We start from the raw sequence: 72089 nt of genomic DNA on the forward strand, positions 1-72089 counted from the left end.
CAAAGACTTGATGAAGTCCTTGCACGTCATCAACAAAGTGGTCCATACCCAACCTTGTCATCCTATGCCTCATGTTCCATCTATGAAAGCCTGGCCCATCATGTCAACCAAGTACAAGCGGCCCATAGATTTTTCCAACCCAATACTAACCCATTCTCTAGTCCATATAACCTTGGGTGGGAAAATCAGCCTAACTTCAATTATAGGGCCCAAGTCCAAGAAAACCCCCTACTAAATATGCACTCTCAATGGTTTGGAGCCCAAACTCATTGGGAGTACAATGATTACCATGGGACTCAACCGACTCAATCATGTCAAACCTACACACAATCCCAACAATATCATCATTCATCTAACTCTATGGCCCAGCAATTTCAGAGGCCACAAGGGCAAAACCAATTCTAGCAGATGCATCCTAGGAACCAACTGACCCAACCTTATCAGACTTACCCACAACCTCCTCAAGCATGTATAGTAGATGACCAATTCATGCAACTTCAGCAGCTGATCCTAAATCAGCAGCAGCCCTATGATAGATTAGAAAGCAATAGGATAGCTAGTTGAAGCCAAGGTGAAGAGGAGTAGGGCAACTATCGAGTCAACCGTGTGCAAATAGTAGAAATCAGCCACTGGGTTTTCCTCCACAACAGATTCAACCACCTCTTAAGAACCTCCGGTTTGAAAATAATAAGGCTATTATAACCGTAAGGAGTGGGTGGATTTTAGAGGACCCGGGAATTAGTGAAAAAGAAAAGGAGCATGAAGAACCTAAGTTGGGGGGAGAAGAAGAAGGAAAGGAAACTTTAGAAGAAGAGCCTATAGTAAACCAACCTGTAGTTCCCTTTCCAACTGCACTCATAGTCGGGCCGGTGCTAAAGAACAAAGAAACTCGCAATGAGGAGAGCCGGGAAGTCCATATTAACATCCCTTTCCTCAATGCGATCCAACATGTGCCGCCCTATGCCATGTTTTTGAAAGAGCTGTGTACTCAAATGATGGAGCCACAATCAGTCCCACAAAAAATGATGCTCTTGGCAGATGTTAGTGCAGCTCTCCTAAATCAACTCCCCCGAAATGTGAAAGACCTTAGTGCTTCTCTCATAAGCTGTGGCATCACTGGAATCACCTTTGATCGGGCACTAGTGGATCTTAGGGCCAATATAACTCCGCTTCCATCAATTTATGATAGGTTCAAGATCAGCGAGTTAAAATCAACCCCAATAATTCTACAACTCGCTGATCGGTCAGTCAACACTCCTCGAAATGTTATTAAGGTCAGGGTAGAAGGTTGTCACTTCCCATTGGATTTTATCCTAGACATGACCCCAATTGAGGACCTGAACCATATCTCGATAATCTTATGATGCTCGTTCCTAGCAACGACCATCAACTGTAAATCGGGAGAAATGAACACTTCATTAGGGGAGAAGAAAGATCGGTTAAACGTTTGTAGTGCCTCTAAGTATCCAAACCTAGGGGAAGATGAGTTCAAGGTAGATATAATGGATAACTTTTTATATGACTTGTTTACCCCTTGGTTAGCCCAGTTTGAGCCCTGTCTGTCGGAAGAAGAAAGTGAATCAGAGAGTGTAGATGGACAAAGTGCTTGAATGTGTCCGGCTGAAGACGTTAAACTTAGCGTTGGTTGGGAGGCAACCCAACGTCATTTTTAGTTACTTTTTGGATTAGAGTTTTTATTTTATTTTATTGATTCGAGACTAGGTGGCATACCTTGAACCCCTCAAGAAAACCCTACTCATTGATCCCTTTGGCCCAAATCTTCTTTGCATCATTCTAGTCATGCCATTGGGGACAATGGCAATTAAGTTGGAGGGTGAGGAAAGAGAGAGAAAAATTGAAAAAATTGTGAAGCTAAGCATTTAAATATGCAGAACTAAAATTTCATTGAAATTTTAAAAAATTTCCATTAAAAGTGATTCCCAAATAGAAAAAGTTAAGAAAACTGATATAATAATATTGAATTCTATAGAAATTGGTAGCAAGTGATAGGAGTCAAAATGGGTCCTATTTGAATATCGTCGAAACCATTTAGAAATTGGAAAATACTCCCAAGTTTGCCCCTACCAAAATCCATGCTTTCCATGAGTTTCTCAAACACTTTCTGTGATAGTGGTTTTGTTAATGGGTCTGCTACATTTTCCGCTGACGCTACCTTCTGAATCAAGACGTCCCCTCTACCAACAATCTCCTGCAGTACGTGGTACTTCCTCTCGATGTGCTTCGACTTCGAGTGGGCTCGTGGCTCCTTAGCATGGGCAATGGCTCCATTGTTTTCACACAACAACGGGATGGGTGATGTGCTAGACGGAACTACTTCCAACTCGTGAACAGACTTCTTCATCCACACAACTTCTTTGACACCCTCACTTGCGGAAATGTACTCGGCCTCGGTCATGGAGTCTACAGTGGACCCCTGTTTGCTGCTTTTACAGCAAACAACACACGATCCTATCGTGAAAACATATCCAGATGTAGACTTTCTATAATCTGGATCTGACTGGAAATCGACATCTGTATACCCTTGGATCTGTAGTGAGCTACCGTCGAATACTAGACAAAACTCTTTTGTCCTTCGAAGGTACTTAAGTATATTTTTCACAGCTGTCCAGTGCTCCTGCCCTGGGTTGGCCTAGAATCTGCTTACCACACTCACTGCCTGAGCAATGTTAGGACGAGTGCATAGCATGGCATACATGATGCTCCCTATGGCAGAGGCATAGGGAACGTCTTTCATGCCATCAGTCTCCTCAGAAGTCTTGGGAGACATCTTCTTGGAGAGAGTGATTCTATGCCTGAAAGGAACATTTCCTTTCTTGGAGTTTTCCATGCTGTATCTTTTGACTATTTTGTCAATGTAAGTAGACTGGGATAATTCTATTATCTGCTTCGATCTATCTCTATAGAGTCGAAGACCCAGTTCATAGGAGGCTTCTCCAAGATCTTTCATGGAGAATTGCTGTGAAAGCCATACTTTCACCGTAGTTAACATTCCTACATCATTCCCAATGAGTAGAATGTCATCTACATACAGAACCAAGAAGCTAACCTTATCTCCACTGTACTTCCTGTAGACACAGGGTTCATCCGGGTTCTGCTTGAAGTCAAACGATTTGACAGCAGAGTCAAAGCGGATGTTCCAACTTCTAGAAGCTTGCTTAAGTCCATAAATGGATCTATTAAGTTTATATACCATGTTTTCCTGACCTGCAGCAATGAAGCCTTGCGGCTGCTGCATATAGATATCTTCAGTAATATCTCCATTCAGGAATGCAGTTTTGACATCCATCTGCCAAATCTCATAATCATGGTATGCTGCTATAGTTAGCAGGATCCTAATGGATTTAAGCATGGCCACAGGCAAAAAAGTTTCCTCATAATCGATGCCCTCTTTCTGAGTGTACCCTTTCGCCACCAGACGAGCTTTGAAGGTCTCAACCCTACCATCGGGGCCCTTCTTCCTCTTGTAAATCCATTTGCAACCGATTGCTTTTACCCCGGAGGGCAGATCTACCAAAGTCCAGATTCCATTGGTCTCCATTGAGTCCATCTCTGCTCTCATGGCCTCCACCCACTTTTGGGAATCTATGTCCAACATAGTTTCCGCGTAATTCACGGGATCCTCCTCACTAGTCAAGGTTTCCACCAAGTAACTTATCCTGGTCATAACCATAACAGACTGGTGGCCTGGATGCCCGAGTGGATCTTCTAGGTTGGTCACTACCTAGAACTTGTGGGACATCTCCCACTGCTCCTAAGCTCTCCTCATCAAGAACTATTTCCTAACGATGGGTGTCCAGGATATAATCGGTTTCCAAGAATTGTGCATTTCGGCTATAGAACACTTTCTGCTCACTTGGGTCATAGAATAGGTAACCTATAGAGCCTTTTGGGTAGCCTACAAATAGGCAACGACTGGTCTTAGATTCCAACTTGTCTGCACTTGTTCTTTTAACATGTGTTGGACAACCCCAAATCTTCAAGTGTCTAACACTTGGTTTCTTTCCGGTCCAAAGTTCATATGGAGTATTCGGAACCAATTTGGTTGGAACCCGATTCAGCACGTAAATTGCAGTCTCTAATGCGTAACCCCAAAAGGATGTGGGTAACTCTGAGTGTATGAGAAGTGACCGGACCATATCCAATAAGGTCATATTCCTCCTCTCTGAAACACTGTTAAGTTGTGGTGTAGCAGGAGGAGCTAACTGTGATACTATCCCATTGTCCTTTAAGTAGTCCCTGAATTCGTCAGGGAGATACTCGCCACCTCGATCTGATCGAAGGGCTTTAATTTCTCTCCCTAACTGTTTCTCAACCTCTTGTCTGAACTCTTTGAACTTTTCAAAAGATTCAGACTTGTGTCTCATTAGGTACACGTAACCATATCGTGAAAAATCATTGATGAAGGTGATGAAATACACGTGTTGATTCTGTGTCCTAACACTCAGGGGACCACATACATCAGTATGTATAAGGTCAAGTGTGCCTGTACATCATTCAGGCTTACCGTTAAATGGCCGTTTCGTCATCTTGCCCTGTAGGCAAGGCTCATGATAGCTATAAATATATAACTCTAGCAAATGCACTAGTTATCAAGTAGTATAATAATATCGTTCCCACGGGGATTTAACAAAATAAGTATTAGAATCACAGTCTTCCCTAATTATTTGGACAGTCAAAATTTAGATTTAAGGAAACAAGAACTACTGAAAATAAAAACTGGAACAAAGAGAAAATGGAAACAAAGGTGATCACTAACCGAATATGCAATGATGAAATCGCTAGGACTTTTGGTCCACCTAACCAATGTAATGAATATTGATGGGTCCAATTATCCAAGACTAATTGTTATTCCCATAAGCTGAGATTTTCACAAATTTATTTAATATTCTCTCTCGAGATATACTAAACCTACGCCCATCAGGTAACCCTTTGATCTCTCGAGTAGAGCTCTCAAGATGGAAGTGCATTAGGTCCAAGAAAACCATTTAATTCAGATGAATCATGTATATATATCTCTATATACCATTCAATTCACACTATGAATTATTCTGTCAATTATGTGAATTCCTCTCTCAATTCATTCACATAACCCAAATCAATTAAGAGGTGGCCAAGCTCTTAATTGCATTAAGCACAATAATTCATAGACTATATGGAAATCACAATCTTGGATAAATCAAGAAGATAAAAATATATTCATTAACATGGTTAGGCTTTCCACAGCCCTAACAAGAAACAAATCAGTTCATAATGGAAGAATTAACACAAACAAAGGGGAAGAAAGAACTCTTGAATTCGCCCATGGTGCTGAGATCTCCTCTTCTTGAAGTTTCTTGAATTCTTGAACCTTTCTTGAACCCTTCTTGACTGATTGCTCCTTGCTCCTTGATTCAAATCAGAAGTTGAATGATTGAATGATTCAGTGATCAAGTGATCCTAAAGCTGGTCCGCCCCCTCCTTTATATAGATTAAAGGGGAGGGGGTGGTCTCCTACTTTCTCTTGAAGTTGATCTTTACAAGAAATAGAAAGTCCTATCCTAATTCTAATCCTATCTCTTTATCTCTTGAACTTAATCCTTTTATCACATCAAGAATTTAAATCTAGAAGGATTCTTCTTAGTTTCTTGTTCTTGGATTCGTAATAGACCTCCTCTGTGAATTGGGCTTCAGCCAGGCTTTTCTACGAGTTGGGCTTCAGCTGCGGATTGGGCCTTCCTACGAAATTGCCCCGACTTTGGGCCCGGATTTGACTTTGATGCAAGCCGAATCTGCGAAAGCCCAAAACATGAAAGTTGTGGCTTTTTCTCTTATCTTTTTAGTGGATCTTGAATCAGACCATTCGGAGTTCGGAGACGCGAGTTATACCCAGATCACTGAACGATGTCGAAACTGTGAAAAATCATCCGATTTGTCTTTTTTTGCTCTTAATGCCTTCTTTCATACCCTGGACCAAAATACAAGAGATATGAGTCCAATTAGATGCTAATTTAGTATAAAAGACAGAATAATTGGGGATAAAAATATGATAAATTCTACTCTCATCAGCTCACAAGTGGGAAGATCTTCTACAGTTAGAAAATCCAAAGGACCATCCTTTACCAACCTTGTGATTCGGTCAACACCGATGTGGCCAAGTCGGTAATGCCACAGGCACGTGGGATTAACTGTATCACGGGCTTTCTTCTTGGGGATTTCAGCCGATGTAGTTTCGGTTATGTTAGTTTCTAGAGAAGGATGTAGAACATAGAGACCGTTCTCTAGTTCCCCGTATGCGATGAATCTGTTATTTCTTTTAATAGTAATCGTATTACTAAAGAAGACAGAATAACCATCTGCACACAGTTTTGATACAGAAATCAAATTTCTTCTTAAGTTTTGTACATAAAGACAATCTTTTAGTACAATAATTCCTTCTCTAAAAATTAACTCCACGGTTCCTATGGCCGCGGCTGCAACAGTTGTAGAAGTTTCCAAGTAAAGTGTGACTTCTCCTTCACTCAGCCTTCTGCTTACCTTGAACCCCTGCAGTGAGTTACACACATGAGTTGAAGCCCTAGAGTCAATACACCAGGACGCAGAAGCTACCAACAGATTGGTTTCTATAACGCAAGTTTCGAAATTACCTTTCTTGGATTCCAGGTAGGTAGGACAGTTCCTTTTCCAGTGGCCAGTCTTCTTGAAAAAGTGACAGGCATCTGATGCCTTGTCCTTCTTCTGTTTCTTGCCCTTAGTGGCTTTCTTCTGAGGCTTCTTTGCCTTCCTCTTTCTCTTGCCTGTCTTGCTAGATTCAACAAGCATAGCTACAGGCTCATCCTTTTTAATCAGTTCTTCAGCTCTTTGCAACATATTGCTGAGCTCTTGCAAGCTGACATTCAGCTTGTTCATGTTGTAGTTCATGATGAACGGATTAAAGGAAGGAGGCAAAGAATTAAGGATAGCATCTATCTAGGTTGCAAGGTCCAGCCCGGATCCAAGAGCCTCCAGTTCGTTGATGTATCCCATCATCCGAAGACAATGGTCGTGAACTTGTTGGTCCTTGGACATCTGTGCGGTCATGAATTGTTTCAAGACCTTCTGTCGAGTAGAACGATTATGCTCTTCATACATCATCCTGAGACTGCCCAATATATCCTTGGCAAGTTCGATCTGATCGAACTGCCTCTATATTGGATTGTCCAAGGAGGCAATGATGTAACATCGGGCAAGGGAGTTTTTCTCCTCCCATTCCTGATAGTCTCTCCTTCGGGCCTTAGAAGCCCTATCACCCAGACGCTCTGGGGCAGGATTCTTTGCCACTTTGTCTAACTTTTCAGAAGTTAGGACCAGCATAAGGTTCCTGTACCAGTCGGTATAGTTTGGGCCCTTTAGCTTGTTGTCATCAAGAATCTTTGCAAATTGTCCGTTTGCCATTTTCTGATAAAAGAGCAAACATCAGTCCACAACCTTATTTGATTCATGTTCATTACATAGATATGGATTTTAATCTACATTCCATTTCCATTTATTCATCTCTGAGATTTCCCTCCTTTCTCAGTGACGGAGACTACGGGTTGTCTCTGGAAATGTGGGAAACCACATAGGTTGCATGGAGCCAACTGTTTCAGCTGCATAACCCCACCACCTTTTTGTGAAGGATCATATCCACTCATCATATGAGTTTTCCCTTTGGCCTCTGTCAAACAAGGTTCAGAGCCATTTTCAGGTAAACCTTTCTGTCCAGTGAGTGCTGACCCATCATATTCGTGAACGCCAAGGTACTGTGAGAGAGTTCCCATTTTCTGGGGAAGCCCCTCCCACATCGGTCTATGACGCCCCTATCATCTTATGAAACACTCAGACAAACCCAACAGCAAATGGATAGCCCATTTTCTGGTGCATTTCCTCATTACTGAAGGACCCATCCTCATGCTAATTATGGAAGGCCTTTAGAGAGTTCATCATATGAATCTCCCTATCACATGCACTCATATTAGCTGGAGGGAACAATCAATTACGCCCTAGTTTGATCTAGGTTAAACCCAAGTGGCTCCCACTGACTTTCATAAAGTCAGATTTCGGTGGGCCCAAAACGGCTAGGGTCCCGCACGTAACCTCTCGATGAAGTGAGGGGCCCACCACTGAGGGAGGTCATCCAATGACCAAAAGGGACACCATGGCAATGATGTGCATTCAGCCATGGTGTGCGCAAGAGCCACTGTTGATTGAGCTTGGGCCAAGCACTTATGGCCCATGTGCGTAGCACATCACACATCCATACATCACATGCAAGGTTAAATTGATCCAATCAATTAATTATCTGTAAGGCCCATTTGAAGCCCATTTTAAATCCATAATATTAACCATTAATATTATCCAGGTATATGGGCCGAATTAGGTTTGATGGGTTCGGCCCATATAGCTTTATCCGCAGAGTGGGCTTTTAGCAGTTTTAACCATTTAAAACTGGGCCTTTACTGGTTGGGCCGAATTAACCATTTAATTAAATATCAATTCTCAGGTCCATTAGTGGGAAAATTAGGGATGACTTTCAGCCTTGATTGAACCCTAGATTCGGTCCAAACAATTTGAACCAATCTTGGTTCGAATGGGTCTAGGGTTTGATATTTAATTAAATCTTTAATTCAAGAAAACAATCTGAAACTAAATACTGATAAAAGAAAAGCAATAATCAGTCTATCAGGGCTATTCACACAATCCTTCCTGCAAAACAGAGGTTAGATCACAGTTTGCAGTTTCATAAACTGCAAATCGTAGATTGTAATTCTCTCATCTGCGAAATCTCCTTCTCTGCGCCGCCTTCTTCGATCCAAAATAAAAAAAAAATAGAAATCCTAATTTCTATTAATAATTACATCAGATCGAATACCTATACATTCAGTCTAAAAAATAAAAAAAAGTTATTTTACAGACCAAATGTAACAAAATAATCCAAAATCAGCAAAAACGCAGGTTCCCTGTGCAAATCAAGATTTTGATCTCCTCTTGTACAAACAATCCATAAATCAAGAAAATTATAAAGAACAATTCTAAACAATAATCAGATTTATATAAAATTTAATTTCAGATTATTCACCCATTATTTTGGGAACAAATTTCCCAAAACCCTTATCTGTGCAAATTGGGTAGAACGCCTTCTGCCCATTTGCGTAGGTTCAGATCTGAAACAAATTGGTTCAAGATTTGAACCAGGGCTCTGATACCTCTGAAGGGATGAGAGATCCATCGTATGGATGCCCAAATTTACGGAATATGGGGCGAATTTCAAAATTTTTTCCTCTCCCTTCAACTGGGAATTACATTCCCTATTTAGAAAATCATATTTTCAAGGATCAATCTTAAACCATAAACTGAACCAGATCTGAACCAAAAGAAGTAGGAGAGGATTATACCTAATACGGAGAAATAATATCTCCCAACGAAGGTGTTCATGCCCAAGGAAGGATCCAAAGACAGCTCCCACTGAAGATGGCGCAGTGTAGGATGGAGCAGAATCAACAGTGTTCTTCTCCAAGAACTCTGTCCTTCGCAAGAAACAGCTGGATGACGCGTGAGCACAGCTTCCTTTCGATTCTTTCACAAAGAACTGATGTCAAGATCAAATCTTGACTTCTCCCACAAAGTTGGAGATGGAACTGGATGTCTGGCGGCTGCAGGAAGGAGGCGACAAGAAAGATCTTTGCAGGGATTGCAGAAATCTTTCTTCTGTGTTTTCAGCTCTGAAGAGGATGTGAGTATATCTTCTATAAAGGCTGCCACCCCCTCCTTATTTGTAACCCCAAAGGATCAACTCCTAATCCAATTAGGAGTTGCTGATCCAAATCTTATTTGGATCAAAACATATCTTTAGGTGATAAGGATAAACCCTTATCTTATCTGCAGATTGGATCAACCTTCTCCTAATCTTATTAGGAGGTTTCCAGATCCAAATCACATTTAGATCTGGACTCTCTGAGTGGATAGGGTTATGGCCCTACCCCATCTGCTGATCCATCTCAGAATTCGCCCATATTTAACTTATTAAATAAGTCCTGTTCGAAATGGGCTTTAGGCCCATTAAGCTTATGTGCTCATTTAACCTTCCTAACTGCTGCTCAGTTGGGCTTCCTTGTATGGCATGGGACCCAAGCATTGTTCTACACATCAGCCACATGGGTTCAGCCCAGCCTTTGTTACAAGGCCTGGCCGAATACACTGCTATGGACAGTGCACCCCCTGAAACCCATCAAATGGGCTCTATGGGCCCAACACTTAGCCTAAGTGGTCCCTGGGCCAAGCCACCTTGTAACACCCAGGGACTGTGGGCAGATGCAAGATTAGCCCATCAGGTATTACCCTCAATGGTCTTACATTTAACCTCTCAGCCCTTAATGATCAAACACTGCCCGACAAGAGAGGACCTCTCCCTTGGCTACAAGGAACAGTGTTGCACTCTCTGCTTATATGGATCCTGGGAATTAAAACCAAACATTTTAGAAACCATAATATATATACTTTTATATCTCATGTAAAATATATTTTGCAAAACAAATCTCAACGATTGAAATCGGTTGCCGACAGTCTTGGTTTCCATCAGTGAGAGTGCATCCCCGATCATTACCTTTGTCCGACAAAGGGGCTGATCCTGTCACTATGATCACCCACTCAGATGAAATCTCAGACTATCCCAACATACCTAGGTTTTGACCCCCGCTAAGGATCTCACTGATTGGTTCATCAAAGACTGCCCAATCCGACACCTAGTGCAGTATCATAATCGAGTCTAGGGGTCAGGTGTAACTTTCCAGTTTTGCCCATTAATCTCCACGGTCCAGGGCAATACTGGAAATCTGGTCCAGTTCAAAAATTCAATTAATCCTACATTGTGTGTGCCTAGGGTCTCACCCTGGCAACTGAGACAGGCCACCCAAACCGACTTGGTGGCACCATAGTGTCAGCCTTATCAGGATAAGTCTCCCCAGACTGACCCCCTGGCTGTGAACATTCGAAACTAACACGAGTCTCATTATGTGTCCAGTTTAAGGGTATTACACAGAAACATACCAAGGGAACATGAATCAAATATGCACTTTTATTCATTTACAATAAACTCATAAAGTACATCATTCTGATTGAAGCTAAGGGCATACAAAACTGCCTAACACATCCCTCTTCTCGACACGATCCAACATGTCTTGGCCTACGCCAAGTTCTTGAAAGAGTTGTGTACTCAAAAGAGGGACCCATGATTGGCCCCACAAAAAGTGATTCTCTTAGTGCGGTTCTCCTAAACCAACTTGCCCAAAAAATAAAAGACCCTGGTGCTCCTCTAATAAGTTGTGTTATTTTTGGAATCACTTTCAATCGGGCCCTATTGGATCTTGGGGCCAGTGTAAATCTGCTCCCCTCTATTATTTATGAAAGGTTCAGGATCGACGAGTTAAAATCTACCCCGGTAATTCTGCAACTCGTTGATCGGTCAGTCAAGACTCCTAGAGGTGTTATTGAGGACATCATTGTCAGAATAGAGGATTGTTACTTCCCAGTGGATTTTATCGTCCTAGACATGACCCCAACTGAGGAACTGAACCATAACCCGATAACCTTAGGATGTCCGTTTCTAGCAACTACCAATGCAAACATCAACTGTAAATTGAGAGAAATAGACATTTCATTTGGGGAGCAAAAAGTCTGATTAAATGTATTTAGTGCCACTAAGTATCCAAACCTAGGGGAAGATGAGTTCAAGGTAGAGGTAGTGGACGACCTTGTAGATGCCCTGTCTACCCTTTGGTTTGCCCAATCTGAGCCCTATTTGTGTAAAGAAGAAAGCGAGTCTGGAAGTGTAGATGTGAGAAGTGAGTGAAATTGTTTGGCTGAAAACGTTAAACTTAGCGCTAGTTGGGAGGTAACCCAACGAAGTTTTATTTTAGTTGTCTTGTTAGAGTTTGTCTTTTCTTTTGAATAAGTTTCAGAATTCAGTTGGCAAATCCTAAACCCCTATTGAATCCTTACCTCTTGATTGTTTTCTTTGGCCCAGTCCCTTTTACATCATTCTAGTCATGCCATTGGGGACAATGGCATTTAAGTTGGGGGGTGAGGAAAGAGAGAAAATTTTGAAAAATTGAGAAGCTAAGACTTTAAATATGTAGAATTAAAATTTTCACTAAAAAATTTAAAATTTTTTCCATTAAAAGAGATTCCCGACGAACAGAAAAAGTTGAGGAAACTGATAAAAGAATATTTAATTTTGTAGAGATTGGTAGCAAGTGACAGGAGTTAACTTGGATTTGTTTGATTGTTGTCGAAACAGTTTAGAAATTGAAAATACTCCCAAGTTTTCCCCTATAAAGATAGAAGAGAAAGATTGAGAAATCAAACGAAAAATTCTTCAAATTAAGATAGATAGTGGACTACCCCGAATAGTGCTGAATTTTTCACATTGCAAAAAAAAAAAAAAAAAGAGAGAGAATAAAAGGTCAATGGACACTGTAGACTTAGTAACTGGGTCTCTTCACCTAAGTTAAGTGTCGAGATTCGCGTCAAATGAGAAACGTAATGCCAAAGACACTTACCTAACACTTAGTAACCGGGTCTTTTCACCTAAGTCAAGTGTTGAGACGTCGAATGGTTGAAGGTAGAAATAAAAATGTGTGTGCATATCAAGTTTAGGGGTAGAAATCCATTGTCAGAAATGATAAGAAGAATACCTGCCTAATTTTAAAAATCAATCTCAACTTATCGAGACAATCTGCAAATGGAAGGGTATATCCCTAATTCATTCTCTCGTGCTCCAATCTGATCAGCACCTGAAGAGGGCCCTAGCAGCTAACGAATCCTCCGTGAGCACCCGAGGCAAACTAAAGAAGGCCCTCGGTCAAATCCACAAGCTGGAGAATGATGCATGGGCTCAGAAGGAGCTGATCGAGCACTTGATGAAGGAGGTTGAGGAACAGAAGGCCCTCATGAAGGAGCGCGAGGCCATCTTCGGTGACACGATCAAGGAAGCTAGGGACGCTGCTGTCTAGACTTACAAGAGTTTGGAGACATTTCATAAGCTAAGGATAAAGATCGGAATGGCTGCCTACCGGGAGGGCTTTAAGCTCTGTAGGTGGTTAACCCGACATGAATTCCTTGAACTCGACCTCAGAGCCATCACCATGATCGGGATCACCAATGACATGATTGTTGAGGCAAAAAAGGACCCAGACTCTGATGAGGAAGGCGACAACAACCTTGGTGAGGAAGCGGCGGAGGAGGTCGAGGAGGATGTGACTGCTGAAGGGAATCCGTCATATGGATGGCCGAACCATGCAGGGTGGCTGGGTGAAATTTTAAAATTTTCTTTCTCCCTTTTGGGAATCGTATTCCCTGTTTTAGAAGCATTGCATTTTTCAAGGATCGTTCTTGAAATAAACCGGACCAGATTTGAAACGAAAAGACAGGGAGGGCAATACCTGATATAGAATCCACACGTTTAGCTCCCAAAGTAGGTGTTCACACCCAAAGAGGGTAGCAAAACCCACCTCTACTGAAGATGGTGCAGTTTGAGATGAAGCAAGTTCAACAATGTAGTTCTTCAGCAAGAACTACAATTCTTCAACAAGGATCAAGCAATGAATGGTGAGCACAAATTAAATCTGATTTTTCAAAGAAAAATCAGAATCAAGATCAAATATTGATTAGTCCAAGAAACTGGAGTTCGAATAGGGTAGGGTGGCAAGAACAGAGGGAGAGAATTGAGAGCAGTAAAAAGTGTAAAACTGAAGCAGTTCACCCTCTATTTATAAGCCTTAAAGATCAATTTCTCCTAATACAATTAGGAATTTCCTAATCTAAATCTTTATTTGGATCTGGACTCCTTAAGTGATAAGGATTATCCCCTTATCTTATCTACTGATCCAAACCCAGATCCATACCCAAATTCGCCCCATGCTAATTAATCCAATTAATCTTTGGGCTTTAGGCCCATTAAGTAAGTGGGCTCACCTCCCCTTTTAATTGCTGGCTAACTTGGCTCTCTTTGTATGGCGTGGGACCCTAACATTGATCTTCACAAAAGCCATATGGGTTTTGGTGTGTCCGGAAGCATGTCGTTAACCACTTCGGAACACCAGTTTTAATATTTATAAATTTTTTCCGATTCTCAAACAAATACAAACACAGTAAATTGGTGAGAACGGGTCGTATCCATAGAGAAGCAAGGGAAAAATCATTACGTACTTAGATTCGAGAAAGAGAATACCATTGGGAATTGCAAAAAATAAGAAAATAAAATTTATTAATGCCGAAATTAAAGGTTCGGAATTAAACAACACAATAACTAAAATTCAGAAATTGCAGGAAACCCTCCTGACAAGAACTGGGCATCCTTCCCCTCTTCAGCCCTCGAACCCCTCGAGACACCTTAGCCATGAATCGGACAAATTCAGATGTGGAAAATGGAGAAACGAACAGGAATTAAATATAAAAGAGTGCTGAAACAAAAATAACGGAAAAGAAAATGAAGAAAATAAAAGAATGGTTGATCAGATCCACTAGCGGTAGTTGCAGATTGGTTCAACAGCTATAGGAACCGCTCCTGACAAGAACTAGGCATCCTCCCCTTCTACAACCCTTGAACCCCTCAAGAAACCTTAGCCTTGTGAACTGGGTGAATTGACCAACCCCTTCTCCAGGGCCCCTGGGGTCCCTTTCATAGAGAAGGGTGCACACAACTGGGAATACAGAGAAAGAGGGGGGGGGGTAGTTGGGTTTTAGCAATGTTATGGGCGCCCTAGGGTTTCTAATGGAGGCTTAGGATGATTCTAGGGTGATCCTAGGGCTGAGAAAAAAGAAGAGGATGCCTAATATTATGTAGGGCTAAGATTTGGGTGCTCAAAAATGAATGGAGGAGATTGAGGCACCTAGGGTTGAAAGGTGGAGATTAAAAGAGGTGGGTGGCGCCCTAGAGTGGATGGCTGAGATAGAAGATGGAATGGAAGGTTGAGATTTAGTAGTTAGGGGCTGAATGGTGAGGATTAGCAGTTAGGTGGCGCCCTAGGGTTTAAAAACTACAAAAGGAGTGCCCTAGAATGACTGGTGGAGATTAGAAGAAGTGGAGGGTGGATATTAAACAGCTAGGGGAGGCTAGGGTTTTCTAAGAGTGAAAAGAATGGGTTAAAAGGCATCCTACTGTCACGGGGGTAATCGTTGGGGCCCCGTGCGGCACTCGAAATGGGCGAGTAAGCCTACGAAATAAAGCAAACACACAAACAAAGGCAACAAGATGGCACACGAATTAGCAAAAGGCTACTTGTATTGCATTAATCAGTGGTAAGCACAAGCACACAGTACAGTGTCGAGGGGATCTCGTGCTTAACCTTTACACGCTTATGAGCTCACTCGACTACCTACCTCCCCTCAAAGAGTACGTTAAGCTTTTGGGGGAGTGACAATAGGAAACATCAAAATGATGGAAAAGCATACTAAGTAATTACAATAACGCCATTGGCGGTCCCCCTTACGAAATACAAGCAAAGCCCACCCATGACACACATGTTGACACCATGAAGGCACGCGGTTGGCACTCGGATGGCTCACTGTAGGAGCTTGATGGCACGACGAAGGAGTCACCTGTGACATTCTCCCTCACTCAATTCGATCTACGTCCTCGGAGATCGGCTTCGGCTGGTCCCTTAGAGTCACTGTTGCGGAAGGAGGGTTCTTCTGCTGCTCCCCGAACCGGCTGTCGTCCAAGGCCGAGGTGTATATTTTGGTGGCATGGTCGGGTTGGCTCATTCTGTTGGGGTTTCCTATGGCTAAGTCCTTTCCTGGCAGCCTCAAGGTATGTTAGTGCCTGGTTCTGTTTGGCTAAGGGGTAGGTTTGGGCCAGGTAAGGATCAAAATGGTGTTTTGGATTATTAAGGTGTGGATTCCCATGCATTTTTCCCCAAGGGTATCTCACCGGGCTACTATGGGAACTAGCCTTAGGGATGATGTGAATGTGGTCCCTAGATGGCTTGGGTGGCAATCGCTCTCCCCGGTGGTTGTGGTAGTAGATGTGGGCAAAGTTTGACATGGCCTTTGGTCTTCTTCTGTTGGGCCCACCAGTTGCGGGCACTTGCGGCTTCTGCTGCGAAGTCGACTTCTGCTGATGTGGTCGGCACTGAAGCTGATGCTGTTGCTGGTGTTGACTTGGGCGCTGGCATTGTTGTTGGCACTGAAAATGGAACTGTCTTGGGGGTGACTTCTTCCTGGTGACGACTTCCCAACCAGTTCCAGTGTCGATGAGAGGTACTTGACATGGGTTCTTCCTTGTTGACGCAGAGCTGTCTTCATGGTTGATAGTTTCTTGGTACAACTGCAAGGCTAAAAGCTGCTTCCCAAGTATCTGCAAGGCTGATGAGACAGGAACCATGCAAGGGGAGTGTTCATCCAGAATAAGCAAACTGTTGATGTGTGGCATAAGTGCTGCTTCCGCCTGCTTGAGGAACTCCACTCCAAGAACCACCTGAAAATCATCCAAGGGAACCACAGATATATTGATGGGTCCCTTCCATGGTCCAACTTGGAGTTCTACTCCACGGGCCGTGCCCTCTACTGCTTTGGCCCCGGAGTTGACAGCTTTGACCCACCCAGTTTGTTTGGTGGTGGTCAAGCCGAGTCACTTTGCCTCCGCAAGCGAAATGAAGTTATGGGTGGCCTCAGTGTCCACCAAGGCTTGGGTCGGCCTCCCGCCGAGGGTGATGTCTACATAACTCAGCCCCTTGTGGTCTTTGGTGGGCCGCTTTGATGTGGCCTGTTTCTTGACCATGGCATTGATGAGTTGGAGGGCGCCTACTTTGGGCGCCGCTGTGGGTTTCTCCTCATCACTCTCTTCACTATCGCTGAGTTTGGCGATGAGGGCAGTTATTTTCTTTCGGGTTGGACAGTCACTCGTCCAATGCTTCCCGTTGCAAAGGTAACATGGCGCAAGAGGAGGTCTCCTAGTGGATTGGTGGCCCTGGTAGCTTGGGCCTCCTTGTGGCTTCTTCCCTTGTTGGTAAGTGTAGGGCTTGTTCGCAGGCACTGGCTTCTCCTTTGTAGGGGTTGATTGTGGATCTCCCCCACTCAAACTCATGGTACCTAGGCTGGATGGTCTTTGCACATCTTCCTTAGGTGTTCTCAGATCAACAAGCTATTCAGCTATGGCCGTGGCGGTGGTGAGGTCCTCAACCCCACGTCGCTGGAGTTCGAGCTCAGCCCATGGCCTGAGACCGTCCATAAAATTGAACAGAAGATCCTTGTCTGACATGTCAGTGATCTCCAGCGTCAAGGCCGAAAACTCCTTGACATAGTCATGTAGTGATTCTTGATGTCTGAGATTCTTCATTCTTCGGCGCGCCAAGTACTCCACGTTTTCTGGGTAGAACTGCCGCTTGATCTCATGCTTGAATCCAACCCAAGTGTCGATGGTACGGGTTCCACGTTCAATGTCTTGGCAACACCTATGCCACCATAACATTGCGATATCAGTCAAATACATAGCAGCTGTACATACCTGAGTTTGGTTGTCAATGATGCCAGTGGCAGAGAAATATTGCTCCAATTGCCACAAGAAGTTGTCAAGCTCCCTGGCATCCCGGGCACCCGAGTAAGGTGTTGGCTCTCGGATCTTGATGTTCATGGAAGCTAGGGTGGAGGGAGTGCTTGGTGTGTTGGCCACTGCCCTCTTTAGGAGAGTCATCTCATCTCTCATCTCATCCAATTGTGCTTGGAATCTGTCTAGCAAGCTCTGTAGGCTGCTTTGGGAAGGCCCAGCTCCCGAATTCTGTATGGTGGTGTGCATGTCTCTGAAGGCGCCATTGAAACGTCCTTCTAGTTCCACCACTGCATTCTCAACCGTCTCTAGGTTGAGGTGGAGTTCATCAACCCGATCTCGGGTTTCTCCCACTGTCACCTCGCAACGTAGGAGGCGCATGTCCACGGTAGCTAGTTGGTCGACTGATTTGTCATGCTTGCTAGCTTGGGTTGTACGCCCCTTTGGGGCTTGTGTCTTGGTAGGTTGGTCAAGTGGAGCTTCGTCAGTGTCGTGGGCTTGAATCCACCCATGTGGTGTGTCATCGGAAATGCCCCGATTGCTCTTCATTGGGTTGATGTAGGGACGAAGACGGTCCAGAGTATTTGTAGGAGCACCTGCTCTGATACCAACTGTCACGGGGGTAATCGTTGGGGCCCCGTGCGGCACTCGAAATGGGCGAGTAAGCCTACGAAACAAAGCAAACACACACACAAAGGCAACAAGATGGCACACGAATTAGCAAAAGGCTACTTGTATTGCATTAATCAGTGGTAAGCACAAGCACACAGTACAGTGTCGAGGGGATCTCATGCTTAACCTTTACACGCTTATGAGCTCACTCGACTACCTACCTCCCCTCAAAGAGTATGTTAAGCTTTTGGGGGAGTGACAATAGGAAACATCAAAATGATGGAAAAGCATACTAAGTAATTACAATAACGCCATTGGCGGTCCCCCTTACAAAATACAAGCAAAGCCCACCCATGACACACATGTTGACACCATGAAGGCACGCGGTTGGCACTCGGATGGCTCACTGTAAGAGCTTGATGGCGCGACGAAGGAGTCACCTGTGACACTACGGTTTGCTAAGGCGTGGGGAGCATGCTAATATAGTAGGAGGGGCGCCAAACTGGGTTTAGCAGATAGGAGGCGCCCTCTTGTTCACAGTTTTTCACAAAAACACCCCCTCTCTCAGTTGGACTTCACACCAGCTTCCCAAAAACTACATTTCAGCCATGTAAACTTTCCAATATCATGGCCCCCAGAGGCCATAATATTGATTTTAACTGGGAAAAGGGCACACTTTGATTGTTCTAAGGCCAAAAATACCCCTGAAATGATGCCCTTAAGGCATCAAAATACAAAGTTATCACACCCCCAACTTAACCATTGCTAGTCCCTTAGCAATGCAGTCTTAAAGTTACATTGAGCATAGAGATCCTTCCCATATCAAGATCATCCCTGACAGAATTAGTCAAGCATCCTGATTCCGACATTCTCAAACTCTGTATAGATTGGTATTGGGCTTTAGGGGTAAAACTGTCTTACTTTGAATATTATATAAACTTGGCTTAAAAATCTTATATACCCTTCCATTTGCAGACTGTCTTGATAAGCTGAAGTTGATTTTTAAAATCAGACATGTATTCTTCTTATCATTTTTGATAGTGGATTTCTACCCCTGAACTTGATTTGCACACTTATTTCTATTGTTACCTTCCACCATTTGACGCAAATCTCAACACTTGACTTAAGTGGAAAGACCCGGTTACTAAGTGTTAAGTAAGTGTCTTTGGCATTCCCTTTTCCGTTTGATGCGAATCTCAACACTTGCCTTAGGTGAAGAAACCCGGTTACTAAGCCTAGGGTATTCATTGACCTTTTTTCTGTATTTTTTTTTTTGCAACACTGTTCATGGCAGTCCACTAACAATTTGAAGAATTTTTGTCTAATTTCTCCATCTTTCTCTTCTTATCTTGGCAGGGGCAAACTTGGGAGTATTTTCCAATTTCTAAACGATTTCGACAATATTCAAATAAGACTAATTTTAACTCCTATCACTTGTTACCAATTTCTACAAAATTTAATATTCTTTTATCAGTTTCCTCAACTTTTTCTGTTTGGGAATCTCTTTTGATGGAAAAAAATTAAAATTTTCAATGAATTTTTAATTCTACATATATAAAGGCTTAGCTTCTCAAAAGTTTTTTTTTTCAATTTTTCTCTCTGTTTCCTCACCCCCAACTTAAATGCCATTGTTTCCAATGGCATAACTAGACTGATGCAAAATGGGCTTGGGTTAAACGGAACAATCAATAGGGTTTTCCTGAGGGGTTCAAGGTCTACCACTTGGTCTTGAATCAAGAGAAGGAAATTCAAGTCCTAAAAATAAAAAACTACGTTGGGTTGCCTCCCAACGAGTGCTAAGTTTAATGTCTTCAGCCAGACGCATTTACACACTTCTTCCATCCAAACTCAGAGACTCACTTTCTTCTTCATACCAACAAGGCTCAGACTAGGCATACCAACGGGTAGATAAGTTATTCACAAGATTGTCCACTATGTCCACATTGCATTCATCTTCCCCTAGGTTTGGATACTTAGAGGCACTGAAAACATTCAACTAGACCTTCTGCTCCCCAAATGAGATGTCCATTTCCCCCAACTTGCAGATGTCCATTTCCCCCAACTTGTAGTTGATATTTGCATTGACCGTTGCTAGAAACGACCATCCTAAGATTATCGGGTTATGGTTCAGTTCTTCGGTTGGGGTCATGTCTAAGACAACAAAGTCTACAGGGAAATAACAATTCTCTATCTTGACAATGACATCCTCGATAACACCTCAAGGAGTCTTGACTGACCGATCAACAAGTTACAGAACTACCGGGGTAGGTTTCAACTCACCAATCCTGAACCTTTCATAAATAATGGACGGAAGAAGGTTTACACTAGCCCCAAGATCCAATAGGGCCTAATCAAAGATGACTCTAGAGATGATACAACTGATGAGAGGAGCACCCGGGTCTTTCATCTTCCAGGGAAGTTGGTTCAGGAGGACTGCACTCACATCTGCCGAGAGCATCACTTTTTGTGGGGCTGATCGTGGCTCCCTCTTTTGGGTGCATAGATCTTTCAGAAACTTGGCATAAACCGGGACATGTTGGATTACATCAAGGAGAGGGATGTTAATGTGTACTTGTTTGAAGAGTTCCCTGATCTCCTCGTTGTGAATCTCTTTCTTTTTCCACAATGGCCCAACTATGAGTGCGGTTGGAAAGGGGACCACAACTTTGTTCAATTTAGGCTCTTCTTCTAGGTTTTCCCTTTCTTCTTCTCCCCCCCCTAACTTAGGGTTTTCCGGCTGCTTTCCTTCTTCTTCACTTTTCTTCTTCTCATATGGGTCTTCCAAAATTCTCCCACTCCTTAAAGTTGTAATAGCTTTAGCATTTCCGAATTGGGGATTCTCAGGAGGTGGTTGAATTTGTTGAAGGAAACCTAGTGGCTGATTCCTAGGGTTTGCAACTAGTTGACTCGGTAATTGCCCCACTTCTCTCCTTGCATTAGCTTCGGATAACTGTCCTATTTGGCTTTCTAACCTAACAATGGATTGCTACTGATTTAGGATCAGCTACTGAAGCTGCATGAATTGATCATCTACTAAACGGGATTGCGGAGGTTGTGGGTAACCCTGATATGGTTGGGCCGGTTGATTCCTAGGGTACACCTACTGGAATTGACTTTGTATTGATGGCATCTAAAACTATTGGGCCATGGAGTTGGATGGATGCTGATATTGCTGGGACTATAGATTGGGTTGATGTGTCCTCCAAGAAAAGTTAGGGTGATTTCTCCACCTAGGGTTGTAAGTATTGGAATATGGATCACTGTTGGGCCTTGAGAAACTTTGGGCTGCCTGAACTTGTTCTTGGATAAAGGGTGGAAACTAGGCCGTCGTAGGACAGTCATCAACCTGGTGGGCTGGGCTGGCACAAATGGAACACACTTCAGGATAGGATGTAGATGGGCCCGATTGCTGGTTAAAGGTGAAAAACTGGTCAAGCTTCTAGGCTAGAAGATCTACCCTATCCAACTTTCTAGAAATAGCATTCAAGTCCATTTTTTCCTCGGGCTCTATATTATTCCTGATCTCATAGAGTCCTGCCCTTTTTGAGGGTCCCACTGACCTTTCGTAGGAATACAAGGATGCATTGTTAATGGAATTCTCACTCAGGGTCTTGAAAAGAGCATATGCTTCATCCTCGCTCTTGCTCATAAATGCCTCCCCACAGGATGCATCTACCATTTGCCTATATTGATCTGTCAGACCTTCATAGAAGGCCTAGACAATTTGCCACTGGGACAGGCCATGGTGTGGGCATTTTCTCATTAACTCCTTTATCCTCTCCCAAGCCTCATGAATTTGTTCACCTGGTGTTTGGGTGAATCAAATGATGGCTCTTCTCATGGTATTGGTTCGGCCTTTAGGATAGAACTTTCTAAGGAATTCTTGTTGCATTTCTGCCTAAGTTCTAATGTGTCTCCCTATAGTCCCTAACCAGTGCTTGGCTTTATCTTTCAAGGAGAAGGGGAAAAGAGTCAACCTAAGGGCATCATCATTGAAGTTTTGGATCCTTGCAATGGAACAAATTTCTATAAACTTATCTATGTGCTTGTATGGGTCTTCACTAGGGTTCCCATAAAAAGATGGGAGCATCTGAATTGTGCTTGACTTAATCTCATATTGTAAGGCCAGAGTATCTGGTAACTGAATGCAAGATAGAACTTACAAGTCCCTTTTCTTCTTGTTTAAATTTGAATTTTAAATTTTGAGTTTAATTTCAAACTTGGATTTTGAAATTTAAATTCTGAAATTTAAACTCAAATTTTGAAACTTTCTCCCCTTTTTTATGTATTTATTTATTTTTTATTTTTTAACTTTTTAATTTTTTTTATTTTCTCTCATTTTTTTAATTCAAAATTTAAATTTTTGAAATTTAAGTTAAAATTCATATTTTGAAATTTAAATTCCTAAAACTTAAATTCAAATTTGATTTTTTAAATTAAAAAAAAAATGCAAGCAAATCAACCACATGACCTAGGGGCTGACCTAGGGTTTCCTAAACTAGTGGTTCAACCAATGTGAATCCTTTTAGGTTCACTTGGAATCACACCACTTCCCTTGGTTAGCTAGGTAAGAGGTGGGGATGTGGGAGGCTCCCCTTGCTCTCACAAGGACCTAATTAAGTAACCACAAAACCCATTTAGGTGTAACCATTTAACCTCTTTCCTTAGACACCAACCGCCGGTTATGAAAAGTAATTGCAAGCTTTCCTAAAATTCAGCACACATTTGAACCAAATGTGAGGCTTCTCTAAAGGATCTTGCTATCCAAATTTTGAATTAGGGTTAGGGTGAACTGAAGGGATGAGAGATCCATCGTATGGATGCCCAAATCTTGCAGAATATGGGGCGAATTTCAAAAATTTTTTCTCTCCCTTCAACTGGGAATCGCATTCCCTATTTAGAAAATCATATTTTCAAGGATCAATCTTGAAACATAAACTGAACCAGATCTGAACCGAAAGGAGTAGGAGAGGATTATACCTGATATGGAGAAATAATATCTCCCAACGAAGGTGTTCACGCTCAAGGAAGGATCCAAAGACTGCTCCCACTGAAGATGGCGCAGTGTAAGATGGAGCAGAATCAGTAGTGTTCTTCTCCAAGAACTCTGTCCTTCGCAAGAAACAGCAGGACGACACATGAGCACAGCTTCCTTTCAATTCTTTCACAAAGAACTGATGTCAAGATCGAATCTTGACTTCTCCCACAAAGTTGGAGATCGAACTGGATGTTTGGCGGCTGCAAGAAGGAGGCGGCAAGAAAGATCTTTGCAGGGATTGTAGAAATCTTTCTTCTGTGTTTTTAGCTCTGAAGAGGATGTGAGTATATCTTCTATAAAGGCTGCCACCCCCTCCTTATTTGTAACCCCAAAGGATCAGCTCCTAATCCAATTAGGAGTTGCTGATCCAAATCTTATTTGGATCAAAACATCTCTTTAGGTGATAAGGGTAAACCCTTATCTTATCTACAGATTGGATCAACCTTCTCCTAATCTTATAAGGAGGTTTCCAGATCCAAATCACATTTAGATCTGAACTCTCTGAGTGGATAGGGTTAAGGCCCTATCCTATTTGCTGATCCATCTCAGAATTCGCCCATATTTAACTTATTAAATAAGTCCAGTTCGAAATGGGCTTTAGGCCCATTAAGCTTATGTGCTCACTTAACCTTCCTAACTGTTGCCCAGTTGGGCTTCCTTGTATGGCATGGGACCCAAGCATTCATCTACACATCAGCCACATGGGTTCAGCCCAGCCTTTGTTATAAGGCTTGGCCGAATACACTGCTATGGACAGTGCACCCCCTGAAACCCATCAAATGGGCTCTATGGACCCAACACTTACCCTAAGTGGTCCCTGGACCAAGCCACCTTGTAACACCTAGGGACTGTGGGCAGATGCAAGATTAGCCCATCAGTTAAAAAATCCAAAGGACCATCCTTTACCAACCTTGTGATACGATCTATATTAATGTGGCCAAGTCAATAATACCATAAGCATATGGGATTAATCGTATCACATGATCTTTTCTTGGGGATTATTTCTGATGTAGTTTCGGTTATGCTTGTGTCCAGAAAAGGATGGAGGACATAGAGGCTATTCTCCAGTTCTCTGTAAGTTAAGAATTTGTTATTCAGTTTAATAGTAATCGTATTACTAAACAAAATAGATAACCATCCTTGCACAATTTTGAAACAGAAATTAGATTTCTTTTCAAAGTTGGTACATAAAGACAATCTTTAATTATAACAATTCCTTCTCTGAAAAAATAAATCTATAGATCCTATAGATGTAGCTGCAACTGTTGGAGAAGCTATGCCAAACCAACCCTCACCGAGGCAGCCTCGAGCATTGTGAGACCAGCAATAGCTGCTAATAACTTTGAGATCAAACCGGCAATCATTCAGATGATCCAGAACATAGTTCAGTTCTGCGGCTTGGCTAATGAAGATCCAAACACTCACATCACCAACTTCTTGGAGATATGTGACACATTCAAGCACAATGGAGTTAGTGATGATGCTGTGAGGCTCAAATTATTTCCATTGTCGTTGAAGGACAAGGCCAAGACTTGGCTGAACTCTCTACAAGCTAGATCGATCTCTACTTGGGATGAAATGGCCAGTCCCTTCCTATCAAAGTATTTCCCTCCATCCAAGACTGCAAAGATGCGGAATGATATCACCACTTTCTCTCAGCAGGACGGAGAATCATTATATGAATCATGGGAGCGCTACAAGGAATTACTGAAGAAGGTCCCTCATCATGGACTTCCCGTTTTACTCCAAGTTCAGACGTTCTACAATGGTTTAACTGAAGCAAACAAGACCATTATGGACGCTGCAGCTGGGGGATCCATTAATAACAAGACCCCTAAAGTTGCCCATGCACTTATTGAGGAAATGGCTGCAAATAATTATCAGTGTCATTCCGAGAGAGCCCAAGTTAGGAGACAACCCGACCTTCACAATGTAGACACCTATATAGCACTATTTGCACAAATCAGCGCCCTCAGCAAGAAGATCGATGAAATGCAGTTGGCAACCATGCATGTTCACGCCGTAGCCTGTGAATGGTGTGGGGGAGGTCATATCAGCACCGAATGCCAAGTTGGAAATCAGTTCATGCAGTCCCCTGAGCAAGTAGATTTCGTAGGGAATTTGCAAAGGCAGCAAGGCAATCACTATCCTCGTGCCTTTAACCCCGGATGGAGGAATCACCCCAATCTGTCTTGGTCAGATCAAAATGTGGTGAAACCCCTCCCTCAAAACTTCACTCAGCTAGAAAAGAAATCTAATCTAGAGGAGCTAATGACCAAGTTCATATCAAGTGCGGAAACAAGATTTCAAAATCAAGAGGCATCGATCAAGAATTTGGAGACTCAAGTGGGGCAGTTGGCACAAATTCTATCCTCTAGAGTTCAAGGTACCTTGCCCAGCAATACAGAAGCGAATCCAAGAGAACAAGTGCAAGCCATTACCTTGAGGAGTGGTAAGGAGCTGCAAGAGGTGGAGAAGAAATAAAGGAAGAAGGAAAGATGGGTGCAATACTAGAGACCGAAAAGAAGGAGGAAGAGCAGTCGGATTCTAGGAAAGAGACAAGTCAAAAGCCACAAGTACCATTTTCCAATAGGCTTAAGCGACACAAAATGGAAAAGGAATTCGGTAAGTTTCTTGAAATTTTCAAGAGTTTACATATTAACATTCCTTTTGCAGATGCCTTAGCCCAGATGCCGCATTATGCAAAGTTCCTTAAGGAAATCTGAAGGGATGAGAGATCCATCATATGGATGGCCAAACCCTGCAGGTAGGTTGGGTGAAATTTAAAAAATTTCTCTGTCTCCCATGTGGGAATCACATTCCCTATTTTAGAAAACTGCATTTCCAATAATCAATCTTAAACCCTAAACCAGACCAGATCTAAAACCAAAAGGTAGGAGAGGGAAATACCTGATACAGAGTAGTAGTAACTCCCAATGAAGGTGTTCACACCCAAGGAGATCACCAAAGACTGCTCCCAGTGAAGATGACATAGCGTAGGGTGGAGCAGAATCAACAGGGTGGTTCTTCAGCAAGAACCTGATTCTTCACCAAGAATCTGATGGAGGGCGAGTGAGCACGACTTCATATCAGTTTTTCTCCAAAAACTGATATCAAGAACCTTTCTTGATCACTCCTACAAGTGGAGATCAAACTAGCAATGGCGGTAGTGATGGGTTTGTCGAAGCCCTCAAAATTAGTACTAGTCCCACAATAAGATATTTGCAGTAAAAGTGGTGCTAGGTCGAATCCCTCAAAATTAGTACTAGTCCCACAATAAGATTATATTCGAGATTTGGACTCTTGACTCTTGAATTCGAGTTTGGGCTGCTTTAAAACTTGGGCTGCTTCAAGGTACTTCTGCGAGTTGGGCTTAAGTTGTGAAATGGGCCTGGTTGCGAACTTGCTCCGACTTAGGGCTCATTTTCGTACTTGATTCTTGCCGAATCTATCAAAACCAAAAACATAAAGGTTGTGGGCCTTCCTTTCATCTTTCTAATGCTTCTTGAATTGTCCAATTGGGAGTCCGGAATTGAGAGTTAGGCCCAGCTTACTGACTGTCGCCGAAACTGTGCAAAATCACCCGATTTGCCCTGTTTTCTTCCAATTGCCTTCTTTATTGCCCTGAATCCAAATACAAGAGTAATGACTTTATTTAAGTGCTAAAGTAATGTAAAAAGATGAAAATTAGGGGACAAAAATAGGGTTCTTTTCAGTCTCATCAGGTAGCAATAGGAGAAGGCAAGAGCAGAAGATGGCAACAGTCCAACTGCAGCTGTCTTCTCTCTTGTATTAGTAATCTGATTGGGTGAATTGGGGTTCATCCTCCTCTATTTATAGCCTTAAAGAGAGCTTCTCCTAATCCCATTAGGAGTTTCCTAATCCAAATCTTGTATTTGGATCTGAAATCTCTTTAAGAGATAAGGATAATCCATTATCTTATCTACAAATAAAGAACAACCCTCCTAATCTAATTAGGAGTTTCCTTATCCAAATCTCTATTTGGATCTGGACTCTCTGAGTGGATAGGGACAATCTCTTATCCTATCTGCTGATCTAAATCCCAGAACCACCCCTCTTTAATTAATCATATTAAACCAGTTCGAATTGGGCTTTAGGTTCATTAAGTCCATGTGCTCACTTATCCTTCATACTGCTGCCCAGTTGGGTATCCTTGTATGGTGTGGGACCCAAACATTGATCTACACATCAGCCACATGGGTTCAGCCCAGCCTCTGTTACAAGGCCTGGCCGAATTCACTATAGGAAATAGTGAACCCCTGAGTAACCATGGGCTCTTAATGGGCCCAACATTTACACTAAATGGTCCCTGGGTCTAGCCACCTTATAAAAACCCAAGGACTGTGGGTAGATGCAAGATTAGCCCATCATGTATTACCCTTAATGGTCTTACACTTAACCTCTCAGCCCATAATGATCAAACACTACCTGACAAGAGAGGACCTCTCCCTCGACTGCAAGGAACAGTGTTGTACTCTCTACTCACATAGATCTCGGGAATTAAAACCTTTTCCTAACATTTTGAAACCATAATATATGTATGTATATCTTTATATAAATATATTTTGCAAAACAAATTTCAACGGTTGAAATCGACTGTCGGCAGCTTTGGTTTCCACCAGAGAGAGTGCATCCCCGATCATTCACTTTGTCCGACAAAGGGGCTGATCCTATCACTATGATAACCCACTTAGATGAATTCTCGGACTATACCAACATACCCATGTTTTGACCCCCTCTAAGGATCTCACTGATTGGCATATCAAAGACTTTCCAATCCGACACCTAGTGCAGTATCATAATCAAGTCTAGGGGTCAGGTGTAACATTCCAGTTTTGCCCATCTATCTCCAAGGTCTAGGGCAATACTGGAATTCTAGTCTGGTTCAGGGTTTCAAGAAAACCCACACTGCATGTACCTCAGGTCTCACCTTGGTAGTTGAGACAAGCCACCCCAACCAACTTGGCAGCACATCAGTGTCAGCCTTGGCAGGATAAATCTCCCCAAATCTATCTAACGGCTGTGAATATTCTAAACTAACACTAGTCTCATATGTGTCCAGTTTAAGGGTATTACATAGAAACACACCATAATAACATGAATCAAATATGTACTTTATTCATTTACAATAAATGTCATAAGGTACATCATTCTGATTGGAGCTAAGGGCATACATTATCTAACAGATCCCACTTGCACTTAGGTCCAATCTGGTATAAGCCATAGTCTCATACTTTCCACGTGTTTCTCAAACTCTTTCTGTGTTAGCGGCTTAGTCAATGGGTCTGCTACATTCTCCGCTGATGCTACCTTTTAACATCAATCTCCCGTAGATCCAGTGTTGTCACACAACAGTGGAATGGGTGATGTGCTGAATTCCAAATTTCAGAATGAACACCTTCATTCATAAGGTAGCCTCACTTACGGCAATGTATTTGGCTTCGGTTGTGGAATCTGCCGTGGACCCCTATTTGCAACTTTTTCAGCAAATAGCACACGATCCTATCATGAAAACATAACCAGATGTAAACTTTCTATCTTCTGGATCTGACTAGAAAGTCGGCATCAGTGTACCCCTGGATCTATAGTGAACTACCATCGAATACCAAACAAAACTCTTTTGTCCTTCGGAGGTACTTTAGTATTTTTTCACAATAGCCTAATGCTCCTACTCTGGGTTGGCTTGGAATCTGCTTACCACACTCACTACTTGAGTGATGTCTGGACGAGTCAAACCAGATGTCAAACCTTTTGACGGCACAGTCAAACCAGATGTTCCAACTCCTAGAAACTTGCTTAAGTCCATATATGGATCTATTTAATTTACATACCATGTGTTCTTGACCTGCAGCTATGAAACCTTGTGGTTGCTGCATGTAGATATCTTCACTAAGATCTCCATTCAAGAACGCAATTTTGACATCCATTTGCCAAATCTCATAATCATGGTACGTTGCTGCAGCTAGCAGGATCCTAATGGATTTAAGCATGGCTACTGGCGAAAAGGTTTCCTCATAATCGATTCCCTCTTTCTAAGTGTACCCTTTCACCACAAGACGAGCCTTATAGGTCTCAATCTTACCATCAGGGCCCTTCTTCCTCTTATAGATCCATTTGCAACCAATTGCTTTTACCCCAGGGGGCGGATCTACTAGAGTCCAGACTTCATTGGTTTCCATTCAGTCCATCTCAGCTTTCATGGCCTCTACCCACTTCAAGGAATCTATGTCCAACATAGCTTCCATATAAGTCACGGGATCCTCCTCACTAGTCGTGGCTTCCACCAAGTAGCTATCCTGGTCATAGCCAAAATGGACTAGAGGCTTGGAAACCCGAGTGGATCTTCTAGGTTGGTCATTACCTGGAACTTGTGGGACACCTCCCACTACTCCTGAGCTCTCCTCATCAAGAACAACTTCTTGACGATGATTATTCAGGATGTAATCATCCTCCAAAAAATGGGCATTTTGACTACAGAATACCTTATGTTCTCCTGGGTCATAGAATAGGTAACCCACAAAGCTTTTGGAGTAGCCTTCGAATAGGCAATGACTGGTCTTCGATTCCAATTTGTCCGCACTCGTTCTTTTAACATGTGCCGGACAACACAAATCTTCAAGTGTCTTACACTTGGTTTCTTTCCGGTCCAAAGCTCATAGGGAGTCTTCGGAACTGATTTGGTCGGAACCCGGTTCAGCACGTATATCGCAGTCTCTAATGCGTAACCCCAAAAGGATGTGGGCAACTCTTAATGTACGAGAAGTAATCGGACCATATCCAATAAAGTCCGGTTCCTCCTCTCTGACACACCGTTTAGTTGTGGTGTAGCAGGAGGAGCTAGTTGTGATACTATCCCATTGACCTTCAAGTAGTCCCTGAATTTGTCAAAGAGATACTCGCCACCTCGATCCGATCAAAGGGTCTTAATTTCTCTCCCTAACTGTTTCTCAACCTCTTGTCTGAACTCTCTGAACTTTTAAAAGGATTCAGACTTGTGTCTCATTAGGTACACGTAACAATACCAAGAGTAATCATCGGTGAATGTTATGAAATAAACATGTTGGTTACATGTCCTAACACTCATGGGACCACATACATCAGTATGTATAAGGTCAAGCATGCCTGTACATCTCTCAGGCTTACCGTTAAATGGTCGTTTCGTCATCTTACCCTGAAGGCAAGGTTCACAGGTTGAAAGATCTTCTACAGTTAGAAAATCCAAAGGACCATCCTTTACCATCCTTGTGATACGATCTATATTAATATAGTCAAGTCGGTAATGACACAGGCACGTGGGATTAATTGTATCATGGGTTCTTTTCTTGGGGATGTCACCCGACGTAGTTTCGATTATGTTAGTTTCCAGAGAAGGATGGAGAACATAGAGACCATTCTCAAGTTCTCCGTATGCGAGGAATTTGTTATTTCTTTTGATAGTAATCGTATTACTAAAAAGAATAGAATATCCATCCACACATAGTTTTAAAACAGAAATCAAATTTCTTCTCAAATTCTGTACATAAAGACAATCTTTTAGTATAATAGTTCATTCTCTGAAAATTAACTCTACAGTTCCTAAAGCAGTAACTGCAACACTTGCAGAAGTCCCAAAGTAAAGAGTTACTTCTTCGTCACTCAGTCTTCTTCTTATCCTGAACCCCTGTAGTGAGTTACACGCATGAGTCGAAGCCCTAGAGTAAATACACCAGGAAGTAGAAGTTACCAACAAATTGGTTTCTATGACACATGATTCGAAATTACCTCGTTTCTTGGATTCCAGGTATTGAGGACAATTCCTCTTCCAATGGTCGGCCTGCTTGTAGAAGTGACAAGCATCTGATGCTCTGTCCTTCTTCTGCTTCTTAGACTGAGTAGCTTTCTTCTGAGGCTTTCTCTTTGCCTTCCTCTTCTTCTTGCCCGATTTGCCGACTTCAACAAGCATGGCAATAGGCTCATCCTTCTTAATCGATTCCTCGGCCCTCTGCAACATATTGCTGAGTTCCTAGATACTAACATTTAGCTTGTTCATGTTATAATTCATGATGAACTGATTGAAGGAAGGAGGCAAAGAATTTAGGATGGCGTCCACCTTCGTGACATGGTCAAGCCCAGATCCAAGAGCCTCAAGTTCATTAGTGTAACCCATCATCCGGAGACAATGGTCATGAACCTGTTGGTTCTTGGACACCTGTGCGGTCATGAACTGTTCCAAGACCTTCTGCCGAGTAGAACGATTTTGCTCTATGTACATCATCCTCAGAATATCCAAGATATCCTTGGACAATTCGATTTGATTGAACTGTCGCTATATCGGATTATCCAAGGATGCAATGATGTAGCAGCGGGCTAGAGAGTTTTTCTCTTCCCATTCCTGGTAGTCCCTCCTACAGGCCTCAGAAGCCCTATCACCCGAACGTTCCGGGGTAGGATTCTTAGCTACTTTATCCAAATTCTCTAAAGTGAGGACCAGCATAAGGTTACAGTACCAGTCAGCATAGTTTGGGCCCTTATGTTTGTTGTCGTCCAACAGTTTAGCAAATTGTCCATTTGCCATTTCTAATAAAAAGCAAACATTAGTCCACAACCTAATTTGATTCATGTTATCTACATAGATATGGCTTTTAATCTATGTTCCATTTCCATTTATTCATCTCCGAGATTTCTCTCCTATCTCAGTGACGGAGACTACAATTTATGTCTCTAGAAATGTGGGAAATCACATATGGTGCATGGAGCCAACTGTTTCAGCTGGATAACCCCACCATCTTTCTGTGAAGGATCTTATCCACTCATTGTATGAGCTTTCCCTTAGGCCTCTGTGAGACAAGGTTCATTGCCATTTTAGGTTAAACCATCCTATCCAGTGAGTGCTCACCCATCATATTCGTGAATGCCAAGGTACCGTGAGAGAGTCTTCCATTTTAGGATAGGCCCCTCCTACATCGGTCTATGACGCCCTTATCATCTTATGAAACATTCCAACAGATCCAACAACAAATGGATAGCCCAATTTTATGGTGTGATTCCTAATTACTGAATGACCCATCTTCATGCTAATGATGTAAGGCGTTTAGAGAGTTCATCATATGAATCTCCCTATCACATGCCTTCATATTTCAGGAGGGAACAAAAGTTACGCCCTAGTTTAATTTAGGTTAAACCAAAGTGGCTCCCACTGACTTTCATAAAGCCAGATTTTGATGGGCCCTAAACAACTAGGGTTCCACACGATTCCTCTTGGGGAGTTATGGGGCCCACCACGAAGGGAGGATCATCTAATGATCTTAAGGACACCATGGCAATGATGTGCATTCAGCCATGGTGTGCGCAAGAGCCACTGTCGTATCAGCATGGGCCAAATACTTATGGCCCTTGAACGTTGCACATCACACATCCATACATCAATTGGAGGGATAAAATTGATCCAATCAATTAATCTCTGTAAAACCCATTATTAAAGCCCATAATAATTCATAATATTACTGATTAATATTATTTAGGTATATGGACTGAATAGCAAAGAGCAGTTCGACCCATATAGTTTTTATGCAGTTAATGGGCTTAAGCAGTTTTAACACATTATAACTGGGCTTTACAGGTGTGGACCGAATTAGGTCTTGCAATTAACTATCAATCATTTGACCCAAGAGTGAAAAATTAGGGCTGAGAACAGCCCCCGTCGAACCACAGATTCGGTCCAACCAGTTTGGTCCAATCTGGTTCGAATGGGTCTAGGGTTTGATTTTTAATTCAAGATTTTAAGTCAAGAATTGATCTGAAATTAAATTACTGATAAAGGACATTCAAGAATCAGTACTAGGGCTGTTCGTAGACCTGCTACCCTGCAAAACAGAGGTTAGTTCGCAGCTTGCAGTTTCTCAAACTACAAATCGCAGATGGCCGAACCCTAATTTGCGAAAATCCTTCCTTCTGCGCAATCAGCTTTGATCTTGATTGAAATAAAATAGAAAAAACCTAATTTTCTATTAGTATTACATCAGATTGAATTCCTATACATTCAGTCTAGAAAATTAAAAAAATTAATTACAGACAAGAATGTAAAAGAACTACAAAGCGCAGATTTCTTGCGCCAATCAAGATTACGATCTCCACCGTATGAATAACCCATAAATCAAGATAAATATAAAGAACAGTTCTAAATATAAATCAGACTTAAAAGATTTAATTTCAGATCTATCGCCCTTAATCTGGGAACCGATTTCCCAGAAAATCAATTATTTGCGCAAATCGGGTAGAACGCCTTCTTCCCATTTGCGCAGTTTCAGATCTGGCCAATTTCGGTTCAAGATTTGAACCTAGCTCTGATACCACTGAAGGGATGAGAGATCCATCATATGGACGGCCGAATCCTGCAGGTAGGTTAGGCAAAATTTAAAAAATTTTTCTCTCTCCCATGTGGGAATCACATTCCCTATTTTAAAAAACTGCATTTCCAAGGATCAATCTTGAATCCTAAACCAGACCGGATCTGAAACCAAAAGGTAGGAGAGGGAAATACCTGATATAGAGTAGTAGTAACTCCCAATGAAGGTGTTCACGCCCAAGGAGATCACCAAAGACTGCTCCCATTGAAGATGACACAGCATAGGGTGGAGCTAAATCACCAAGGTGGTTCTTTAGCAAGAGAGCTTCTATTTATAGCCTAAGAGAGCTTCTCCTAATCCCATTTGGAGTTTCCTAATCCAAATCTTGTATTTGGATCTGGACACTCTTTAAAAGTTAAGGATAATCCCTTATCTTATTTGTAAATAAAGATCAACCCTCCTAATCTGATTAGGAGTTTCCTAATCCAAACCTCTATTTAGATCTTGACTCTCTAAGTGGATAGGGACAATCCCTTATCCTATCTGCTGATCTAAATCCAAAAACCGCCCCTCTTTAATTAATCATATTAAACCAGTTCGAATTGGGCTTTAGGCCCATTAAGTCCATGTGCTCACTTATCCTCCAAACTGCTGCCTAGTTGGGTATCCTTGTATGGCGTGGGACACAAACATTGATCTACATCAGCCACATGGGTTCAGCCCAGCCTCTGTTACAAGGCCTGGCCGAATTCACTATAGGAAATAGTGAACCCCTGAGTCCATCACCGTGGGCTCTTAATGAGCCCAACATTTACACTAAATGGTCCCTAGGTCAAGCCATCTTATAAAACCCAAGGATTGTGGGCAGATGCAAGATTAGCCCATCAGGTATTACCCTCAATGGTCTTACACTTAACCTCTCAGCCCATAATGATCAAACTCTGCCCGACAAGAGAGGACCTTTCCTTCGGTTGCAAGGAATAGTGTTGCACTATCTACTCACATGGATCCCGGGAATTAAAACATTTTGCAAACATTTTGAAACCATAATATATATATATATGTATATCTCTATATAAATATATTTTGCAAAACAAATTTCAACAGTTGAAATCGGCTGTCGGCAGCTTTGGTTTCCATCAGAGAGAGTGCATCCCCGATCATTGACTTTGTCCAACAAAGGGGCTGATCCTGTCACTATGATCACCCACTTAGATGAATTCTCAGACTGTCCCAACATACCCAGGGTTTGACCCCCTCTAAGGATCTCACTGATTGGAATATTAAAGACAACCCAATCCGACACCTAGTGCAGTATCATAATCGAGTCTAGGGGTCAGGTGTAATATAACAGTTTTGCTCATCTATGTAAATCTACTTGCAACCAATTGCTTTCACCCTAGATGGTGGGTCTATAGGAGTCTAGACATTGTTGGTCTCCATCGAGTCCATCTCGGCTTTCATGGCACCTACCCACTTCAAGGAATCTATGTCCAACATAGCTTTTGCATAAGTCGTGGATTCCTCCTCACTTGTCGTGACTTCTACCAAGTAACTTTCTTGGTCATAGTCATAACGAACTGGAGGCCTGGATACCCAGGTAAACCTTCTAGGTTGAGTGTCTGGAGCTTGTGGGACATCTCCCACTACTCTTGGGCTCTCCTTATCAAGAACAACTTCTTGATGAAGATTCTCTAGTATGTAATCTTTTTCTAAGAAACATGCATTTCGACTACAAAACACCTTTTGTTCTTTCGGATCATAGAATAGGTAACCTACAGAGCCTTTTGGGTAACCTACAAATAGGAAATGGTTGGTCTTAGATTGCAATTTGTCTGCAGTTGTTCTTTTAACGTGTGTAGGACAACCCCAAATCTTCAAGTGCCTCACACTTGGTTTCTTACAGGTCCAAGCTCATAGGGAGTCTTCGAAATAGATTTGGTTAGAACCTGGTTCAGCACTCATATCGCAGTCTCCAATGCGTATCCCCAAAAAGATGTAGGTAATTCTGAGTGGATGAAAAGTGATCGGATCATATCCAATAGGCTCCGGTTCCTCCTCTCTGACACACCGTTTAACTGTTGTGTAGCAGGAGGGGCTAATTGTGATACTATCTAATTGTCCTTTAAGTAGACACTGAATTCATCAGAGAGATACTCACCAACTCGATCTGATCGAAGGGCTTTTATTTCTCTCCCTAACTGTTTCTCAACTTCTTGTCTGAACTCCTTGAACTTTTCAAAGGATTTAGACTTGTGTCTCATTATGTACACATAACCATACCGAGAATAATCATCGGTAAAGGTTATGAAATAAACATGCTGATTACGTGTCCTAACATTCAGGGGACCACATACATCAATATGTATCATGTCAAATGTGCCTGTAGATCTTTCAGGCTTACCGGTAAATAGCCATTTCGTCATCTTACTAAAGGGATGAGAGATCCATCATAGGGATGGCCAAACCCTACAGGATGGTTGGGCGAAATTTCAAAAATTTCTCTCTCTCCCATGTGGGAATCACATTCCCTATTTTAGAAAACTGCATTTTGAAGGATCAATCTTGAAACCAAACCAGACCAGATCTAAAACCAAAAGGTAGGAGAGGGATATACCTGATACAGACTAACAGTAACTCCCAATGAAGGTGTTCACGCCCATGGAGAAAACCAAAGACTGCTCCCACTGAAGATGGCACAGTGTGAGGTGGAGCAGAATCAGCAGGATGGCTCTTCAGCAAGAATGTGATGGAGGGCTGGTGAGCATGACTTCAAATTACCTTTTCTACCAAAAGGTAATATCAAGAACCTTTCTTGATCACTCCCACAGGTGGAGATTGAATTGATAGGGGCGGCAAGAGCAGGAAAGAGTAGAAGACAGGAGCAATCAAACTACAGATTCTTCTTTCTTTGTAATCTGCGAATTGAGTATTGTATGTTGGAGGTTCACCTTGTTCCTCTATTTAAAGCCTTTAGAGATAGCATCTCCTAATCCCATTAGGAGTTTCCTAATCAAAATCTTGTATTTGGATCTAGACTCTCTTTAAGAGATAAGGATAATCCCTTATCTTATCTGCAGATAAAGATCAACCTTCCTAATCAAATTAGGAGTTTCCTAATCCAAATATTTTTTTTTTATCTGGACTCTCTGAGTGGATAGGGATAATCCCTTATCCTATATTCTGTTCTAAATCCCAGAACTGCCCTTATCTATTTAATCTTATTAAGCTAGTTCAAATTGGGATTTAGGCCCATTAAGTTTATGTGCTCACTAGCCCCTCAATCTGTTGCCCAGTTGGTTATCCTTGTATGGCATGGAACCCAAACATTGATCTACACATCAGCCTAGCCTCTGTCACAAGGCCTGGCCGAATTCAATGTTGGAGATAGTGAACTCTTGAGCCCATCACCACGGGCTCTTAATGGGCCCAACATTTACACTAAATGGTCCTTGGGTCAAGCCACCATATAAAAACCCATGGACTGTGGGCAGACGCAAGATTATCCCATCAGGTATTACCCTCAATGGTCTTACAATTAACCACTCAGCTCGTAATGATCAAACACTGCCCGACAAGAGAGGACCTCTCCCTCAGCTGTAAGGTACAGTGTTGCACTCTCTACTCACATGGATCCCAAGAATTAAAACCTTTTGCAAACATTTTGAAACAATAATATATATATGTATATCTCTATATAAATATATTTTGCAAAACAAATTTCAATAGTTGAAATCAACTGTCGGCAGTTTAGGTTTCCATTAGAGAGTGCATCTCCGATCATTCATTTTTTTCGACAAAGGGGCTGATCCTATCACTATGATCACCCACTCAGATGAATTCTTGGACTGTCCCAACATACCCAGGTTTTGACCCCCTCTAAGGATCTCACTGATTGGAATATCAAAGACAGCCCAATCCGATACCTAGTGCAATATCATAATCGAGTCTAGGGGTCAGGTGTAACATTCCAGTTTTGCCCATCTATCTCCAAGGTCCAGGGCAATACTAGAATTCTGGTCCGGTTCAGGGATTCAAGAAAACCCACACTACATGTACCTTAGGTCTCACCTTGGCAGCTGAGACAAGCCACCCCAACCAACTTGGTGGCACATCAGTGTCAGCCTTGGCAAGATAAATCTCCCCAGATCTATCCAATGGCTGTGAAGATTCTAAACTAACACGAGTCTCATATATGTCTAGTTTAAGGGTATTACATAGAAACACACCATAATAACATGAATCAAATATGTACTTTATTCATTTACATTAGATGTCATAATGTACATCATTTTGATTGTAGCTAAGGGCATACACTATCTAACGGCTCCCACTTGCACATAGGTCCAATTGGGTACAAGCTGGAGTCCCATGATTTCCATGTGTTTGTCAAACACTTTCTGTGTTAGTGGCTTAGTTAATGGGTCTGCTACATTTTCCACTGATGCTACCTTCTGAATCAGAACGTCCCCTCTTGCAACTATCTCCCGTAGTACATGGTACTTCCTCTCGATGTGCTTCGACTTCGAGTGGGCTCGTGGCTCCTTAACCTAAGCAATGGCTCCAGTGTTGTCACATAACAATGGAATGGGTGATGTTCTGGATGGAACTACTCCCAATTCCTGAATGAACTTCTTCATCTATACGACTTCTTTGGCAGCTTCACTTGCGGCAATGTATTCGGCTTCGGTTGTGGAATCCGTCGTGGACCCCTATTTGCTGCTTTTCTAGCAAACGACACACGATCCTATTGTGAAAACATAACCAGATGTAGACTTTCTATCATCTAGATCTGATTGGAAATCGGCATCAATATATCCCTGGATCTGTAGTGAACTACCATCGAATACCAAACAAAACTTTTTGTCCTTCGAAGGTATTTTAGTATGTTTTTCACAGCGGTCCAATGCTCCTGCCATGGGTTAGATTGGTATCTGCTTACCACACTCACTGCCTGATAAATGTCAGAACGAGTGCACAACATGGCATACATGATGCTCCCTACAGCTGAGGCAAAGGGAACCTCCTTCATGCCCTCAATCTCTTCGGGAGTCTTGGGAGACATACCCCTGGAGAGAGTGACTCCATGCCTGAAAGGAACATTTCCTTTCTTGGAGTTCTCCATGCTGTATCTCTTGACTATTTTGTCAATGTAAGAGACTAGGATAATCCTATTATCCTCTTCAATCTATCTCTATAGAGTCGAAGACCCAGTATGTAGGACGCTTCTCCAAGATCTTTCATGGAGAATTGCTGTGAAAGCCATACTTTCACCATAGTTAACATTCCTACATCATTCCCAATGAGTAGAATGTCATCTACATACAAAACTAAGAACATAACCTTATCACCATTGTTTTTCCTATAAACACAGGGCTCATCCGGATTTTACTCAAAGTCAAACTGTTTGACGGTAGAGTCAAACTGGATGTTCTAATTCCTAGAAGCTTGCTTAAGTCCATATATGGATCGGTTTAGTTTACATACCATGTGTTCTTGACCTATAACTATGAAACCTTGCAGATGCTGCATGTAGATATCTTCACTAAGATCTATTTTTTGGAATGCAGTTTTGACATCCATTTGCAAAATCTCATAATCATGGTATGCTGCTACAGCTAGCAGGATCCTAATGGATTTATGCATTCCATGGGCGAAAAGGCTTCCTCATAATCGATTCCTTCTTTATGAGTGTACCCTTTCACCACAAGACGAGCCTTGTAGGTCTCAACCTTATCATCGGGGACCTTCTTCCTCTTATAGATCCATTTGCAACCAATTGCTTTTACCCCAGGGTACGGATCTACCAGAGTCCAAACTCCATTGGTCTCCATTGAGTCCATCTCAGCTCTCATGGCATCTGCCCACTTCAAACAATCTATGTCCAACATAGATTTCGTATAAGTTATGGGATCTTCCTCACTGGTCGTGGCTTCCACCAAGTAACTTTCTTGGTCATAGCCAAAATGAACTAGAGGCCTAGAAACCCGGATAGATCTCCTAGGTTAGTTATTTTCTGGAGCTGGGGGGACATCTCCCACTACTGCTGGGCTCTCCTCATCAAGAACAACATCCTGATGATGATTATCCAGGATGTAATCTTCTTCTAGGAAGTGGGAATTTCGATTGCAAAACACCTTTTGCTCTTTTGGATCATAGAATAAGTAATCCACAAAGCCCTTGGGGTAGCCTATAAATAGGCAACGACTGGTCTTGGATTCCAATTTGTCAGCACCTATTCTTTTAACATGTGTCAGACAACCCCAAATCTTCAAGTGTCTCACACTTAGTTTCTTACCGGTCCAAAGCTCACAGAGAGTCTTTGGAACGGAATTGGTTGGAACTCGGTTCAGCACATATATCGCAGTCTCTAATGCATAACCCCAAAAGGATGTGGGTAGCTCTGAGCATACGAGAAGTGATCGTACCATATCCAATAAAGTCCAGTTCCTCCTTTCTAACACACTATTTAGTTGTGGTGTAGCAGGAGGAGCTAGTTGTGATACTATCCCATTGTCCTTTAAGTAGGCCCTGAATTCGTCAGAGAGATACTCGCCACTTCGATCTGATCGAAGGGTCTTAATTTCTCTCACTAATTGTTTCTCGACCTCTTGTCTAAATTCTTTGAACTTTTCAAAAGATTCAGACTTATGTCTCATTAGGTATACGTAACCATACCGTGAGTAATCATTGGTAAAGGTTATGAAATAAACATGCTGGTTATGTGTCCTAACATTCAAGGGACCACATACATCAGTATGTTTACGGTCAAGTGTGCCTGTACATCTTTCAGGCTTACCGTTAAATGGTTGTTTCAGCATCTTACCCTGAAGGCAAGGTTCACAAGTTGGAAGATCTTGTACAGTTAGAAAATCCAAAGGACCATCCTTTACCAACCTTGTGATATGATCTATTATAATGTGGCCAAGTCGGTAATGCCACAGGCACGTGGGATTCATTGTATCATGGGTCCTCTTCTTGGGGATTATTTCTGATGTAGTTTCGGTAAGGTTCATTTTCAGAGAAGGATGGAGAACAGAGAGACAATTCTCAAATTCTCTGTATGCTAGGAATTTGTTATGTTGTTTAATAGTAATCATATTATTGAATAAGATAGAATAACCATCCATGTACAATTTTGAGATAGAAATAAAATTTCTTCTTAAATTGGGTACGAAAAGACAATCTTTCAGTACAACAATTCCTTCTTTGAAAACTAATTCAACAGTCCCCAAGTAGAGCGTCAGTTCTCCGTCACTCAGTCTTCTGCTTATCATGAACCTCTGCAGTGAGTTACATGAATGAGTTGAAGCCCCAGAGTCAATACACCAAGAAGCAGAAGTGACTAACAAATTGGTCTCTATGATAAAAGATTCGAAGCTACCTTTCTTCTTAGTCTCCAAAAATTGAGGACAGTTCCTCTTCTAGTGGTCGGCCTGTTTGCAGAAGTGATAGGCATTCGATGCCTTATCCTTTTTCTGCTTCTTAACTTTGCTACTTTTATTCTGAGCCTTCCCTTTAGCCTTCCGCTTTCTCTTGCCCGATTTGCCACCTTCAACAAGCATGGCTATTGGTTTATCCTTCTTAATCAATTCTTCAACCCTCTGCAACATATTGCTGAGTTCCTGAAAGCTAACGTTTAGCTTATTCATGTTATAGTTCATGGTAAACTGATTGAAGGAGGGAGGCAGTCAATTGAGGATAGCATCAAGTGTCATGGTATAGCCCTGACCCGAGAGCCTCCAGTTCATTAATATAACCCATCATCTTCAGACAATGGTCATCAATCTGTTGGTTCTCGGTCATCTGTGTGGTCATAAACAACTTTAAGACCTTTTGACGAGTAGAACGATTCTGCTCCTCATACATAGTCTTTAGACTATCCAATATGTCCTTGGACACTTCGATCTTTTCGAATTGTCGTTGTATCAAATTATCCAAAGAGGCTATAATACTACACCGGCAAGAGAATTTTTCTCCTCCCATTCTTGATACTCTCTTCGTCTGGCCTCAGAAGCCCTGTCACCCGTGAAAGAATGGTAGGATCCATCTAATGGACGCCAAGAAGGTTGCGGAATGGGTGGGCGAATTTCACAAAATTTCCTACCTTCTTCCAACTGGGAATCATATTCCGTAAATTTAGAATTCAATATTCAAGGATCTTACTTGAACCATAATCGAACCAAATCTGAACCAAAAGCAAAAGGGAGGAATATACCTGATCTGGAGAAACAGTATCTCCCAAAGTTGGTGTTCACGCCCAAAGAAGAAACCAAGATCCGCTCCTACTGAAGATGACACAGCTATGGGTGGAATGGAACCAGCAGAGTGCGTCCTACACACTGGATCCTTCGCAAGAATCCTCTGGAAACTCTAAACACCGAATCTTCTTTAGTCTTTTCTACAGGACTGATGTCAAGAACTGGTTTCTTGACTTCTTTCCTCTACAAAGATCGAATCTTGTGAGAAGCAATGGTGGCGGCGACTGAAGAAGAACTCCAAGGGCGAAGACAAAAGAATTGCTTCTCTTCTCTCTGGAGTATCAATGAGTTATAATCTCTATTTGCAGGAAGCTTTCTTGCTTTCTCTCTAAAACCCCTTGGTTCAAAATCTGATATTTTTCTCTCTTGGGGTTTCTCCTCCTTTTTTCTTGATTAAGAAACCTCCTAATTAGGAGTTCTCCCAATCCAAATCAGTATTTGGATAGGGGATTATCTTAATCCTATCTGCAGATTAAGTTAGCTTACTCCTGTTCTTATCAGGAGGTTACCAGATTCAAATCTGATTTGAATTTGGTCTCTCAGAGTGGATAAGGTTAAAAGGCCCTATCCTTTTGCTAACATAATCTCAGATCCGCCCCATAGATGGGTGATCACATCAGCCCAGCTCGAGATGGGCTTTTGGCCCATTAAGTGTTCAGTGCTTAATTTGTTTCCAATCTGCTGCCCAGTTGGGCTTCTTTGTATGGCGTGGGACCCAAGCATTGATCTATACACCAGCCACATGGGTTCGGCCCAGCCTTTATTACAAGGCCCAGCCGAATTCACTGAAAAGCTCAGTGAACCCCTGAGCCCATCACATGGACCCTATGGGCCCAACACTTACATTAAGTGGTCCCTGGGCCAAGCCATCTTATAAAAACCCAGGGACTGTGGGCAGGTGCAAGATTAGCCCATCAGGTACTATCCTAAATGGTCTTACACTTAACCTCTCAGCCCTTAATGATCAAGCACTGCCCGACAAGAAAGGACCTCTCCCTCGGCTACAAGGAACAGTGCCGCACTCTCCACTCACTTGGATCCCGGGAATTAAAACCAATTGCAAACATTTCGAAACCGTACATATATATATATATATATTAATTTTGCAAAATAGAATTCCAACGATTGAAATCAACTGCCGGTAGTTTGGTTTCCATCAGAGAGAGTGCATTCCCGATCATTACCCTTCGTCCGACAAAGGGGCTGATCCTGTCACTATGATCACCCACTCAGATGAGTTCTCAGACTGTCCCAACATACCCAGGTTTTGATCCCCATCTAAGGATCTCACTGATTGGCATATCAAAGACAGCCCGATCTGACACCTAGTGAAGTGTCATAATCGAGTCTAGGGGTCAGGTGTAACTTTCCAGTTTTGCCCATCTATCTCCAAGGTCCAGGGCAATACTGGAAATCTGGTCCGGTTCAAGGATTCGAGTAATCCCATACTGCATGTGCCTTGGGTCTCACCCTGGTGGCCGAGATAGGCCATCCCAACACTTGGTGGCACACCAGTATCAGCCTTGGCAGGATAAATCTCCCCAGACTTATCCAATGGCTGTGAACATTTAAAACTAACACGAGTCTCTATAAGTGTCCAGTTTTAGGGTCTTACACAGAATCATACCAAACAACATGAATCAAACATGCACTTTATTCATTTACACTAAATAACAAAAGTACATCAAATTGGATTGAAGCTAAGGGCATACAAAACTGTCTAACAACCCGGACGATCCGGAGTAGGGCTTTTAGCAATTTTCTTTAATTTCTTGGACGTTAGGACCAGCATAAGGTTACAAAACCAGTCAGCATAATTTGGGCCCTTAAGCTTGTTGTCGTCCAACAAGTTAGCAAATTGACCGTTTGCCATTTCTAATAAAGGGCAAAGAAAAAATTAGTCCACAACCTTATTTGATTCATGTTATCTACATATATATGGCTTTTAATCTATGTTCCATTTCCATTTATTCATCTCTTAGATTTCCCTCCTATCTCAGTGACGAAAACTGTGAATTATGTCTCTGGAAATGTGGGAAATCACATAGGGTGCATGGAGCCAACTGTTTTAGCTGCATAACCCCACCACCTTTCTATGAAGAATCACATTCACTCATCTTATGAGCTTTCCCTTTGGCCTCTGTCAGACAAGCTTCATTGCCATTTTGAGGTTAAACCTTTCTGTCCAATGAGTACTCACCCATCATGTTCGTGAACACCAAGGTACCATGAGAGAGTTCATCATTACTGAAGGATAGGCCCCTTCCACATCGTTCTATGACGCCCCTATCAACTCATGAAATATTCCAATAGATCCAGCAGCAAATGGATAACCCAATTTTATGGTGTGTTTCCTCATTACTGAAGGATCCATCTTCATGTTAATGATGGAAGGCCTTTAGAGAGTTCATCACATGATTCTCCCTATCACATGCACTCATATTTCAGGAGGGAACGATTGATTACTGCCTAGTTTAATTTAGGTCAAACCAAAGTGGCTCCCACTGGCTTTCATAAAGCCAAATTTAGATGGGCCCTAAATGGCTAGGGATCCATACAGAGGTTAGTTTGCAGTATGCAGTTTCCAAAACCGCAAATCGTAGATGGCCGAACCCTAATCTGCGAAAATCTCTTCCTTACGCTTTCTGCTTCATCTTCGAATGAAATGAAATAGAAAACCTATTTTCTATTAATATTACATCAGAATTGAATTCCTATACATTCCATCTAAAAATTAAAAATAAATAATTACAGAGCAAGAATGAAATGAACAACAAGTGCGCAAATTTCTTGTGCCATTAAAGAATTCGATCTCCACCGTACGAACAGCCCAAAAATCAAGAAAAATATGTAGAATAATTCTAAATATAAATAAGATTTATAAATACTTAATTTCAGATCAATCGCCCAAAAACTGAGAACCAATTTCCCAGAAAACGCTAACTGCGCAAATCGGGTAGAACGCCTTCTGCCCATTTGCGTAGATCCAGATATGGTTTAAATTTGGTTCAAGATTTGAACCTGGCTCTGATGCCACTGAAGGGATGAGAGCTCCATCATATGGATGGCCGAACCCTGCAGGAAGGTTTGATGAAATTTCAAAAATTTCTCTCTCTCCTATGTGGGAATCACATTCCCTATTTTAGAAAACTGCATTTTCAAGGATCAATCTTGGAAACAAATCGGACCTGATCTGAAACCAAAAGGTAGAAGAGGGATATACCTGATACAGAGTAATAGTAACTTCCAATGAAGGTGTTCACACCCAAGGAGAAAACCAAAGACAGCTCCCACTGAAAATGGCACAGTGTGAAGTGGAGCAGAATCAGCAGGATGGCTCTTCAGTAAGAACCAAATTCTTCAGCAAGAATGTGATGGAGGGCTGGTGAGCATGACTTTAGATTACCTTTTCTACCAAAAGGTTATCAAGAACCTTTCTTGATCACTCCCACTGGTAGAGATCGAACTCACAGGGGCGGCAAGAGCAGGAAATAGTAGAAGACAGGAGCAGTCAAACTACAAATTCTTCTCTCTTTGTAATCTGTGAACTGAGTATTGTATGTTGGAGGTTCACTCTGCTCCTCTATTTATAGCCTTTAGAGAGAGCATCTCCTAATCACATTAGGAGTTTCCTAATCCAAATCTTGTATTTGGATCTAGACTCTCTTTAAGAGATAAGGATAATCCCTTATCTTATCTGCAAATAAAGATCAACCTTCCTAATCAAATTAGGAGTTTCCTGATCCAGATCTTTATTTGGATCTGGACTCTCTGAGTAGATAGGGATAACCCCTTATCCTATCTACTAATCTAAATCCCAGAACCGCCCCTATTTATTTAATCTTATTAACCCAGTTCGAATTGGGCTTTAGGCCCATTAAGTCTATGTGCTCACTAGCCCCTGAATCTACTGCCTAGTTGGTTATCATTGTATGACGTGGGATCCAAACATTGTTCTACACATCAGCCACATGGGTTCAACCCAGCCTTTGTTACAAGGCCTGGCTGAATTCACTATAGGAGACAGTGAACCCCTGAGCCCATCACCATGGGCTCTTAATGGGCCCAACATTTACACTAAATGGTCCTTCGGTCAAGCCACCTTATAAAAACCTAAGGACTATAGGCAGATGCAAGATTAACCCATCAGGTATTACCCTCAATGGTCTTACACTTAACCTCTCAGCCCATAATGATCAAACACTGCCCGACAAGAGAGGACCTCTCCCTCGGTTGCAAGGTATAGTGTTGCAGTGTCTACTCACATGGACCCTGGGAATTAAAACCTTTTGAAAACATTTTGAAACCAGAATATATATATGTATATCTCTATATCAATATATTTTGCAAAACAAATTTCAACGGTTGAAATCAACTGCTGGTAGTTTAAGTTTCTCTCAGAGAGAGTGCATCCCCGATTATTCACTTTGTCCGACAACGGGGCTGATCCTGTCACTATGATCACCCACTCAGATGAATTCTTGAACTGTCCCAACATACCCAAGTTTTGACCCCCTCTAAGGATCTCACTGTTTGGCATATCAAAGATAGCCCAATTCGACACCTAGTGCAGTATCATAATCGAGTCTAGGGGTTAGGTGTAACATTCCAGTTTTGCCCATCAATCTCCAAGGTCCAGGGCAATACTGGAATTCTGGTCCGATTCATGGTTTCAAGAAAGCCCACACTACATGCACAATTTTGAGACAAAAATCATATTTCTTCTTAAATTAGGTACGAAAAGACAATCTTTCAGTGTAATAATCCCTTCTCTGAAAACTAACTCTACAGTGCCTATGGCTGTAGCTACAACGGTTGCAGAAGTCCCCAAGTAAAGATTTACTTCTCCATCACTCAGCGTTCTGCTTATCTTGAACCCCTGCAGTGAGTTACATGCATGAGTAGAAGGCCCAGAGTCAATACACTAGAAGGCAGAAGTGACCAACTGATTGGTTTTTATGATGAAAGAATCGAACATACCTTGTTTCTAAGTCTCCAGGTGTTGAGGACAATTCCTTTTCCAGTGGCCGATCTGCTTGCAGAAGTGACAGGCATTTGATGCCTTATCTTTCTTTTGGTTTTTGTCTTTGCTACCCTTCCTCTAAGCCTTCCTTTTAGCCTTCCATTTTTTCTTGCCTAATTTACCACCTTCAACAAGCATGGCTATCGGCTTATCCTTCTTAATCAATTCTTCATCCCTCTGCAACATATTATTGAGTTCCTAAAGGATAACATTTAGCTTATTCATGCTGTAATTCTGATGAAAATGAAAATTATCATATTTTTATCCCTTAATATGTAGTCTTTTATACTTATTTAGTGCCTAAATGGAATCGTTATTCTTATATTTTGATTTAGGACACGAAAGGATGTGTTAAGTGGAAAACAAGGCTAATCGGGTAATTCTGGACAGTTTCGGCGCCGCATAGTAATTTGGGCATAACTATCCCATCTGGACTTTGATTGATATGATTCAAGATTTGTTGCATGTTTTGAGTTTTGATAGATACAGAATGAGGCGAGGTCAAAATCGGGCCCGAATTATCTGCAACCGAACTGTTGACATGATGGAGCAATTCCTTGGTCTGCAAGTTTTCATCTGGGAATTCACCACTCTCCCACTTACATGAGAATAGAGTTTTATTTGAAGATAAGGATATAAAAAGAGGAGAAAAAGAGGAGATAGGGGTTCAAACCCCTGAAAGAAAATTGAAGAAGTAGGCTGCTAGGGAGAGGAGGAGGCTGCTGAATGCGAATTGAAGGAGAATCACAGTCCTCTTTGGTTCTGCAGTTTGGTAACCTAGATTCAATTAGGGTTCTTGAGGTTTCTCTATTGAATCTTTCTTCTTTCTTCCTTTTAATGCGAACCATGATGAGCTTTAATCCTGTTTTTTAATTAAACTTAGGCAGATCCGATTGAGTATGATTTGTTCTTGGGATTCTTGATTAGGGTTTTAATTTTTAGAACAATCTTGGCCGAGTTGTTCTTGCATCTATGATTACTTTAATTGCTTGAGAAAGTGTTAGTTAATTAGATCATCTAATCAAGAAACGGACTGAATGCATTTTAGAGATAAATTGCATGGTTCGGTTGGCAATCATTCATACCTGAATTGATGACCTGCAAATTTTGTGTTCTTAATGCATCTATGGTGATTTAATTTCTGATAGAGATATAGGAATTGTCATCATAGATACGGTGGGCTGTGCTCGAGAGAGGCTGCTCATAAATTAGGGTTTCGCCAACCCAAGACTGACTTCACCTCAGTCGGATAGCTTAAAGATTTGATTGCTGAATCAGTTCTGTCAATTCTTGTATGCAGTGACTTCTCCTATCATTAAGAGTGGTTTGATCCGAAATTAATTAGGGTAGTTTGCTTGTTCTTAATTACATAATGAGTGGCTAGGTTTATATTGTTAGAGATTAATACTTGATCATGCAATGATTTTCAATCATTAGTAAAACCGATGAGGTCCTTGCTATATTGTGTTATTTGTGTTGATTACTTATCATTGATTGATCACCAATGACTCATTCTTTAGTCGAGATTATGCATCGAGATATGATAATCGAGGTGGAACTAATAACACTTGTTCGGCCAATAATTAGGTAGAGATATCAATTGTAGGTAGGATTTCCTTATAGGTGTATTTACAGCTTGTGTTTATGCAAAGAGGATTTCAATTGAGAGAATGAGAATTCCTTGATTGTAATTCCATTTAATTAAACATAGGTTTAGCTAATCGACTCTTGAGAAAGATTGACTAGTGTTTTTAGGAAACACCTTGGAATATAACAGCCCTTGTGAGATTTTATTAGTATTGAATCTTGATGATTGCGATAGGATAAAGCCCTAGCAACTTTGTTATTGATTAAGTTCTTGTTTTTGTCATTTAATTTCCTTAATCACTAGTGCTAGTCTAAATTCCTTAATTTGTAACCCAATTGATTATTGCCTTAAACAAGTTGAGAAGAAATTAATAGGTGGCTAAATAATTCATTCCTCATGGGAACGATTTTGTACTCCTTACTATATTACTTGCACGACTCCGTACTCTTGCGGATAGCGGTCAAATTCATGATAAACTGATTAAAGAATGGAGGCAAGGAATTGAGAACTGCATCAATTTTGGTGCCATGATCTAGCCCTAACCCGAGAGCGTCAAGATCATTGATATAACCCATCATATTTAGACAATGGTCATGAACCTGTTGGTTCTTGGTCATTTGTGCGGTCATAAACAATTTTAAGACCTTCTGTCGAGTAGAACGATTCTACTCTTCGTACATTGTCTTCAGACTATCCAATATATCCTTGGACACTTCGATCTTATCGAATTGTTGATGTATCAGATTGTCTAAAGAGACTATAATATAACACCAGGCAAGAGAATTTTTCTCTTCCCATTCTTGATACTCTCTCCTTCGGGTCTCAATAGCCCTGTCATCCAAACAATCTGGAGTAGGGTTCTTAGCAATTTGTCCAATTTCTTGGACATCAGAACCAGCATAAGGTTTCGGAACCAATCAGCATAATTAGGGCCCTTGAGTTTGTTATCATCCAACAACTTGATGAAGTTTTCATTTGCCATTTTTGGTAAAGGCAAAGTAGATTTATAAGTCCACAACCTAATTGATTCATGTCATCACATAGGAAGGGCTTTTAATCTATGTTCCATTTCCATTTTGGGCATCTCTCAAATTCCCTTCAATCTCAGTAATAGAGACAATTGTGTCTCTTGAAATGTGGGAAACCACATGGGGTGCATGGAGCCAACTATTTCAGCTACAAAACCCCACCACCTTATTTGAAGGATCTCATCCACTCATCATATAAGCTTTCCCTTTGGCCTTTGTCAAACAAGGTTCATAGTCATTTTAGGTTAAACCTTTCAATCTAGTAAGTGCTTATCCATCATATTCGTGAACGCCAAGGTACCGTGAAAGAATCTTCCATTTTAGGATAGGCCCCTCCCACATTGGTCTATAACGGCCCTATCATCTTATGAGGCAATTCAGCCAACTGTAATAGTAGATGGATAACCCAATTTTATGGTGCATCTCCACCCACCAATACAGCCAACCTTCATACTAATGATGGAAGGCCTTTAGAAAATTCATCATATGAATGTCCCTATCACATGCACTTATATTTACTAGAGGGAATGAAAAGGATAACCCCCTAGATCTAATTTAGGTCAAACCAAAGTGGCTCCCACTAACTTTCGTAAAGTCAGATTCAAAGTGGGCCCAAAATGGCTAGGGTTCCGGGGTGTTCCTCTTGGGGAGAAACTGAAGTGGGCCTCACTGAGAAGGGAGATCATCCAATGATCTTAAGCACACCATGGCAATGATGTGCATTCAGCCATGGTGTTCGAAAGGGCCACTATTAAATTGACATGGGCCAAGTGCTTATGGCCCATGTACGTAGCACATCACATCACATACATCACATGCATGAACATCTATAATTGATCTAATCAATTTAATAACTATAAATACCCATAATTAAAATTTAAAACCTTTTCAGCCCATTTAATGCCCATAATATTATCAAATAATATCATCTAGGTATATGGGCTGAATTGCAAAGAGCAGTTTGGCCCACATAGCATTTATGCTGAATTGGGCTAAACCAGTTTTAACAAATTAAAACTGGGTTTTACAGAGGTGGGCTGAATTGCATCTTGCAATTAGCCATCAAACCCTCAACCCATTTAAGAAATTTTAGGGCTGTGAACAGCCCCCATTGAACCATAGATTCAGTCCAAGCAGTTTGGTCCAATCTGGGTTGAATGGGTCTAGGGTTTACTATTTAATTCAATATCCAATTCAAGAAGATGATTTGAAATTAAATATGGATGATAAATGACAATCAATAATCAGCAAATGAACATAATAGTGGGTTGATTTCTACAAATCGCAGACTGCAAATTTCTCATCTGCACAAGTGTCTTCTCTTCCACGCAAACTAGCTTCTTCTTCTAATGAAATAAAATAGAAAAAAAATCCTATTTTCTCCATTAATTTACATAAGAATCAAATCCTATACATTCCGTCTAAAAAATAAAAAAAAAATTATTTATAGACCAAGAATGAATAGAATACAACAGTTGCGCAAATAAAAGATTTTGATCTCCACCGCACGACCAACCCAAAATCCAAGAAATATAAATAGAACAAATCTAAATATATTTCAGATTAAAAAGATTTAATTTTCAGATCATTTGCCCAAAACTGGAAACCTATTTCCTAGCGAAACTACAAACTGCGCAAATTGGGTAGAACGATTTCTGCCGATTTGCGCAGATCAGATCTGGTTTATTTTTGATTCAAGAATTGAATCTAGCTCTGATACCACTGAAGGGAAGGGAGATCCATCAAATGGATGGCCAAACCATGCAGAAAGCTTGGGCAAAATTTCAAAAATTTTCTCTCTCCTTTCCTGGGAATCCGATTCCGAAATTTAGAAAACAGCATTTTCAAGATCCTTTCTTGAATCCAAAACCGGACCAGATCTGAAACCAAAATAGAGTGAGGAATATACCTGATATGAAGAAACAATAACTCCCAACGCAGGTGTTCATGCTCAAAGAGAAGACCAAAACCCGCTTCCACTGAAGAAGACACAATGTGTAGTGAAGCAGGATCAGTAGGATGGTTCTTCAACAAGAACCTGAATTCTTCAGCAAGAATCGAGCAAGGGCTGATGAGTACGAATTCAGATTGTTTCTTCTACCAAGAAACAATACCAAGAACCTTTCTTGATCAGATCCACAAGTGGAGATTGAACTGGGTAGGGGCCGCAAGAAATGGAGAAGAATTCTACAATTTGTTGTGTTGAAAATCTAAGGAATTTGCCCCCTATTTATAGCCTTCTTGGATCAGCCTCCTAATATAATTAGGAGAGAGTTTCCAAATACAAATCTTATATTTAGATCTGGACTCTTAAATGGATAAGGCTTATCTTATCCTTTAGCTAATCCTAATCAGTTTAAAATTGAATTGGGCCTTAGGCCCATTGAGCTTATGTGCTCACTTACTCTTTAATCTGCTGCCAACTTGGCTCTCTTTGTATGGCGTGGGACCCTAACATTGATCTACACATTAGCCACATGGGTTCAGCCTAGCCTTTGTTACAAGGCCTGGCCGAATTCACTATATGTCACAGGGAACCAGTCCATCACCATGGGCTCTTAGTGGACCCAACATTTACATTAAATGGATCTTGTATCCAGCCACCTTATGAAAAGCCAAGAACTGTGGGCAGACGCAAGATTAGCCCATTAGGTACCCTCAATGGTCTTACACTCAACCTCTCAGCCCTTAATGATCAAACACTGCCCGACAAGAGAGGACCTCTCATTTGGTTGCAAGGTGCAGTGTTTCACTCCGAACTCACATGGATCCCGAGAATTAAAACCTTTTGCAAACATTTTGAAACCAATATATATATATGTATATCTCTATATAAATATATTTTGCAAAAAAAAATTTTTACAAGTTTGAAATCAACTACCGACAGTTTAGGTTTCCATTAGAGAGAGTGCATTACTTGATCATTCACTTTGTCCGATAAAGGGGTTGATTCTGTCACTATGATCACCCACTCAGGTGAATTCCTAGACTGCCCCAACATACCCAGGTTTTGACCCCCTCTAAGGATCTCACTGATTGGCATATCAAAGACAACCCAATCCGACACCTAGTGTAGTACCATAATCGAGTCTAGGGGTCAGGTGTAACATTCTAGTTTTGTCCATCTATCTCCAAGGTCCAGGGCAATACTGGAATTTCGTCCGGTTCAGGGTTTCAAGAAAACCCACACTGCATGTACATCAGGTCTTACCCTAGCAGTTGAGACAAGCCACCCCAACCAACTTGGTGGCACATCAGTGTCAGACTTGGTAGGATAAATCTCCTTGGATCTATCCAACGGGTGTGAAGATTCTAAACTAACACGAGTCTCATAAGTGTCCAGTTTAAGGGTATTACACAGAAACACACCACAATGACATGAATCAATTTTGCAATTTATTCATTTACAATAAATGACAATAAGTACATCAATCTGATTGGAGCTAAGGGCAAACCCTATCTAACATCAGTAACACATGATGTGTAAACTTAATCGATCCATATATATATGGACTTAAGCAAGCTTCTAGGAGTTGGAACATCTAGTTTGACTCTACCGTCAAATAGTTTGACTTTGAGCAGAATCCGGATGAGCCCTGTGTTTACAGGAAGGCAGTGGGAACTAAGGTTACGTTCTTGTTTTTGTATGTTGATGACATTCTACTCTTTAAGAATGATGTAGGAATGTTAACTACGGTGAAGGTATGGATTTCACAGCAATTCTCCATGAAAGATCTTGGAAAAGCCTCCTACATCTTGGAACTTCGACTCTATAGAGATACATTGAAGAGGGTAATAGGATTATCCCAATCTAGTTACATTGATAAGATTATCAAAAGATACAACATGGAGAAATCCAAGAAGGGATTTGTCCCTATCAGACACAAAGTCACTCTCTCCAAGGGCATGTCTCCCAAGACTCCCAGGGAGATTGAGGGCATGAAAGAGGTTCCCTATGCCTCAGCCGTAGGGAGCATCATGTATGCCATGCTGTGTACTCGGCTAGACATTGCTCAAGTAGTGAGTGTGATAAGTAGATACCAATCAAACCCAGGACAGGAGCACTGGATAGCTGTGAAAAACATACTTAAATTCCTCCAAAGGACAAAAGAGTTTTGTCTAGTATTCGATGATAGTTCACTATAGATCCTAGGGTATACCAAAGCCAATTTCTAGTTAGACCCAGATGATAGAGAGTCTACATCTGGTTACATCTTTATGACGGGGTACTATGTAGTTAGCTGGAAAAGTAGCAAACAAGGGTCCCCGACAAACTCCATGACTGAGGCCGAGTATATTGCCGCAAGTGAAGATGCCAAGGAAGTCGTTGGAATGAAAAAGTTCATTTAAGAATTAGGACTAGTTTCGTCCAGCACATCACCCATTCCATTGTTGTGTGACAACACTGGAGCCATTGCTCAGGCTACGGAGCCCTGAGCCCACTCGAAGTCAAAGCACATTGAGAGGAAGTACCATGTAATGCAGGAGATTGTTGGTAGAGAGGATGTCCAGATTCAAAAGGTAGCATCAACGGAGAATGTGACAGACCCATTGACTAAGCCACTCACACAGAAAGTGTTTGAGAAACACGTGGAAGGTGGAATCCGACTTGTACCCAATTGGACCTAAGTGTAAGTGGGAGCTGTTAGATAGTGTATGCCCTTAGCTCTAATCAGATTGAGGTACTTTTGACATTTATTGTAAATGAATAATAGTACATAAGTGATTCGTGTTATATATGGTGTGTTTCTATGTAATACCCTTAAATTGGACACTTATGAGACTTGTGTTAGTTTAGAATCTTCACAGCCATTGGATAGACCTAGGGAGGTTTATCCAGCTAAGGTTGACACTAATGTGCTACCAAGTAGGTTGGTGTGGCTTGTCTCAGCTGCAAGGGTGAGACCCGAATCACCTATAGTGTGGGTTTCTATGAAACTCTAAATTGGACCATTTTCTATTTATGCCCTAGACCTTGGAGATAGATGGGCAAAACTAGAAAGTTACACATAACCCCTAGACTCGATTATGGTAGTGCACTAGGTGTCGAATTGGGCTTTCTTTGATATGCTAATCAGTGAGATCCTTAGTGGGGGTCAAAACCTGGGTATGTTGGGGCAGTTTGAGAATTCAACTAAGTGGGTAATCATAGTGAGAGAATCAACCCCTTTGTCAGACAAAGTGAATGATTGGGGAACAACACTCTCTGATGGAAACCTGAACTTCCGGTAGTTGATTTCAAACATGCTTGAGACTTGTTTTGCAAAATATATTTATATATATATTATGTTTTATGAAAAGGTTTGTAAAGGTTTTAATTCTCAGGATCCATCCTGAGAACAGAGTGTGACCCTACACCTTGCAGCGGAGGGAGAGCTCCTCTCTTGTCTGGTAGTGTTTAATTATTATGGGATGAGAGGTTAAGTGTAAGACCATTTAGGATTTTTTACCTGATGGGATAATCTCACTTAAGTCCATAGTCCTTGGGCTTTCATAAGGTGGCTGGACACAAGAACCATTTAGTGAAAATGTTGGGCCTGCTATGAGGTCAAACTGATGGGCTCAAGGGTTTACTGTGTTCAGTAGTGAATTCGGCCAGGCCTTTGCTTTTGTGGAGATCAATGTTAGGGTCCCACGCCATATGATGAGGGGCATGTTGGTCAACCTACTTGATGGTGGACACATGGACGCTATCAACAACACAATGTCCTGTTAGATAGTGTATGCCCTTAGCTCCAATCAGAATGATGTACATTTTGACATTTATTGTAAATGAATAAAGTACATATTTGATTCATGTTATTGTGGTGTGTTTCTGTATAATACCCTTAAACTGGACACATATGAGACTCGTGTTAGTTTAGAATTTTCATAGCCGTTGGATAAGTCTGGGGAGATTTATCCTACAAAGGCTGACACTGATGTACCGCCAAGTTGGTTGGGGTAGCCTGTCTCAGTGCCAAGGTGAGACCCAAGGTACATGTAGTGTAGGTTTACTTGAAACCCAAAACTGGACCAGATTTCCAGTATTGCCCTGGACCTTGGAGATTGATGGGAAAAATTGGAAAGTTACACCAGACCCCTAGACTCGATTGTGATACTGCACTAGGTGTCGGATTGGGCTGTCTTTGATATGCCAATCAGTGAGATCCTTAGAGGGGGTCAAAACCTAGGTATGTTGGGACAATCTGAGAATTCATGTGAGTGGGTGATCATAGTGATAGGATCAGACCCTTTGTCGGACAAAGGTAATGATCGGTGATGCACTCTCTCTGATGGAAACCAAAGCTACCGACAGCCGATTTCAATCGTTGAAATTTGTTTTTGCAAAATATATTTATATAAAGATATACATATATATTACGGTTTCAAAATGTTTGCAAAAGGTTTTAATTCTCGGGATCCTTGTGAGTAGAGAGTTTAACACTGTTCCTTGTAGCCGAGGGACAGGTCCTCTTTTGTCGGGCAGTGTTTGATCATTATGGGCTGAGAGGTTAAGTGTAAGACCATTGAGGGTAATACCTGATGGGCTAATCTTGCATCTGCCCACAGTCCCTGGGTTTTTATAAGGTGGCTTGGCCTAGGGACCACTTAGTGTAAGTGTTGGGCCCGTTAAGAACCCATGGTGATGGGCTCAGGGGTTCTCTGTCCATAACAGTGTATTCGGCCAGGCCTTGTAACAGAGGTTGGGCTGAACCCATCTGGCTGATGTGTAGATCAATGTTTGGGTCCCACGCCATACAAAGAAGCCCAATTGGACAGCAGTTTGGAAGGCCACTAAGCACATCAGACTTATTGGGCCTAAAGGCCATTTCGAACTGGTTTAGTTGGACTAATTAAAGAGGGGCGAATCTGGGATTTGGATTAGTAGATAGGATAGGGTATTACCCTATCCACTCAGAGAGTCTAGATCCAAATAGAGATTTGGATCTGGAAACCGACTAATGAGATTAGGAGAGATCTGATCTAATCTGCAGATAAGATAAGGACTTATCCTTATCACTTAAAGAGAGTCCAGATTCAAATAAGGATTTCAATCAAGAAACTCCTAATGGGATTAGGAGCTGATCTCTTTAAGTCTATAAAAGGAGGAGGGGGTGAACCATTCAGTTCATCCAATCCCAGAGATCAGATCTCAGATCACACAGAGAGAAGACAACAACAGTGTGACTGCACCATCTTCTCCCTGTATTCTCCTCCAGTTGCCACCTACTGTCTGTTTGAACTCTAGTTTTGTAGGAGCAATCAAGAATAGTTCTTGATATCAGTCTTTGGAGAAAGGTTGATCTGAAGTCGTGCTCACAGCCTCCATCGAATTCTTGCTGAAGGATTCGGTTATTGGGAAGAACACTGTTGATTCTGCTCCACCCTACACTGTGTCATCTTCAGTGGGAGCAGTCTTTGGAGACTTCTTTGGGCATGAACACCTTCATTGGAGGATATTGTTTCTTCATATCAGGTATATCCCTCTCCTACCTTTTGGTTTCAAATCTGGTTTGGTTCTTGGTTCAAGATTGATCATTGAAATTGCAGATTTTCTAAAATAGGGAATGTGATTCCCAGATAGAAGAGCGAAATTTTTTGAAATTTTGCCCTACCTTCCTGTAGGGTTCGGCCATCCATATGATGGATCTCTCATCCCTTCATGTCCCACTCACAAGACAGCTCACCTGCTCAACACGTGGCAGTTTCCATTAGGTATGCGGCCGAGCTAGAGGAAGCTCGACCCACAACATCCAGCATAGCAGAGCAGCTCGCTAAAGTGACAAGTGGTAGTCATTATCTGATACGCGACTGAGCTAGTGCGAGCTTAATCCTCCGATAGTCACGGCTCGCCCGAATTAGTCCCATGAGCAATGCCCACGAAAGCACTGTAACCGCAACACAGGGAGCAGTCCACTGAGAGGACCGCCTCGAGATTAGCAGGCGACTTGTAACCACTACACAGATCCAGGAATCAACTGACCAATACACCCCAGAATTTAGGAAACAACCCCAAACGAAGCTCTGAGACGTTGCCCAACAGCACCTGAACCTCAGGTAGCTATAAAAAGACCCTAGGACTGTTCCAAAAGGTAGACACACTGATACTCTCACACTCTCTCTCATATTCTCTCTCGAAGAACTACTCCTTGACTTAAGCATCGGAGTGTCCTCCTGGGTAAAGACTTACCTAGGCACTCTAACCTCTCTTTCCTTTCAGCTCTCAACTCAGACCCCCAACTCGGCACAATAGCTCGACTCGCACTGCAGATTGAACCCAGTCTGAGCCACCTCATCAGACGCAAGTGAGTGAGCAGTTTATGTGCTTCATCTATTGGTGGGCATATTTTGTGCCTCATCAATTGGCGTCGTCAGTGGGAAACACAACGAAAAGCTAATGTTCCCCCTTTTTTACCTCTTAGTTCACTATCTCTTACTTCAAAAAATGAACTCTCTAAATGGAACTTTCAGGAAATCCTTCCACCAATAACATCAACGGCCAGATCCCAACCATCACCATTGGCCAAATTGACGTTCCACTGCCATAAGCGGAGAATGTGAATATGCCCCCCCATCTATCGAACCAACAACACCTCCCGCGATAGTGGATGTTCAACAGTTTAATGACCGGGTACGGTGTGTCAATACCATGACTGAACAAATATGGTCGTGGGAGATACGGTTTGTTATTATCGCTGGACAATAGCAACGACCATCCTAGCAACATCCATGCCAGCAACAACAACAATAGTCTCAGCAGCAGCTTTATCAGCAGTCTCAACAACTTCACAAACAATCTCAGCATCGGTGTCAACCACAACATCCGATGATGTCTGGACAACCAGCACCAAGGGACAGTCAGCCTCATAACAACCATCAACCCCCGCAATCCAACAATCTGAATGAAGAAGGTTTACCCCAATCGCGAGTGCGTAGCCAAATGTTAGACAATTGTGCCCTTATCTCCAATCAGATTGATGTATCTTTTGACATTTATTGTAAATGAATATAGTACATAATTGATTCATGTCATTGTGGTGTGTTTCTATGTAAAAGCCTTAAACTGGACACTTATGAAATTCATGTTAGTTTAGAATATTCACAGTCGTTGGATAGATCTGGGGAGATTTATCCTGCCAAGGCTGACACTGATGTACCGCCAAGTTCGTTGGGGTGGCTTGTCTCATCTGCCAGGGTGAGACCTGAAGTACATGTAGTGTAGGTTTTCTTGAAACCCTGAACCAGACCAAAATTCCAGTATTGCCCTGGACCTTGGAGATAGATGCGCAAAATTGGAATGTTACATCTGACCCCTGGACTCGATTATGATACTGCACTAGGTATCAGATTGGGTTGTGTTTGATGGGCAAATCAGTGAAATCCTTAGAGAGGGTCAAAACCTGGGTATGTTGGGATAGTCTGAGAATTCATTTGAGTGAGTGATCATAGTGACAGGATCAGCCCCTTTGTCGGACAAAGTGAATCATTGAGGATGCACTCTCTCTAATGGAAACCTAAACTGTCGACAATCGATTTCAACCATTGAAATTTGTTTTTGCAAAATATATTTATATAGAGATATACATACATATATATATATATATTTATTTATTATGGTTTCAAAATGTATGCAAAAGGTTTTAATTCCGAGGATCCATGTGAGAAGAAAGTGCAGCACTGTACCTTGCAGTCGAGGGAGAGGTCCTCTCTTGTCGAGCAGTGTTTGATCATTATGGGCTAAGAGGTTAAGTGTAAGATCATTGAGGGTAATACCTGATGGTCTAATCTTGCACCTGCCCATAGTCCTTGGGTTTTCATGAGGTGGCTGGACCCAAGGACCATTTAGTGTAAATGTTGGGCCCATTAAGAGTCCATAGTCATGGACTCAGGGGTTCACTGTCTTCTACAGTGAATTCGGCCAGGCCTTGTAACAAAGGCTGCCTGAACACATGTTGCTGATGTGTAGATCAATGGTTGGGTCCCATGCCATACAAAGAGAGCCAACTGCACAGCAGGTTAAGAGGTTAAGTGAGCACATAAACTTAATGGGCCAAAAGCCCAATTCGAACTAGGCTTAAGTTAGTTAATTAAAAGGAGGCAAGATAGGATTTCTAATCTGATTAGGAATAGCTGAAGGATAAGATAAGTCTTATCCATTCAATAGTATTCAACTTTAATGCCAATCAATTCAGAAAAAACAAGGTTTACTAAGCGTTGATAGGTCACCTCGGCATGTTTTAAACCAAACAGCATGACCTTGTAGCAATACAGGCCTGTCTTGGTGGTGAAGGCGGTCTTCTCGCGGTCTCCTGGGTCCATTAGAATTTGATTGTAGCCTGAATAGGCATCCATAAAACTGAGCAATTCATATCCTGAGGTCGCATCCACAAAGCAATCTATACTGGGTAAGGTGAAGCTATTTTTTGGGTAGGCTCGGTTCAGGTCTATAAAATCTATGAACATCCGCCATTTGCCATTTTCTTTCTTTACTAGGATTGGGTTTTCCACCCAACTCCGGTATTGGACTTCCTCTATGAAGTCTGCTGCTAACAGCTTCCCCACCTCCTCGTTCACTATGTTCCACCTTTTTGGGGCAAAGTTTCTCTTCCTCTGCCGAACTGGTTTGACTGTAGGGTCCACATTAAGCTTATGAGTTATCAAACTAGGGTCTATACCAGGAATTTCAGTAGCTGACCTGGCGAAAACATCTAAATTATTTAATAAAAAGCTTACCAGTTCAGATTACAAAGGTTCCTTCAGGTGGGCTCCTATTTGGAGTGCTTTCTCAGGCTCAGCTTCGGAGACCCGTACCGCAACCGTTTCCTCGATCGTGCGAGCTCTTTCCTCTACATTCTCTAGTGGCAGCTTTAAGTCTATGTCGACTATCATCTTGCCTTTGGCCTTCAACGAAGACACATAACATTTTTGGGACTCCAACTGGTCACCTCGTAACACTCCTACCCCTGTGTCTGTTGGGAATTTTAGTGCCAGGTGATAGGTTGAAACCATAACCCATAGTGCATGTAGAATTGGTCACCCTAAAATTGTGTTGTAAGGTGAGGATGCAACCATTACTAGGAAATCATGCTCGAAACACACCGTGTGGGATGGCGAGCCTACTTCAACTAGCAGCCTGACCCTACCAATTGGGCAAACTACCTCGCCATTGAATCCCACTAAAGGTACATCGGCGGGTTGCAGGTTGCCTTTAGTGAGTTCCATCCTGTTAAATGCTTCTACGAGCAGAATGTCTGCTGAGCTGCTCGAATCTACTAGGATCCTCTTGCATAGCTGAACAGAATGTCTCCTTTTGGGGACGCTTGCATAGCTGGCTGTCCTCTTGCTTCAGTTCTCACACCGCGTTCTTGCTAGCTGATGTGGTGCAACCTGCTATTATCAAACCTCTAGTGATTACATTTATGGTCTCTTAAATCTACCTTTCCTATGTTTGTTGATTCTGGGTAGTCTGCTCATGTTCCCCATTATTCTGATGTGCCTCCTTGCTAGTTCCCACCTTGGGCTGTCGTTCATCCTTGATGAAGCGTCTCAGGTAACCTCGCTTGATGAGGTCTTCGATCTCATCCTTCAAGTTCCAGCAGTGCTCAGTGTCGTGCCCAAAATCTTTATGGAAATGGCAGTATTTGTTTGGATTCTGGGTATTGGGATCCCCCCTCATCTTGGGAGGCCATTTTACATAGTCATTGGACTGAATTTGCATGAGGATCTCCTTTCTCCTAGTATTCAGTGGGGTAAATACCCTCGTATATATTGGTAGTGTTGCTAATCGTCGACCTATTCTTCTAGCCGATGACCTACTCTTGAGCGTGGTGAGCTGCTGTGCCTTCTCCTTGGGGATCTGCTCTTTCTAGGTGACCTACTTCTTTGCCTGGTCCTGCTCGTGCTTGCCTCTTCGTCTATTCACTTCCTCTTTCCTGTTGGTTCAAACTCCGTCCCTACTACTTCTTCCGCTTTGATGTAGTCGTGAGCTACTTGAAGGAAGTCTTCCATGGAGGTTGGCAGATGTAGCTCAATTTCCCATTTCAGTTTGCTATCCTTGACACCTTTTTTGGTTGCTATGAGTTGAGCTATACAACAGGGTCAATGTTTGGTATTTGAAGTCGTTCCATGTTAAATTTCTTAATATAATCCTTGAGTGACTCGTTCGATCTCTAGACGACGTTAAATAGATAGGTCTCCGATTTAGTGTGTCGCTTGCTAGTGGCGAATTGGTTAATAATGAGCTTGGAGAACTGGTCCCAGTTTTTTATAGATCCTGGGGCTAACCCCGAACACCAAATCCATGCTTCCTCTTTTAGCATGGTGAGGAATGCAATGCACATGCTAGCGTCATTTTCTCTGTGAAGGAGCATAAGAGCCTGAAAGTTGTTCGCATGTTCTATCAGGTTTGTCTTTCCACGGTAGGACACCAAAGCAAGCGCTAGGGAGTTTTTTAGGCGAGGTGCTTTGAGGATTTTTGGTGCGAGTGGGTGTTCATGGGTTAAACTAGGTTATTCTGAAAGAGAAACCATTCTACTGGTTGCCATGCTGCTTTCTCTAGGTTGGGCCCTGTTGTTCGTGTGGGTGAGCTGAATTTTTCTCCCTGTGTGATGCGTACATTTCTTCCTCTTAGTGCATCCAGTGGAGCTAGCTGCATTGGTCTCAGAAGGGACTTCGGCTTGACTTTCTGTGGGTACTTGCTCATTTTGGGCTGTTGTGTCTTCTTGGTCTAGAACCTTGACTTCACTACGCATTCGTGGGCGAGGTGTATTCTCCCAATTGAAATTATCATTTTGTGGTGGGAGTTGTTGACTATTACGAAGCTGACTGCCTTGTAATTCTTGCTGCCCAATGCGGGAAAGTGGTTGATCTGGAGCCACATGACATTGTTGTTGGGACTGCTGTTGATGTTGATGTTGCTGTTGTGGTTGTTGCTGAAACTGCTGTTGTTGTTGTGGTTGCTACTGAAACCTTTGTTGTTGTTGTTGGAACCGATGTTGTTGCTGAAACTATTGTTGCCCGTCAAGGAAGATGAACCTATTTTCCCATGTCCGCATCTGTTCAGTCATGTCGTGCACACATCATACCAAGTCGTTAAATTGTTGTACATCCACCATTGCAGAAGGTGCTATGGGATCCACAACCGGAGGAGGGGGTGGTATATTCACGTTTTCCTGCGCACCGGTGGGCGGTAAAGAAACGTCAATCTGGCCTATCGTGACTGATGGTACTTGGCCATTAACATTGTTAGCTAAAGAGTTGCCAAAAATGCCATTGCAAGATTTCTTCGAGAAAAAATGAGAAATGTAAGAAGATGAATGGAAGGGAACACTAGCTTTTTGCTACGTTTCCCACAAACGACACCAATTAATGAGGCACAAATCTGCTCACTCCCTCTTGTCTCAATGATGTGGCTCGAACTAGGTTCCAACCTGGCGTTGCCAAGCTGTATTGCCGAGCTGTGAACTGTACATCTGAGCTGAGAGATGCTATGAAGAAACAAGGGTCAAAGTGCCTGGGTAGGTTTTACCTAGGAGAATACTCCAAAGCTTAAGTCGAGGTTTAGTGAAAATCTTTGAGAGAGTTCAAGAGCTTCAGTGTGCATACCTTTTAGAATGATCTTGGGTTCTTTTTATAGCTATTTGATGTTCAGGTGCCATTAGGTAACGTCTATGAGTCTTCTGCGAAGTTATTTCTATAGTTTGGGGGGTGCTGGACTATTAGTTACTAGATTCGTGCGGCGGTTACAAGTCGCCCGTAAGTCTTATGGCACATGGTTTGGCGAGTTGTTCCTGTAGTTGTGGTAATGGTGTTCATGCGGGCACAGCGCTGGGGATGGTTTTGGGGTGAGCTGTTGTTGTCGGTGGGCTGAGCTCGCCTCATCTCGGCTGTGCACTTGTCATAGACTACCACATGTCAAACTGGCGAGCTGCCTTGCTGAGTTTGACGCTTTGTTGCTGACAGCGTCCACGTGTCTGCAATTGTGTGGGTTAACCAAAATGCCACTCATCAGGTCTAACCCTCTTTTGACCAGTATCAGAGGATGCTTCATTCCCTTAACTTAACTTAGGCCAAGTAGATGTTTGGCTCTATGACTTGGTCTTGAGAAATAACATCAAAAAGCCACTTGGATCTTCATACCTTCAAAACTCTAGGATGTCAAGTAGGTACACATAGGGTGTAGGGATTAATATTCCCTTAGCCAATAACGAAAAGACATTCTCATGATCTTTCATAAACTTTTGATATCAAATATCTTTCTTGCTCTTCTCCAAACCGAGAAGATGTTTGACCCTATGAATTTGCTCTTGGGAAGCAACATTAGAAAGGTCATTGTTTAATAAATATGGTACAAGAACTAATTACTCTCGACATTTCCTTCAAGCCTTGATCTTTTCCAAAACCCAAGAGTATTTTCTAAACTAGAACTTGATCCTAATTACCAAAATCAATAATAAAACTAGGAAAAAGAATAAATGTACCAAATAGCATCAAATCCCAAAACCAAACTCATAATTAAAATATATGTCCAGAATCATCCAATGTATAAATCTACCAAGAACACAATAAAGCAAAAGTTCATAAATTGAGGTGAAATAAAATTGTCAAACCATTAGGTTCTATTGTAAGGATTATTGTCAGCACCTAATTTTTGCTCTGTCCACTGCCTGAACCTCCAATTCACCCCAAAAACCCGATCAGACCCTTTCAACCTCTCTGAAACACCCAAAAACCCAGAAAACCCAAATTTCACCCTGATAGCCCTCAGATTCACCGTTAAACTTGTTCGATACCAATCTGATGACCCCAATCGAGCTCTACTTACATCTCAATCACTAGATTTGACCCCACCATCAGACCCAGGAACTCCCAAAACACCCACCTGTAAATTTTTATCCCAAAGCACTTTTGTTTACCCCTCCATTACACCAAGATTCCATTTTAAGGCTTCAAATTGACCAGCTTCCAAATCTGCCCGATCCGAGCCCAGTTGGCCCAATTTAACCTTACCAATCACATCAGATTGATCGAAAACCCCACCCAATGAAATTTCATTCAAAACTACCTTCGTTTGCATCTTCATCTAAAAAGATTCCAGTCTAAGGCTCTGTATTAGCCAAATCAAACCTTATTCATCTCTAACTAATCTGAGCCCATTTAAGCCAATATGACCCCACCAATCAACTCAGAATGTTCAAAAACCCTGCTCCATGAAATTTCATTCAAAACTACCCCCGTTTGCCTCTACATCTAAAAAGATTCCATTTCGGTCGATCTCATTAGTCCTCACACATAGAACCCCCATCTACAGTCAGACCCATCTCAACCCTCCATTCTTAACCCAAAATCTTAGCCATTCATCCAAAACCCCAATTTGACCACCCTATGACCCGGTTTAGCCCAGCTTACCAAAATATCCCTTGGATCCCCCAAAATCATAGAATTGCCCCTGCCCCATTATAAAATCAAACTTAAGCTCTCAGTTAACCTAATCTAAAGGAAATTGAGGGGAGTACTGTTCATTATCTTCTCCGCTCGAGCCAGCGATAGAGCAACGAAGGATCTCCTTCCTCCTCTGGCTTCTACCGACTCACATTCATTCTTTTCTCTCTCTTGGTTTTTACTCCTTCCTCTTCTCTCTTCTTATTCTTCTTCCGTCGGATCTATTCTCAGATAGTGAGACACTATTCATCTCCTTCTTCATCCAAATCCAGATATATAACGACAGCACAGCGGCGAACGAACCCCCTTCAATTTCTCCTTCTCGCCTTGTAAAACTCCCCCTCCATTTTCTTCCTTCATTTCTTTCCCTCCCCACATCCCTTGCTCCTTCATCGCCTATCCCATCGTTAATGTGAAGCAGGAGTTGCAGAGCAAGCTTCCATACGGACAGACCCCCCTGTGCAAATGAAGCGTTTTGCGTCTGATCAACAATTTTCCCGTCTCTATCTTCATCGCCAGCTCGTTCAACAGTGTTGTTAATTGAAGCCTTCCTCCTCCTCAAGCTCCCCTGTTTGAAAATTGTTTGCCAAAAAATTACCACTAGTGATTGGAAGAGTGAAACTCAGTTGAAGTTAGCCCCATCTAATCATGTTGGATTGAACTCGACATCATTGGTATTCCCGTGCAGATAGTCCTCAGGCCACATTCTCCTTAGGCAATTCCTCATCTTATTATGTGTGTTCTGGTTTTCTTCCTCTCTCGGTGTTTTATCGTCATCTGTAGTTGGGAGTAAAGGGAATGGGTTGACTCAACCCAGGTACCTCTTGATACCTGAAGAGATGGGAAATCCATCATATGGATGGTCAAACCTTGCAGGAAGGTTGGGCAAAATTTCAAAAAATTTATTTTCTCCCATCTGAGAATCGCATTCCCTAATTTAGAAAACTGCATTTTCAAGGTTCATTCTTGAATCCAAAACCGGACTAGATCTAAAACCAAAAGGGAGGAGAGAGATATACCTGATATGAAGTAATAGTAACTCCCAATGAAGGTGTTCACATCCAAGGAGAAGACCAAAACCGCCTCCACTGAAGATGACATAGTGTGTGGTGAAGCAGGATCAGCAGGACGGCTCTTCAGTAAGAACCAAAATTCTTCAGCAAGAATGAAACAAGGGCTGGTGAGCATGACTTTAGATTGTTTCTTCATCCAAGAAACAATATCAAGAACCTTTCTTGATCAGATCCACAAGTGGAGATCGAACTGGGTAGGGATGGCAAGAACATGAGAGAACTCTGCAGATTGTTGTGTTGAAATTGAGGAATTCACCCCCTATTTACAGTCTTCTTTGGATCAGCCTCCTAATCTAATTAGGAGAGAGTTTCTTGATCCAAATCTGATATTTGGATCTGGACTCTTAAATGGATAAGACTTATCTTATCCTAAAGCTAATCCTAATCAGATTATAAATCAGATCTTGCCCCTTTTAATTAACTAACTTAAGCCTAGTTCAAATTGGGCTTTAGGCCCATTAAGCTTATGTGCTCACTTACTCCTTAAGCTACTGCCCAGTTGGCTCTCTTTGTATGGCGTGGGACCCTTACATCAAACTACACATCAGCCACATGGGTTCAGCCCAGCCTGTGTTACAAGGCCTGGCCGAATTCACTGTAAAAGACAGTGAACCCCTGAGTCCATCACCATGGGCTCTTAATGGGCCCAACATTTACACTAAATGGTTCCTAGATCCAGCTACCTTATGAAACCCAAGAACTGTGGGCAGATGCAAGATTAACCCATCAGCTATTACCTTCAATGGTCTTACACTTAACTTCTCTGCCCATAATGATCAAACACTGCCCGACAAGAGAGGACCTCTCCCTCGGCTGCAAGGTATAGTGTTGCACTCTCTACTCACATGGATCCTGGGAATTAAAACCTTTTGCAAACATTTTGAAACCATAATATATATATATATATATATATATATATATATATATATATATATATATGCATATCTCTATATAAATATATTTTGCAAAAACAAATTTCAACTTTTGAAATCAACTACCGGCAATTTAGGTTTCCATTAGAGAGAGTGCATTCCCCGATCATTCACTTTGTCCAACAAAGGGGTTGATCCTATCACTATCATCACCCACTCAGGTGAATTCTCGAACTGTCCCAACATACCTAGGTTTTGACCCAGTAAAAGATCTCACTGATTGGCATATCTAAGACAGCCCAATCCGACACCTAGTGCAGTACCATAATCGAGTCTAGGGGTCAGGTGTAACATTCCAGTTTTGCCCATCTATCTCCAAGGTCCAAGGCAATACTGGAATTTGGTCTGGTTCAGGGTTTCAAGAAAACCCACACTGCATGTACCTCAGGTCTCACCCTAGCAGCTGAGACAAGCCACCCCAACCAACTTGGCGGCACAACAGTGTTAGCCTTGGCAGGATAAATCTCCCTAGATCTATCCAACGACTATGAAGATTCTAAACTAATACGAGTCTCATAAGTGTCCAGTTTAAGGGTATTACATAGAAACATACCATAATAACATGAATCAATTATGCACTTTATTCATTTATAACAAATGACAATAAGTACATCAATCTAATTGGAGCTAAGGGCATACACTGTCTAACAGTACCAACCCAGATTAGGTTTAGAATTTCATTTTTTTTTTCTTCTTTGTTTCGAGAATAAGTTGTTTCATTTGAGAATCATGTGATTAATCTCGAGATTTCCTCTTGTTATTGCCGTCGTTCTTCGTTATCACCGATTGTATTTTATTCTACTCGCCCTCTGAAATTAATTCCATCATGCTAGGCAAAATTAATGCAATAGCTATTAGTATAGTTCAATTAATTGTCCTAATCTATTTATTTGTTTTAGAAATTAGTATGGCCTGTGATATTTGAATCTTTTGTAGTGTTTAGTTGGTTTATATTCTCTCTTGTTAATGTCTTTCATGCATGTTTAATCAAATCCTTTTGGTAGTTAGATTATACTCTCTTGTTTGAGTGTACTCTCTTGTTTGAGTGTTTCTCCTTAAATGAACATCCCGCTGATAAATAAAGTTCTTAAGGTAACAAACATGCTCGTGGGTGGGCAATAAATAAAATAAAAATTATAATAAAATATGATCATGGTGTTTTCCTTGTGATGCTTTGTTATTTGTTGGTTTGATTCATTGAATAATCATCTATCTTGCGTTTATGTTTATTTGAGATCAACATGTGGGCCCCACCTATTGAACCTGAGAGAGGGGTGCCTAACCCCTTCCCTCTCCCATTCGAGTCTTACCCAGACTAGTTTGGACCAGTGCCTTGGGTTTTGGAGTCACTATCAAAATAAAAGCATTTTAAAAATCATTTTTCGGAGGTCCCATCACCTCCAATTCCTAAACTGATGGATGGCGACTCCATTTCCAGTCCAAGTGGCAAGTGAGCCCATTTCCTAACGCTCACAGACTGGCAACTCCATTGGGAAGATCTCAGACCATAGGTGGGGCCCACATGGGACCCACATGGGACCCATTTGGGCCTAATTGCTATTTTTTTGTTTATATGCATGCTTATGTCTTATTTTCTTTTGTTTTAGTAATGACTGCTCATTTTTTTTTATAATTAGATTGTTGTTTACTATTGTATATCTGTTATTACTTATCTGCTCACTTACACTCTACACACATCATTTTGCATTAGTTCTAGCATCCTATGTCCCATTAGGAGAGAGGTTAGTAAGTGGTCAAGACGCGATGGACTTTGCTCCCCACGGTAGCACACAAAGCCCCCATACCAGCTACCAACTAGAAAAGCCCATTTGTCCAACGGGTGGAGGTTTGAAGGCTAGCGACCTTGTTGGAGCCTTGAGTCTAGGTGTCAAACTCTCCCCCTCATGCATTATTGTCCACGTGTGAGCCTAGTCAGTTAGGGTGCCAGCCACCTTTGTTTTGTTTGTTTGTATGCCCCTTGTGGGGTCCACATCAAATAACAACATAAAATCAAAAATATAGAAAAGATAAAAGTAAATAAATAAATAAATAAATCAAGAGTCCAAAAAGATAAAAAGGGTAAAAAACCAAAGATTAAAGAAATAAATAATAAATAAAAAATAAAAATACATATAATAATAAAAAAGAAAAAAGGTAAAAAGAAAAAATAAATAAATAAATAAAGGTTTTAGTAAGGTTTAGTTAAGCACAAATATACATAAAAGAAAATAAAAAAACAAATAAAAAAAATTTAAATCCAAAAAAGTGAAATAGAAAAAAAGAAAAAAGGGTAAAAAAAGAGAGAAAGATAAAAAAATAGAAAAAATTAAACAAAAAAGTAAAAATAATCAAAAATCAAAATTCCCAAAAAAATAAGAAAAACCAAAATCAAATAAAGAGTCAAAATATAATAATAAATGAAAAAAACAAAGAGAAAATTAAAGGGGACGTTTTAAATAGGAAAAAGAAAAAGAATAAAGAATAAATACATAAAAATGAAAAGAAAACAAAAAATATAAAAAAAAATCTAAAATATCCAAAAATAAAGCAAAGTGTCAAAAACAAAATAAAATAAAAGGCAAAAGCTATAATATAACAATTGTAAATAAAAAGTTACAAATATATGAAAAATAAAAAAAAAATCAACCAAAATAGAAATACAAACAAAATAAAAAAAGGAAGAGAGAAAAAGAGAAAGAAAAGAGAGAAGAATTTTGAGAAAGAGGGAGAATTAAGGCTTGATTTAAATGCATGGGGGCTGAAGCTTTGCAAATTTTCAAAATCCTGGGTCTCTTGAAAATGAATAAGGCTGGTTGAATTATGAGATGTTCTATCTAGATTCGTGAAGGTGAAGGAGATGTTAGAGGACAAAATGGAGATGAAATATTGGCTATCCAAAGAAATAATGAAAAAGGGAATTTGGAGGTGTGGGTCATGAAGATGGCCAACAACAGTTGTAAATCCTAGACCCAAACCACCATTACAGGTTCTTCTAGTTGATTCATTTAGAGAGTTTAAGTCCATGTAGTACTTGTTTGCCCGCCAAACCAAGCTATTATTCAAGCTGAATCGTCCTATTGAAGTTGCATCAAGAGGCCATTCTTTCATATAGTCAGTTTTTCTATATACTATGGAGATGATCATTTGAGATCTACTTAAGATTGAAATGACGAAATGTACCTCTTAAAGCTAGTGTTGGAACTGGAAAATTTGACTCACCATCTATCTTTCACCTCTAATTTCTACAACAGTGGTGGAGACTTACAATATAGCGTGGCTTCCACTCTTTGGATCCATTTCGTGCTCTCCTTTAATCTCAACTGAGAAAGCATAGTGTGAGAAGCTTTCAGTTCATGAGATCACAAATACAGTCTTTGAGCCATCAAATGGCCAAGTGTAATCCAAGGCATGGGAAACATATGGCCTACTGTTGGATGTATTGGGGATATGTTGTTCCCAAGAATGTCACTGCTACAGTCATAACTGATGTGGTGTAATCCGGATGCTCCCTGTTGGAGACGATCTGGCCGCCAACAATGACGAGAACTGGGGTCACCTGCAAGAGAGGAGTTAGAGATCCCAGGGTGGCTTACCCGGCGGGGACACTCCGATGGCTAAGTTAGCACACAGTAGCAGTAGTAGAGAGCTGGAAGATGATAATAGTGAGTTTGAGAGCTAGAGAGCAAAGATTACGCATACACATACATAAAAAACATCATACCTTCGCCCCTGGGGGTGAAGTCTTTATATACTGGAGTCCTCGTGGGTTGGTGGAGCGGTTCCTAGATCCTCGCTATGATGGGATCCATTTGCATGTTAGGTGGGTAAAATGCCACCAACCAGTATGATTGCCCGCTCCTGTCTGAATCGGGGAGTGGGTGAGCTAATATAGCCGTTACAAGGTACGATCCTATAAGATGCGGAGTATGGTGATGAGATCTCTGGGGTTGTCATGCGGTGGTCGGTCTGATTAGGAGGCGAGCTGCCTGTAAGGTGTCGGGCTGCCTGGTAGCGGGCTGAGTAGTGGCGAGCTTCCTGAGCTCGTGCTCCTTAGATCCGACCTTGTATGAATGCCAAAGTGCCTTGGGTCCGAGGTGGCCCTAGTGTGACCTTGCGCCGAGGTATACTCGTCCCGAGGTGGCCTTGATCGAGGTGGTCTTGTTGTCTGAGCTTGATCCGTTGCGGACTTGGTATCGTCATCCTGATCACAATCCGATACCGGGGTGACTTCAGTTCAGGGTATCTGGGAACCCGGGGTTTCTTTGTAGCGAACTGATCTGTCACTTGTGTCGAGTCATGTCCACGTGTTGATCTGATCATGTTGAGTTATCACTTATGCTGAGTCACGCCCATGTGTCTCCCTATTACGAGGTCAGGCCAAATTCCCCTTCATCAATTGCCCCCCACTCCTCGAGCTAGGAGTCTTGACCTGGTTCGAGGAGTTCAGGATGTGACAAGTGGATTTGGCTTGAAGTCCAGGCCACTCTATCAGATAGGTCGTGTGCGATTCACGCACGGACGTCATGCGGTCTATCAACTCTGTGGACACCAAAAAGCGCACTAAACTATTTTTGACCTCGAGGGTCATGCAGCTGGTTTTCTTAGGAGTCGTTAGATTGCTTTCATCTCGACCATTGCTTCTCCGGTGCAATGCCTATAAATAGGGGGGACTCGAGGCATTTTCCTCGCCACAAACTTACCAACCTTCAATTTGAGGTCGCACCTAACTTCTTTTAGCTCGGGTTTTCTAGTTCGCTGCTTTCTTCTAGTTTGGTCATTCTCCCTTGGTGAGTCTTCCTTAGCTTCTTCCTTTCAGTTTGGTTCAGTTCCTTTTTCTTTTTTAGTTCAGATTGTCAATGTCTTCCTTTAGTTTTGGTAGTCTTTTAGATGAGGTTGAGGAGGGTATCTCGGCCCAGGTCGATAGCCGAGATGAGGCTACTTTGGGTCCAAGGTTAGTCCATGGCTCTCCCGAGGTGCAGTCACCCTAGGAGGCGCGAGAGGCCTCGGGTAACCTGGCATCCACTTCTCGTTCAAGTCAGGTGTTGGACCACTTCGGCCCCTCAACAATGACTTTGGATAGGCTTTGGGCTTTAGTACACCAGTACAACCTCCCGGTCGAACTCTCCTATAGTCTCCCTATAGGTAACTTCCCTTGGGAACACGATCACAATGAGATCGTGATTTTTGAAGAGTAGCTTGTGGCTGGTC

General features: G+C 41.8%; 1 protein-coding gene and 2 non-coding genes across 3 annotated transcripts; 2 read left to right on the forward strand and 1 right to left on the reverse strand.

The window, feature by feature from the left end:
- Positions 1-21906: 21906 nt before the first annotated feature.
- Positions 21907-22013, forward strand: LOC148791011 (small nucleolar RNA R71). Its single transcript, XR_016078056.1, has one exon. It is a non-coding gene; the product is annotated as a small nucleolar RNA R71 (small nucleolar RNA).
- A 2562-nt stretch (positions 22014-24575) lies between these two features.
- LOC104590651 (uncharacterized) lies at positions 24576-25691 on the forward strand. The gene has a single exon (XM_010249372.2). It carries the CDS (start codon positions 24576-24578, stop codon positions 25689-25691), a length of 1116 nt encoding a protein of 371 aa, XP_010247674.2.
- Positions 24835-24941, reverse strand: LOC148791012 (small nucleolar RNA R71). The gene has a single exon (XR_016078047.1). It is a non-coding gene; the product is annotated as a small nucleolar RNA R71 (small nucleolar RNA).
- Positions 25692-72089: the final 46398 nt, after the last annotated feature.

Source organism: Nelumbo nucifera, chromosome 6, assembly GCF_055504915.1.
Source record: "Nelumbo nucifera cultivar China Antique chromosome 6, China Antique-T2T, whole genome shotgun sequence".
Classification (NCBI taxonomy): Eukaryota; Viridiplantae; Streptophyta; class Magnoliopsida; order Proteales; family Nelumbonaceae; genus Nelumbo; species Nelumbo nucifera.

Bases quoted from the DNA above. Each gene is read 5' to 3' on its own strand.
- LOC104590651 (XM_010249372.2), top strand. From the start codon at position 24,576: ATGATCCAGAACATAGTTCAGTTCTGCGGCTTGGCTAATGAAGATCCA.